The 60,948-nt window shown below is 38.3% G+C and overlaps 3 protein-coding genes across 4 annotated transcripts in view; all 3 read left to right on the top strand.

Annotated features, from left to right (window-relative positions):
* The first annotated feature begins 6,143 nt into the window (after positions 1-6,143).
* LOC112540598 (platelet glycoprotein IX-like) lies at positions 6,144-13,408 on the top strand. Its single transcript, XM_025166417.2, has 2 exons — positions 6,144-6,206; positions 12,305-13,408. The coding sequence occupies exon 2, from the start codon at positions 12,334-12,336 to the stop codon at positions 12,931-12,933; it is 600 nt and encodes a 199-aa protein (XP_025022185.1). The 5' UTR covers positions 6,144-6,206; positions 12,305-12,333; the 3' UTR covers positions 12,934-13,408.
* A 3,600-nt stretch (positions 13,409-17,008) lies between these two features.
* LOC112540597 (platelet glycoprotein IX-like) lies at positions 17,009-20,683 on the top strand. Of its 2 annotated transcripts, none has more exons than XM_088134784.1 (2): positions 17,009-17,559; positions 19,869-20,683. In XM_088134784.1, the coding sequence occupies exon 2, from the start codon at positions 19,961-19,963 to the stop codon at positions 20,597-20,599; it is 639 nt and encodes a 212-aa protein (XP_087990910.1). In that variant the 5' UTR covers positions 17,009-17,559; positions 19,869-19,960; the 3' UTR covers positions 20,600-20,683. The 2 variants fall into 2 exon arrangements, with proteins under 2 accessions (XP_087990910.1, XP_025022184.1); XM_025166416.2 differs by having other exon boundaries at positions 17,012-17,559; positions 19,960-20,683.
* Positions 20,684-46,017: 25,334 nt separating this feature from the next.
* RAB43 (RAB43, member RAS oncogene family) overlaps positions 46,018-60,948 on the top strand; it is an 18,079-nt gene continuing 3,148 nt past the window's right edge. The window contains exons 1-3 of the mRNA XM_007427816.4: positions 46,018-46,432; positions 51,946-52,129; positions 53,168-60,948. The exon at positions 53,168-60,948 is cut by the window's right edge and continues 3,148 nt beyond it. Of these exons, the coding sequence (XP_007427878.1) occupies positions 46,223-46,432; positions 51,946-52,129; positions 53,168-53,418 (645 nt within the window). The 5' untranslated portion in view covers positions 46,018-46,222 and the 3' untranslated portion in view covers positions 53,419-60,948. The remainder of the gene's footprint in view (positions 46,433-51,945; positions 52,130-53,167) is intronic.

The raw sequence follows: 60,948 nt of genomic DNA, 5'->3' as shown, positions 1-60,948 counted from the left end.
AGATAATGTTGGATGCATTACTTGAATGTCTATCCAAATATCCTATTGTGGTAAAAGTAAAGTCTTGAAAAACTTGATGCAGATTTGCAGCTTAAATCAGTCAATAAAACCTTTATGAATTCAGAACTAGCTTCTATATTTTATTGCTTAGTGATTTGGAAACTACAATGGTTCTGAAATTCCATTCCATTTCCATTCATTAAAGCAAACACTTGCAAGAGTTTCCTAATAGGGGTCTTCTATATCTCATCTAGTCTAAGCCCAAGTCTCAGTAACCCTAGGTCCCATTATGGGACATGTGGCCTTGTTCAATAACAATTTAATGTATAGATTTTCTTTCAATGGATGATGATAGTTCTGGCTGTCAGCCCTTTCATAAAAGCATTAGCAGCAATGTCACAATTTGAACCAGAAAAGAATCAAGTAAAACTACCATACTACAATGGTTCTGAAATTCCATTCCATTTCCATTCATTAAAGCAAACACTTGCAAGAGTTTCCTAATAGGGGTCTTCCATATCTCATCTAGAGAATAAATGTGTTGCTGGATTATAGAAAAGTGCTTTAGTATCAGAATAGGAAGATAGATGCATTAAACTTGTGCTCTGGAAGAGTAGTTTATATAGGCTTGTTCTTGGTGAACAGGTCATGTATCTCATCTGGACATTTAGTTTTAATCCAAGTAGCCTAAGCTCCAGCTCCCAAAGAGCAGCAGGAGTTCAATCACTCCATCATTTGTACGCATGAATCACTTTGCAAGTAAGTACAAGCTGAGCTCACACAACTGATGGAATAATCAATTCCCAGAAGGAAACAGTCCCTTGGAAGAAACCTTTGAGAATGCAAGAAAGTGGAAAATGTGTTAGTCTGCTACGTTTTAGCTCTTCCATAAAGACTTGGAAAATTCTGCAAAGGGTCACATTCTCTCAACTTTATATCAAACATACTATGTGAATATTAGAATATACTCCCTTAATGTACCCTGAGCCCCATCTGGTCAGCTGGGGATAACACTCCACCCCGGGCATTTTAAAGGAGGGAAGTGGAAGCCATTAATCCAGGCCCCACACATAGAAGAGATCCTTTCTGAAAGTTAGTTTTGTATTTGAAATGACCAAATGGATTTTCCTTTTTTCATTCAAGGCAAAACTAATCAGTTACAATATAATAGCAAGAGTTACTGCAGGATTTCCGATCTCTTCATGCATTCCCAATTACTGGGCTATTGGCTTCAACAGCAAAATACATGGAGAAAATATACAGATATAGATATAGATGATACACATGTAGATGTAGAGTGCAGCAAGAAGCATGTGTTGAGGGGGTCAGGGGTGGGAGTATTCAAATGAACACTCTGCTCCAAGCTTCTCAAAGTCTTAAAAAGTTCTGACTAGACTGTATCAGCTCATTGAAAAATGAAGGAAGACATCACTGAGTCATGTGTCAGCATAGAGGGATGTAATGTAAAGTCATATATAAATGAATAGGATAAACAGGAAAAGAAATGAAAAAATAAAGTTGTTTATTACAGATGATGTTTTTACAACAAATTATTCTGCTCTCAAAATCAAAACATCACAGATTGGAACTATCCATACATCTCTCCTCCTCCTTACTTGATCCTTCCTTGCTTCCCAGTGTTTCTTTCTGCTCTCTGGTGTAGCCGAAAGCCATCCTGTTATTTACCCAAGCTTTGAGAGCCCATCCCTTCTCTCTTGAATTGGCAACATGGCCAAGCTAGTACTCAGGTATGACTGTTGTCCACACAATCAAGTAGTTATTACTCAGTCATTACTCTGCCTCTACTGCAAAAAGACAGGCTGAGGCTGAGAGAGACACTGAAGACCACACAATGATTGCAGATGAGATCAGATTGCAAACTTTTGGGTAAAACTGCTCAATCTCTTCAGCTGCACTATATTTGCTCTGTAATGGTGCTTCCTTTAGGAGGACTCCATTATTGAAGCCAGGGGGCTAGAGCTGATATAGAGTGCACTACACACCCAATATAGAGTGCATTCCCCGCTTTCCACACCAGTGATTGGGGGCAGGATTTCGGGGCTGGAGGTTCAGAGTTTCTGCCATAGCAGCTTTTCCCTTCTTCCCCCATTCAGTTAAGGTGCATTTTGTTTAGTTCCCCATCAAGGGCCTGGATCTTGAACATCTTTTCCATGGCTCTTCTTCATGCCTCCCAAAACTTGTCCCTGAGCTGCTGCAGCTACTTCCCTTCATCTCCCATCACCTGTAGTTTCTTCCCTTTTTTCCTTTCTTCCCATTCTCCCCCTCCCCTAGCTCCAGCCTCCTCAGGCATGTGGCTTTCTTCTTACAGCTGTCTGATGACCTACCAATTGTTTGATAGGCTGGTAGGTCATCATATCTCAAAAAAGGGAAATGTATTACTATTTTTAGCTGGGGTTCTGAGATGCTCATGTCAGATATCTCCTATAGCCAATACAAAATGGCAATCGTGTTGCAGGGCCCAGTGACCAGATGCCACAGGAGGGGACATCTCTACAGCAGATTTACCCAACCAGTAGAACCTGGGCAGTTCCCAGCCCCTAGCCACATCATCCCCAGGCCTATCACTATGGTGCCCTGGATTGTCCACATGGGAGGCCTTGGGTTGGGATGAGAGAGAAAGCACCATTTTTATACCGGAACTCCTAAAGCTGACTTCAGGCTGCCTAAGAAATGGATTGGCAATGAGATGGACATGGCATCATGAGGATGTGTCCTCTAAAAATGTCAGTGGGGCATCTTCTTTCTGTGCCAAGCAGGATGTGAAGACAAGCCCTAAGTATAAAATAGCAATAGTAAAAGAATTTGTATTTTATATACTGGACAGGTAAAAAAATGGTGATTGCTTAATAATCTAATTTTCAGCCTAAAACACTTTCCTAGTGTATTTTACGTATATTTGTATTTGCTTTTTAACTTCATGCTATGGATGCTGAGGGAGATGCATCAGAACCTCCAGCAGTATTTCTCAATTGCTGTGGAACTGATCATGCCGTGCTTTATCTTTTCCCTAGCCAAGGCAGAATGCCTGAAACATTCTCTCCTTATTTGACCCCCAGGTTGGAACCCCAACTTGTTCAGAATTCTAGAAATGAAGTCCCAACACATTTATTGGTCATTAGGTTGGCGAGTTGGGCTTTAATAAAATTGATATCCATTTTTCCAGTTTATATACCCCTTCTACAATTACTATCTCTGATAAAATTATTGTCTTTTATCATATTCACAGTTCTCTATAGATCAAAACAGGCAGGAAGATCATCAGAAACAATAACAACAAAAACAGAAGTAATATATTTACCGCTGCAATGCTAATTAATCATACTAATTGCAATATTTTTCTATCAAGGACTTATAATTGACCTTTGCTAAATAATTAATTTCAGAGGTTAATTTTATTCCAAGATACCTCTATAGTTTTTTATGCATAAAATCAACTGAATCAATACATGTGAGTGATTAATTCTCTCTCCTCCCCCCTTTAGGTATGAAGAAGCAAGAACCATGGCCAGTTCAAGAAGTGAATGTTCTGGGATGCCGTGGAAATTCATTCAGAGCTGTCCTGCATTTAATGAAGTAGCTAATTCCCCACATATTCCAGCTGCCCATGTTATGATGGTGCTATATAAGGTCCATAGACATTACAGTCTCAGCAGGTGACAGCATCTGGATAGCCTTGTCCAGGCTGGAAAGCTAAGGAGGGCTGGGTTGGGTAGGTACTTGGGTGGGAGAGATTTTTAGGACTGTAGGCTAGATTGGGAGTTTTAAAAACATTCTGGAAGAAGGCAGTGGCAAAACCACTTCCTTATTGTTGCCACAAATACTACTTGACCGAAAAGAAGCATTACCTTTAGCATTGCAAGAAAGTTATAGTAATAGTAAAGATCTCCTTTGAATCAAGGCTGACTCCTGGGGACTACATGGAGAGGTCTACAATCTTGACATTTCCTGGTGGTCTCCTATCCAAGTACTGGTTGGTACTTGGATAGGAGACCACCAGGAAATGTCAAGTCTGTAGACCTATCCCACCTTGCTTTGTTTTTTGAGATCAGCTATATTGGCTATGTTTTGTTTTGGCTATGTTTTGACGAGGATCTGAAATGCTACATCTCCCAAGCTGCCATTTTATTTGCTGTAGTGATAGGATTCCTCTTTCTTCATTCCTGAGAGACCAGGGACTGTAGAAGAGAATAACTGAACTTCAGCTCAGTGCTGGGTTGCTCTGGGGCTGATAGTAACATCTCTCACGCTCCCAAAAGACTGAACAAAGTGAAATATCTTGATGCTACTCCAGAATTATTTAACTTGAAATACAGCTTTTTCATCCTCTTTTTTGTGAAATACAGCCTTTTCTTCTAGGAGTAAACCTGGATAGGTGCCAAAAGAATTGCCAGAGTGGTACTGAGAAAGATAAAGCAGTTTTTGGTTTTCAAATGGAACACGTTTGGGGAGAAACAAGTATCTCTAAAAGATACTGAGTGCCAGATTAGAAAAGGAAATTGGTAATAGGGGAGAAGATTGGTTTGGAAAGCCTGTTTTTCAATATAGTGAAATCACTGAAATAACCAACCAGAAGATAAAACAGGAAAATGGATAACAATCAACTCATTCCCTATTTATTAAATGCTCAGCCAATTTTAATCTGGTGGCTATGACTACTCATAGTGGAAGCAAACACATATTTCTCAAATCAGGGGCATACGAGGGGGGGGTCAATAAAGTCAAATGGTGGCCACATTCACATGATGGAAACCATGCCCCACCTACAATCAAAGCAACACATATAAAAACTTAGGTGGGGCTTCAGTTGTGCAGCTGCCATTTTGACTTTTTTGAACCTTGCCCCATGGACATCCTATGTCAGAGGATTGTTCTTACATTGTAGAGCCTCCAGAGAAAAGACTACTTTGAAGCCAGGAGTGGTTTGATTGCAATAATATAGAGTAAAATAAAGTGAAGAGGATGAATAACACTTGGACTTTTCTTCATTTAGAAATCCGCTCCATGAGGGTTCTCTAAATAAGAACATCTTTTCTCTCCTTGCACAATCTGATGATGGGACAGGAACTTCAGCGGACGGGTGTGCTGAACTCACTGACTGAATCATTGCTGCCCGATTCCAGCACTGCATTCATTAAGAGTCTTGTCAGCAATAGATTGTGGCAGTGGAGCTGACAAGCCGACAGGGTGTTAATTTTAATGAGAACCATTTCTATTTCCCCATGATCATTTTGAAAAGGGTTGAAAGGGTTTGTTCTCCTGCTTGTAGCTATTTTTCAAGCAGCTCTTAAATGTTAAGAAACAAATGTGTTCTATAAATCATCTTATAAGGAAAGATTACCAATTAATCTTTAGAGTTCTAGGGAATAGACCTAGATACCCTTAAAACCACTTTTTAAAAATAAATAATAATTAAACAAAATCTCAAAACGGGTGGTAGAATATGGCATAATTTTAATGCCAAGAGTTTCTTTTGACTCATTTTTCTTATAAGACAATAATTTATCATCATTTAAGAGGCAGGAAGTCAAGATGGCAGCTGCAACTGTGTGACTTTTTTATGGGTCATTCATGCAACACATGTAAAAAACAGGCAGGGCTTCAATTGCACGGTTGCAGATGCCATCTTGACTTTCTTGACCCTGCAGGGTCAGGCAAATATCACCATTAAAACCAATCTGCTTCGTGGAAAACTAGCTGGGCCACTGTTCACTCTTGCACTTCACTTACCTTGTTTTTCCAGCCAAAATCACAGGGCCCCAGTGTCACCCCTGTCATTCCTAATTCTCTTTGAAGCAGCATTACTGAGTGAGATAACTGGTCCATCTAACCAAGTTTGTTTCCATCCCTGCAGCCTCAATGTCTGTTATTGGACTGACCAACATACTTAAACCATGGGTATGGCTAGGACACTTTGCTGGTGCGGTAGTCATAGAGCAAGGATGGGAGAGAAAGATCTGCATCCTTTAAAGGAAGACACCCTCATACAGGAAGCAGCCATCCTCATCTGAATGGCCCTTGTGTTCCAGCAGATAATGATGGAGGCTTGTCTTCTGTGGGGAGCCCTTCCTAAACTCATTTCCTTCCTGAGTTCAGAAACCACTTGTTTTATTTGCTCCATTGGTGCCAGTTAAGAAGCTTCAGTGAGAAGAATCCAGCCTGTATTTAAACTAAAAATAAAATAAAAGGTAAGAAGTATGATTTAATTCTCTTTTAGCTTGCACCTTTCTGTTCTTTTACGTTGCTTATTTTTCATGTTAAATCGCTTAAGATAACCTGCAGCAGGACAGTAACTGGTTATCCATCTCTAAACAGCTAAGACCTGACTTCATGTCATGGCATCCTCTTGAACAGATGCCCCCACAAACCCGGATCACTTTTTTCCTACTGTAAATACTATTGCTCTTGATGGACCCCCAGGCGTGGTTGGAACTCTTGAAAAGCAAGATGGCCCTGGAGAGCCAGTGGAATATCCTGACCAAAGCAGCCTCTGGGTAGAATTCCCAGCCAGCATGCTATCTCCACCCATCCAGAAGGTGTCAAGTTGGGGAAGGCTAGTTTGAGTGTAGACAAGGATGGGGAGATCTGAGTTGAAATCCCATTCAGCCATGAAGCCATCCAATAACTCTACTCCATTCTACTCACAAAGCTAATGCAAATACATTACTTTGCCTGGCTTCTTTTGCCGCCCTTCCTGCATCACTGTTTCCCCCTCTTCCAGCATCCTTTTGTCCCTGTGGTTTCCTTATGACAATGTCCCACTGGGGAGACCTAGGGAAGGCGAGCAATGTATGTATTAAAAAAAATGAAACTCCCTCCAAATTCCCACAAAGAATGGAAACTCATAGCCCCACTTGAATGCTATTGGTTGTCCTGCCCTCTTGTAGCCCTTGCCTACATCCCCAAAAGTTGCTTGTGGCTTTTGGCCATCAGTAGGTTGCTCAGCCCTGGCATAGATAGGCAAATGGAAGCATCTGGCCCCTGAAAATCACTGAGGCCCTCCTGCTTATCCCCATTCATTCAGCATCTCTTTCGGTGTCAGTTGAATGTCTAACAGACAACTGACAGGAATAGTATCCCAATCCTAAATACAGTCAGGTCCAGAAATATTGGGACATCGACACAATTCTAACATCTTTGGCTCTATACACCACCACAATGGATTTGGAATGAAACAAACACAATGTGCGTTAACTGCAGACTGTCAGCTTTAATTTGAGGGTATGTACATCCAACTCAGGTGAACGGTGTAGGAATTACAACAGTTTGCATATGTCCCCCCCACTTGTTAAGGGACCAAAAGTAATGGGACAGAATAATAATCATAAATCAAACTTTCCCTTTTTAATACTTGGTTGCAAATCCGTTGCAGTCAATCACAGCCTGAAGCCTGGAACGCATAGACATCACCAGACGCTGGGTTTCATCCCTGGTGATGCTCTGCCAGGCCTCTTCTGCAACTGTCTTCAGTTCCTGCTTGTTCTTGGGGCATTTTCCCTTCAGTTTTGTCTTCAGCAAGTGAAATGCATGCTCAATGGGATTCAGGTCAGGTGATTGACTTGGCCATTCCATAACATCCCACTTCCGTCCCTTCAAAAACTCTTTGGTTGCTTTTGCAGTATGCTTTGGGTCATTGTCCATCTGTACTGTGAAGCGCCGTCCAATGAGTTCTGCAGCATTTGGCTGAATGTGAGCAGATAATATTGCCCGAAACACTGCAGAATTCATCCTCCTGCTTTTGTCAGCAGTCACATCATCAATAAATACAAGAGAACCAGTTCCATTGGCAGCCATACATGCCCACGCCATGACACTACCACCACCATGCTTCACTGATGAGGTGGTATGCTTAGGATCATGAGCAGTTCCTTTCCTTCTCCATACTCTTCTCTTCCCATTACTCTGGTACAAGTTGATCTTGGTCTCATCTATCCATAGGATGTTGTTCCAGAACTGTGAAGGGTTTTTTAGATGTCATTTGGCAAACTCTAATCTGGCCTTCCTGTTTTTGAGGCTCACCAATGGTTTACATCTTGTGGTGAACCCTCTGTATTCACTCTGGTGAAGTCTTCTTTTGATTGTTGACTTTGACACACATACACCTACCTCCTGGAGAGTGTTCTTGATCTGGCCAACTGTTGTGAAGGGTGTTTTCTTCACCAGGGAAAGGATTCTTCGGTCATCCACCACAGTTGTTTTCTGTTGTCTCCCAGGTCTTTTGGTGTTGCTGAGCTCACCGGTGCATTCCTTCTTTTTGAGAATGTTCCAAACAGTTGTTTTGGCCACGCCTAATGTTCTTGCTATCTCTCTGATGGGTTTGTTTTGTTTCTTCAGCCTAATGATGGCTTGCTTCACTGATAGTGACAGCTCTTTGGATCTCATCTTGAGAGTTGACAGCAACAGATTCCAAATGCAAATAGCACACTTGAAATGAACTCTGGGCCTTTTATCTGCACGTTGTACTTGGGGTACTGAGGGAATATCACACACCTGGCCATGGAACAGCTGAGAAGCCAATTGTCCCATTACTTTTGGTCCCTTAACAAGTGGGAGGCACATATGCAAACTGTTGTAATTCCTACACCGTTCACCTGAGTTGGATGTACATACCCTCAAATTAAAGCTGACAGTCTGCAGTTAACGCACATTGTGTTTGTTTCATTCCAAATCCATTGTGGTGGTGTATAGAGCCAAAGATGTTAGAATTGTGTCGATGTCCCAATATTTCTGGACCTGACTGTATATTACAAAATGAAATTTGGTTTACCCTCACATTATTTAAAAATTAGCAGGTTGGATGGGTTATAATCCAAAAGATAGGAAAATGACTAAGGCTTTAGTCCAATCCCTGTTGAGAGCAAACCTGATTGACCTCAAGGGACTTAACTTCCAAATAGATGTGCAGAGGGCTGCACTCGAAGTGCTGAGTAATCAGGCAATGCAGAGACATGTGTGACCCAACTTTATATTCAGCGCTAATCATTTTAATAAATAACACTTCATGCTAAGACAAGGATTAAGAACTGTGGCCCTTTGGGGAATCTTTCTTGTTTTATCCTGACTGATAAATGCACTTTCAGCACTATCTCTATGTGCTTTAAAAAGTTCTGTACGTGCTACTGCAAGATTCTTAGGGACAATTTAGATGATAAAACTGAACGCTGTAATAGGGCGCTATTGTACTTTGTGTGAAACCTATAAGCCCTTGGGGGATCACTCTAGGCTTCATTAGAAGAAACAGTGTATCAAAGTCCTTCTTCTCCTCTACTTTGCACTTATGAGACCAGTGGCACACCTAGTATATTTGACACCTGGAATGGATCATTTTTAAACACCCCCCTTCCTTCATTGCTGACAGCCAGTTTGTTTGTTTGTTTGTTTGTTTGTTTGTTTATTTTTATTTATTTATTTATTCAATTTATATAGCCGCCCATCTCAGACCAGTGACTTTACCAGTTTGGTAAACGGTTAAGGAGTTAGACTAGAAACCAGGAGACTGTGAATTCTAGTTCTGCCTTAGCCACAAACCCACCTGGGTGATCTTGGGCCAGTCCCTTCTCTTAGTCCTAAGAAGAAGGAACTGACAAGCCACTTCCAAAAAATGCTACCAAGAAAATTGCAGGGGGGCAGTCAAAACTGTCAGATATAATTTTTGCAGACATAATTCTTTTCCTCCATTGCTGCTGCACTGCCATTGACTGTCAAGCAACTGAATGGTGCATGAGCAACGATTCAACTCCACACCTGCCACTAGCCTCCCCATGTCTTTGGCAGCACCCCCAATTGCCTGCACCCTGGGTGGGCTGCTCTCCCCTCCTTGAGACACCACTGGGTGAGACCACACCTGGAATATTGTCTACAATCCTGGCACCAGATTTCCAAAAGAACAAGTCCAGAGGAGGGTGACAAAAATGATACAGGGACTTGAGGACATGCCTTATGAGGACAGGCTGAATGAACTTGGAATGTTAGCCTGGAGAAAAGAAATCCAGGGGGGAGATGATAGTTATTTTCAGCTATGTAGGGAAGAGGGTCAGGAATTACCTCCCATTGCCACAGAAGCCAGGACCAGAAATATTAGGTACAAGTTGTAGCTACCTAGATTTTGCTTAAATACAAGGAAAATGTGATGGCAACAATTGTACAGCAGTGGGACATTCTACCTGTTGTGGGTTCTCCATTTCTGGAAGATTTTAAGAAGAGGCTGGTCAGCACCTCTCGAGGATGGTTCAGCTGGTTTTCTGGCACACAACAGAGGGTTGGACTAGATGAATCTTGTGGTTTCTTCCAACTCCACAGTTCTATGCTTTTATCAATGATAAGCTAATGCACATCCAACATATAGGAGAATAACTATCTGATTGGCATTTATTTGTGCTGCTTTCAATGAGTTGGTCATCCACATTGCACTATAACTACTCAAACACCCATTTAAAACATAAGATCACCTGGCATGTCTATGTTATGCAGAGTGTCATTTCTTAAGAAAAAGAACGCGTACATAAAAGGCACAGAACTCAAAGTCTCAAATGCCTGTGTGTGTGGCTTATTTAGCATTTCATCTCAACTGAATGAATGCATTGATTCCATTGAAAAGAAAAGCATTTATGGTGACATCAGATGATGAAAGATGTATGGATGTTTGATGTACAATGCATCTCTGACGACGCAAGTGGTAGTCATCAGAAAATGAGTGGGTGAGTCAGCTATCAAAGACAGAACAGAAAAAGAAAGAGGAAAGGGGATAATATGAAGAAGAAACATGTTGCAGAGAGAAAGGAAGGGAGAGATCTGTGATTTTTAAAAAAAAATACCTTTGTTTTTTAATAGCAGGATGCTGTGTGTGGATATAGGAAACTATATGTTGTATGGTAGAAAAGCCCTCCTTATCACTTAGCAGTGGGATGCTGACTCCTTGGAGAGCCACCCTAATGCAGTTGGTGACCTGTATGGATTCTGAAAGCTACCAAATGTGGTAAGCTACCAAATGAACACTATGACAAATGATTATCTAAAGCAGTGGTTCTCAACCACAGCAACTTTAAGATGTGTGAACTTGAACTCACAGAATTGGACTCCAACTCCAATTCTGGGAGTTCAGATCCAGACATCTTAAAGTTCCTGAGGTTGAGCACACTGACCTAAAGTAAAGGGGTAAAGCAATGCAAGCGATGAGGTTCCTTATGACTCTCCAGAACCTCTTTAGGGCCCCTCAAGTCATAGCCTCTGCAGAACTCCCCAGAATGGGTATTTGCTTTTTAGACATTTCTGGAGTTGTGGGGGGTAGGGGGTCTTAAGTTTGAATAGACCAGCCTTTCTCAATCTTTTTACCCTGGGGGAACCCTTGAAATAATGTTCAGGTCTCAGGGAACCCCTGTCTAAAAATAGCAAAAAAATACAAAAGCTCCACAATATTGTTCATTTTTAACCTACACAATCTACAATTTACAATGTTTACAAAAACAGCAAAGGTGAGTTGTAGTGCATAAACATTCTCACCACTGTGAACACTAGCATTGGGTGGCATGCAAAATTTTAAAAAAAAAAGTTTTCTTTTTCAATCAAGATCTCTCATAGAACCCTAGTTGAGAAAGGCTAGAATTTACTCTGAATATGGAGTTCATTTATTCAAAGACCAAATATTGTTGTTGAAATAAAAAAGCATCAGCATCCAGAAAAATATGAATACTTATGGCTGCTGAGCAGCCTAATCAAAGTGAAAGGAGAAATATGAGGAGGAGGAGGGGAAGAAGGATCATCTTGGAGACATGGCCAATGGGGAATCAATAGTTTGTTCTCCAGACACTGATCATGACATTTCAGTGATCAGTCAAACTTCTTGCCATGTAGAAGATTATAGCCTGGACTAAGACTACTAAATGGCTTTAACAAGGATTATCTTCTGTGTCCATATTTAACCATACATCTTGGGCAACCTCACTGCCTACCCCTCCTGATGTTCTTGGATATAACTACCATTATTTTGTGCCATGCTGACTGAGGTTGATGGGACCTGGAATTCATCAACATCTGAAGGACTATATGTTTTGCTAAATGAAGAGAATGATATAAATGGGACATTTCTGAATATTACACAACAGCGCTAACCTCTTGCATACCTTGCATTTTCCATTTCTCTGTAATATTCAGAGATACTCAATGCCATATTGTACAGGGGCAATTTGTGAAACATAGTTTTAAGTAATTCCAGGCCTTCTACTAGTTGAACAGGGCAGACATAAGCTCGCATTCTACTCATGCATTATGTTGTATTTTTGTTCCATAGCTACAAGCAGGAACAAGCTAATAATCTCCATGATCAAAGGGCCAATCATGTTGTTGTTCTTAAACACAGCCCAAGCTTGGATTTGCATACTCTGTTCCTGCAAGCCTCTTGATTCCTGGGGTTGGGCAGCAAACTGCAATTTGATGGCACTTAAGGAGATGCCTCTCCTGAACTCAAGCATCAGAATTCTTCATCTGCAAAACAACAATTTGACCACTGTTCCTTTTGGTGCTCTGGACAGTTTGACCAACCTGGAGGAAATTAATTTTTCCAACAACCCTTGGCACTGTGACTGCTCTATTTTATATCTCAAGGAGTGGCTGGAAGACTTCAACAAAAGTTCTCTTGAAAAGGCTACCTGTGCAACTCCAGCTTCTCTAAATAAGAAGGCCTTAAGCCAGCTGAAAGGGAATGAACTGGAAGGATGTAGGAAACCCCTCCCAATCAATTGCCGTGATTTTTTTTGGAGGGACTTTGGTCTGACTTTTTTGGTAATCATTGTCTTAATTTTAGCAGCATGCATTTTGCAATGTTCAAAACAGTTAGTTTTCCAAGCCATCAGAAAGCAGCATTCTTCTGAAATCCCACTGCTATGGTTCCATGACCTGGAAAATCAAAAGACCAAGTGAAATGCTGAAGTGGGCAATACGTCACTGTAAGAATAAAACCACCCATTTAAAGGTCGTATTTTTGCAAACTGAAAGTATCTATAATCACAACTAAATGCCTCTTTTGATGAAGACAACACACTCTTTCTCACACACATACACATGTGTATGTCAATAGTCACTATCATTGGAATTAAACCAAAAATTCTGACAGCTGTGTAAATTGTTTTGCTGTGTAATTGTACTATACTTATTAATACTCCAATATGCATAATTGAAATGTGTTTCCATGCATTGCAGCTTCTGTTGGTATGGCACTCAGCCATATAATCGTTCACAAAGAGAATAAATAATCCTCATCTTACACAAACTTTGTTCAGTGTGGTAGCAACACATATTCTTACATATAAAAAAGTGAAACTACTCACATATTCACTGAATACCAGGACAGAGAATTTAGAACTTTCAGCTTTTACAATCTCACCTGAAAAATGATCTGGATTAGAAAGTTATATTGTATAAATTATGGTTTTGCTAGTAAAATGTTTCATGGCCAAAATATTTAGGATTGGAAAATGGTCTACTTTTTGTAGCATTACAATCCCTATCTATTTAAACATTGGAAGAACCAATCCATTTACTGAAAAGATTATTAGTTTTTTTAGAAGTATGGACACTTAGCTACTCAGCAAATTGATGAGTAAGTTTGGTGGCTGTGTCACAAACACATTCATATTCCCTTCACAGGGTTCTGCTTGGGCCTTTTGTCAAACTCTGTTTCAGGTGCTGCTTTTACTGTGAAATTGCACTGCCATATTCTAGGAAGTATATGGGGATTATACAGTGGTTTTCCATTTGTGATCTTTCTGTATTTTCCCATCACTTATTCTGTCTTCTTGTTTGCTATAAAAACATTAAGGGGAAAAAATGGACAAATTGCACATTTTTTTATTGCTAGCGAATACTGAAAGTGTCCAGAATATGGAAGTACCCAAGGACTTCATTTTGCTTGAAACAACTTTGGCCTTGAATTTATAAGCTATGAGTAGTGCTAGTACATATCTGGTGTGATAACCATTTCAGAATAATGCACCATTGTGCCTCTCATTATTTAATAAGCTGTATATCACTGAAAATTGTGTTGGATTTGTTGATTTAAATGAAGCAAGTTGGTAGTTCACACTCCAATTCTATCAAAGAGTTCCACAACTCTTTCAAAGTTTTCTCTTTATTTTATTCCACAAATATCCTTCAAATTATTGACGAGTTGTTATGCTCAGAAGACACCACTGTCCTAGTGATTTATATTCTATGTGGATGGCATGATGTCTGAATTTAAGGGTTTTCCATCAAATATCAACTCTTCATGCTAGAGAGAGCATGCCAGAAAGAAATGAATTTGCCTGAAATGACAATTAACCAACAAGCATTGGATCAAAATTTAGTCATTGCAACACATTACAATCATGTAATTTAATGTAGTCCTGATGCAAATTGACCATAGATTTAAATGAAACTGCTCTAAGCATGGCAAACTCTGGATTTATCTCAGATTATCATCATCTCCTTAAAATCCAAGCCCCTTTACAAATGATAAAATGTTTTACTTAATTTATTTCATCAACCTGGAATTAATATTCCCAGTTTTCTTGTGGGTTAATTGCCAGAATTCCCAACCAAACTCATCACTGTTGGAAATGTTAGCTGGGAACTCAGGGAAGTAGAGTTCCAGTTGGGAAAGTTTATTATTCTACTGTATTACAGAAAGGGACTAGCCTTGCAAATATTGGAGATCTACCCTCTCAGCAGCCTCTGCAAGCAGAACTAATGGTGAGGAATGGTAAGAGTTGTAATTCTGAAATATCTGGAGGATTGCTCATCCCTTTTTAGAGAGAAAATTGGAGTAAGAACAAGTAAACCAGGCCCAACTGATCCAGTTGGTAGTGCCTGCCTAAGGGACTATTTGTTTGTGATGAATCACTCTAGTTGTTGAGATCTGCAGAAGACCTTTTCTGAAGAGGCTTGGGCTGTCCCAGGTCCTACGTCCTGGCATGCAGGAGAATCTCCCAGGCTATGGAATATGCTGCCTCAGAAGGTACACTTGGCCTCTACTCTCTCAGCTTTCAGAAAACTTGTAAAGACATATCTCTTGCTAGGTTTTTAGCTATTAAATGTTTTTAATACAGGTTGTATTGTTAATTCTAAATTTTAACCATTTATCTTCTGTTTTTGTTTTGAATTCATGCCACAGTAGAGAGGTTGGGTATAAATCTATAAATAAAATAAAATAAAATATACCAACACCTTAAGGTGTGCCCAACAAGCAACTGGCAGCCAAAACAGAACTTTCAATACAGAACCCTGTATCTTACACCAGTTAGCAGTCCTTAGCTGTCACGTTTTACACAAATTGTAACTTATAGACCCTTTTCAATGGTAGTCCTGTGTATAGCCTCATTGCTGGAGTCAAGATGAGATGCATCCAAAGGATGAATAAGCATTGTGCAATCCCACCAGCTCAGAGTGGAAAGACTACAGTTGGTGAAATAATAATAACTACTACTACTACTACTACTACTATTATTATTATTATTATTATTATTACTATTATTATTTTAAACTTGACTCCCAAGTACTCTCGGCGGCTCACAACAGTCAAAGAAATTACAATCAAATCAATAAAACATAAAACATAAAGACAAAACTTGGCAAGCACGATGAAGTGAGGGGTCTCACTCTTCCATGCCAAAGGCCTGGGTGAAAAGCCAGGTCTTTATGGCTCTTCTAAACAACAGCAGAGTGGGACCCATCCAGATATCAGGGAGAACCTTGTTTCAGAGGGCAGGCACTGCTACAAAGAAGGCGCACTTCTGGGGTCCCAATAGATGACTGTATTTAATTGAAGGAACACAGAGCATGCAAAGCCTGCAAGATTGAATTGGCTGGGGAAGATTCTATGGGAGGCAGGTGGTCCCTCAAGTAACCAGGCCCTATGCCATGTAGGGCTTTATAAGTAACAACCAGCATCTTGAATCGCACCAGGAAGCAAACCAGCAACCAGTTCGTAAAGCAGAGGTGTTACATGGTCATACCGAAGCATGCCCATCACTGCTTGAAGCTTCTGGGTGCTCTTCAAGGGCAGTCCCATGCAAAGAGTGTTGCGGTAGTCAAGCCGCAATGGGACTAGGGCATGAGTGACTGTCTGAAAGGCTCCCTGATCTAGGAAAGGGTACAACTGGTGTCCCAGATTAGAACTAAGCAGATTAGTTAAGGAACTATCAACCTCGAGTTCCACAACTAAGGGGCAACCATTGGCCTTACCTCTTGTGCTCAGCAGCTGTCTTTCAAGCCAGTATTATGCCATTTATATTCATCAATAGATACCATGAGAAGGGCAAATAGACAGTCAAAATGTTTAGTTCTTGAATCATTCTTTTTTTAGAAAAGGGTCAAAACTGTCCAAATTAGAAACCATCGAAAGGAATGAAAGAGATAGATAAACTAGTGACTGGCCTGGATGGGGGCTCTTTCTTATTGGGAACCCCGGGGTTGGACCTCTAGGCTTTCAAGACTACAAGCAGTCACTTTTGGTTTATAGAATACTGTTCTTTGCTGAAAAAAATATAATTTTCTATTTTATGATAATAACTGCCTGAAAAACCCCAAAGTAATGGAAACAAATGCTTCACTAATGATGTGCAAAGAAATGTAACTATACTGTTTGCTTTGCATCATTCATAAATTAATGAGTTGCAGCCGCATTATGTGTTGTGTTTAGATTCCATCATCACTGCTGTTTAACTAGATATGATAATTGGCTTTTGTGTGAAAGTAAACCTAGATCATTTTATTTCACATAAAATTAACATGAAATATTTTCTACCATAAAAAGTTCATTAGGAATATGAGTGTTACGTGTTACAGGCAAAATGGAAAAAAAAACCTTGACATATGCCCTACCACTCTATGCTTTAAGTTGGAGAAAGATCTATACATATGCAACATTTGAAATAAAGTCCTTGATTTTTGTTCATTGAATTCACATCAACTTAGACTTGAACCAATTTTCACTTTCCAGATTTAAAAAAATGCTTCTCTATTTTAAAGATATTTTTGGAATTCAGGACTGAAGATGTTACAGCAAAGAATGTAAAAATGTTGCTTTGGGAAACACAAACTTTAGAAGCTTTTCCAATAAGCAGAGCTCTCCTTATCAGAGGGAACCAGGGTGTCTTTATCAGGGGAATTCTTCCAGAGAGAGAGAGAGTTAAGAAGCTGAAATGGTGGATGAGGGAGTATCACAGGCTTATCTTCCCCGTCCACTTCTTTCGTAAGCTTTGGGCCACTTCCTACATAGCCGATCAAATGGATTTCCATAGGGTGTGCTGCTGATTACAGTTCTCATTGTAACAACCCACAGAAGGATGGAATAACTATGCCACCCATCGAAAATGGATCATGTGGAAAAGCTTTCTCAAAGAACTTCTGAAGGGTAATGCAGTCTGTGAATCAGCTCTATCTTCTCCTGTATTGAAAAATGCACAGGGTTGAAATCTGAAACACTGAAAATCAACATTAATATTTACAAGCAAAAATAAGAGAATGCAAAGGTGTGAAGAAGACATTCTCGTGTATCTTTGGCTTGAGGTAAGTTCTCTTTCTGATAGTAAAGGTGTTTATTATGACTTTTTATATTTCTAAAAAGCAAAAAAAACTGCAAAAAAAAGTAACCCATGATAGTAAAAGTAAATAATAATAGTAATGTAAAAACATTCATAGGAAAGTTTTCCATTTTATACTGTAGGGTTTCTAAATCTTTTAAATTGTTTCCATTTTATTGTTAACTTATAAGTGGTCTTCCATTATAAGATAATGGAATCTATCATAGTCCTTCCATTTCCATTGTTCAAGTTGTTGCTTGTTGTCCATATATGCAAGCAAGACTGGGAGCACCTAAAGATTTCCAGAAATAGAATCCCTGGCCCATAAAATAAAACCATAAAGGGAAGGAACCCTAAAAGAGAACTAAGCATGGTCAGAACTGCAGAACATTAGGTGATAGCTGTATCACGCAGAAAGGCATGGTTGGCATGTGGAACATCTGGACTTGGCAGGTCCCCACTTAGATTCAGAGGACCTGCTTTTTAAAATGAAAATAGAATTTTTAAAATAAATAAACCATTAGTATGGTCAGAACATATATAAACCATAACAGAAGAATAATTTTACATGAATGGCTTTAATTGCCTTAAATGCTTGCTTTTACCGTGTGATTCATAATTAAGTTTTCTGAAAGGGTTGTTTGATAAATTGCATGCCTCACATTTTGCTGCTTACTTGTCACCGACAGGCATTTGGCTTGGTTTGAGCAGACAGCAGCAGCTGCATGGGGGGAGGGGTCAAAAACCTCAAAATGGCAACAACAGCAGCCTGATCGATGCCCCACACCACTCTCTCCCCTGGCTTCACTTGGGATCACAGTGGTATATTCAGCTATTTCCTTAAAGTAAAATCCCTCAAATTCTATGCATTTCTCTCCAGAAGTAGGCCCCAGAGTTTTTATTTGTTTTATTAAATTTAGAGACTGCCTCTCCAGATGACTCTGGGCAGCTTACATTATAAAAGAAAATAAAAACAGAAAGAAACATCATGAAATATTCTAAATGTCTAGAAGGGTAAATACAACCCCCCCAAACCCCCAAAGAAAAACTGACAGGGTCTCAGCAACCACCCTACCCTCAAGCCTGGGAGCCCTTCTATGTTAGTGTGGGAAATCTTTTCCCAATTTAATGTTTTTTATATGGGTTGGGACTACAGTTTTTGGTCTTTCAAACCAGCTTGGAAATGACCAATGTCTGAGATAACAGCTTCAGATTGTTTATTTTCTGCTGCTGCATTCAGCCCCGTCTATCTGCTATATAAGCAGATTATTCCACTGACCGACATTTTCAGCAATTCAAAAACAGTGCTACCAGCATAAATAGGGGCAGGAAATGCATGACTGGCTGCTTTTGTATCACTCAGACTGATATCCCATCCTTCCTCCACTGAGAATAACTGCCAGCTTACTTTATTCATATAATAATTCTATAACATGGAAAAGATTCAGACAATGGCTTTCTCATGATTACCCAATAGATACCTACTGATCATGAATGTGAATTAAATTTAATATACTATCCACTCCTCCTCCTTTAAAAGCTCACTATTCTATGACTGTCCAAGGGAAATCTAATAAGTTAGTATTATACTATGTACTGAAACTCTTTGGATTTTGCATATATATAATAGACCAACAGAATTTCCTCCATTTTTGGACCTTCCTTGGGGAGATACCATGAGAAAGATGTGCTCCTCTACTTCAAAACCTAATAGAACTCACTTTCCCATACTTTGAAAAAAATAACTCACAGCACTGGTTATGTTTAATCCATTCTGTAAAACATGTGGCATTTTGACCATCCCAATTGCATTTATCAGTAAATGGGATATGCCTGGTCCTACAATTCCATTTAGGAACTGAAAAGATTTGGACCTGAACTTCAGAACAGAGAAAACTGTTTTTATGCATATGCCTTCATAAAGATCATTCTAGTGCTTATCTTTGAAGGAAAACATTCATCTTGCACTTCACAGATGATCTAATGAAATGAGAAATAAATGGTTCATGCGAAAATAAACTTTCCCTTCCTGCTGGCTGCTTATAAAGTTATTGATTTCTTATTTGAAAGGGGCAGTAGGGAGAAGATTCAACTTAGATGTAGACTATCATATACTGCAAAAGGATCTAAAAAGCTAGATTCATTCTGTATCCAATATGAAAATATTATTTAACTATAACATTAAAGACAACAGTACCTCCAGTGGGGCCTTGTTAAGGGGAACAAAAATATTAAATAACCTATTAAAATATACTGTGAGCATGAGATATTAATTTACATCAACATATTTTACAGGTTTATCATGGAGAATGCTGAACAAAAATAAATGTTCATGAACTTGCATTGATTTATTTCTTTATATGGTTATCCTCATTTAAATTTTCAGAATGGTCACATGTCAAGGATTACTGATTCTTCTGTTTCTTGAAGCTGCCTTTGCAAGTCCCTGTCCACACTACTGTACATGCTCTCCACCAGGAAACAGTCCACTAAAATTGAACTGTAGTTTCATGGGAATGATGGTACTTCCACTTTTACCAAGTCAAACACAAGAGTTATACCTCCAGGGCAACAGACTAGAAACAATACCCGCAGGAGCATTTGACCATCTTCAGGTGCTGAAGATCATCAATCTATCTAGAAATCCATGGCATTGTGACTGTGGAATTTTGTATCTGAAAAACTGGTTGGAAGATCAAATGGGAAGCTTACTTTCTAAAGATGTGAGGTGCTTTTCTCCTCCTTCACTTCGCAAAAAAATTATATCTGAGCTCAAGAGGAATGAACTGCCATCTTGTTACACTTCCCGAACACTTTGTTCTGATTTCTTGTTCAGTGATGCATTCCTCTTCTTTCTTATGTTCATTCCTTTTATTATCATTTGTTTCTTGATAACAAAAAGGACTAAATTTAAAGTGGATGTTTATGACAAGAATTCAACAGACCTCAGGATATTGCCTGCGATTTCTGATCAGCTGAAAAGAAGAAAGGAAGAAGACCACCAAGCCATTCACCATTGCTTGTGACTACTGTGCATTGGGTTGCAAAACAAAAAGAAAGGTCAAACAAATCATTTGTTTATCATTAAAAGTCAAACGGTCAACTGAAAAGCATGACTATTTTTGATTGTTCATTTTAAAGAACAGAAACTCATTAAGAATATCTACACTGAACAAAAAAAACCCCATAATATGCAGCTTTTAAGGTAAAATTCAAACCAAAGAATTAGTATTCTCAGTTTAAACATGATACTTTTGATTTTCTATAACATGTTTCAATGCATCTGATGAAAGCACCTCCTGCAATCTGGAGTATAATTCAAGTCAAAGATCAGGTGGGCAATTATAGCGCTCAATTAATAAATCAGTATCCTGAATTATTTAGCACCTGTTGACCTGGATTCTGTCCTGGTTGTGGTCATTACTATTTGATCCATAAACAGTTGTTGGCAGCCAGAGTCCAGATACTCCAGATGCTGATTAGGATATGCCACAATTATAAATGCCTTAAAGACCTTCTATTTACACTACTCTATAGTGAGTCGTATATATGGGGCTCCCTTTGTGTGTGTGTGTGTGTCTATTATCTATGTCTTCTGCTAACTATGTTTTTAATAATCTATCAACAACACAAAAAAGTAGTTAGCAATGGATGTGGTTTCTTATTGAGATTACATGGGAGAACTTGTTATCAAGTTCAAAGAGCTGTGTTAGCTAATTGTCTCTTTCTGAGCCCAGTTCAAGATAATTGTGCTGACCTTTCAGCCTCTATATAGTTTGAGAAAACCCTATCCTATTAACACTTCATACCAACCTATTTATGTATCTTCCAGATCCCCCCACACCCATTCTTGGGGGTATATGCAGACAAATAACATTTTTAGCTTTTGCACCCCATCTGTGGAACTTCTTTCCCAAGGATACTTACTTAGTGTCTATCTTGCTATACATGGAAGTATTTCATGAATATTTTTGTATTATTCTGGACTTTTAATGTACAGTATTTAAAAAAAATGTGCAAATCCATGTCTTCTGATGTTTACTATTCTTTAATATTTCCGTTGCAAGTTATTGTTTTAAATTGCCTTTAATCATCTCAAATTTGTTTGGGACACACAAAACATAAAACACAGACAAGACCCCAGGGATTATGGTAACCATTTTCTGAGAGCAGCTTATTCTTCCCATTTATCCTATCCCCAAATTATCTTCCCGATTTACACGGGAAAGAGATACACTATTTAATATGCATAAAACAATGGCTTTCTTTCTTTTTCTTATCAGACTAGAAACTGGAGGACCATGAGTCCTTCCTTAGATATGAAAGCCAGCTAGGTGACTCTGGGTCAGTCACTCTCTCTCCACCCTAGGAAGGGGGCAAGGGCAAACCACTTCCAAAAACATTGCCAAGAAAACTGCAGGGACTTGTCCAGGCAGTTGCCAGGAGTCAATGCTGCCTTGAAGGCACACATACACACACACACAGAATTTAAACTAACTTTTACCAACCTGCTGCTTCCACATTAGCTGGACTAATGCTCCCATCACCACGGCCAAAATAACAGTGGATAATGGGAATTGTAATTCCAAATGAGCACATATATTTTGCAGTTTAGGAGAAATCATATATCCAAGCAGACTGCAAAACATACAAGTAGAAATTGCAGTAGCAACAACGATTTTCGCTAACAAAACTGATGAAAGTAATCTGATAACTATTTCATTGGATAAAATGAATTTTACCATAATAACTATTAAAACATCATGCCCTTCATACCAGGGAGTGTTGATCTGAATGTGCCACACAATTTTCTTCCTCTCATCAAATATCAGTACTGGTGAAACTAGAAGACAGTCAATAAGCACCACTCGGTAGGTGATACTTTAGAAGGTTTCTGTAAGAATGGGACTCACATCCAGCAAAATAACAAAATCCAAACCCAGGGTTTCAGATTAAAGGGGCTTGAATCTTAATGAGGACCAGTCAAACACTGCCACATACATCATGATAAAAAATACAAAGCCTCATATCTACATGAATTGAGCATATAATTCATGGGATTTACAAGGTAGGCTGGTGACAGCATTTGCACTGTATTGTTTCTGTCATTCTATAAGCACAGATTTTTCCCCTCTGAGGTTTTTTCATCTGCTTTTAGCAAACAAATATTTCAGTATAAATAGACCAATATATGAAGACCTACCTTTCTGTACGCTTTAACTGTATACTTTTAATGTAACCGGTCAAATGTAGCCTTCACACATCACACAAATTTCAGAAATATACATTTAAGCTTTTGTCTAATTCTCCCACTGGAACCAGTGGAACTCAGTTGTGTAACTTTGTCTGGGAGGGGCTCCTCCTCTTTAAAATAAAACTACGTATTCTGATCTCAGAAGGCCTTGTGTTGCATAAACTTATATGGTATTTCACTGTAAAGAGATCTAGAGGCAGGCTGCACTACTGTACAAGCTGGAGGGAATGTCCCTGTTCTGGGTAGAAAAGAAGGAAGAAAGCTAGAGTGGAACTTGGCAAAAAGTTTTCAGAACAAAGGGAATGCCAAAGGCTTGGCTGCCGCCAGTGCCTTTTTCTGCCCACATTATTTATGTACCTGCAGCAGCTGCAAACCACGAGGCACCTTAGTCCACTTCATGCTTTCTCCTTGAGCTCTAGAAAGAATTAGACAAGCCCTTTGCAATTTTCACAGTCACAGTTCTCAAGTTCGTGAGATAGAGCTCCCTGAGGGAATATAGGCAGATGTTAAAGGAGATACCACCAGAGGCCATGGCACGAGACACAGAGAGAAAAGAGATTCTTTAGAAGATACTTGGTGGGAAAAGGAGTCAGAGCCATTGCAGGAAAAAATGAAATATATATTCTCTTAATGCAAACAAACATTTTAAAATTACACTTTTTAGCTGGGTACCAATAGTTCTGTTACAATCAACCCCAAAGAACCAATTGCCTTGTGTATGTAAAAGAAGTTACATCCATGCAATGGTTTGGGAATAGCAACATAGAGAGCCATTATCCAACATACTAGCTCATGGTATCAACAAGTCTGAAGCACCTACTAAAATCAATACTGTATAATCCATCAGTATTGACATATACTTCAGCTACAGCTCCACCATCAACCTGTGATCAGCACCATTCTGAAGGGAACCTGTGCAAATCCAGAAGTAAAGATGATTTAGGTTTCCCTGTTCAGAAGGGGAGCCCTTTGCATATGCACTCGAACTTGCATATGGCCCTGTTTTAGACTGATGTCAATCACAGGTTAGCCAAGGAGTGCAATGAATGCTTGTGTTACTATCTAGAGAAGGGCTAGCCCAGATGTTTGTCACAAAGCGCGGAACCCGTTTCCCCCGGGTTTTGCCCAATAAGACCCTGAAGACAAGAATTAGCTGTTCCTCTTTTTATTGAAGCGCTCCAAGAAAAAGGACTCCGTCTCGCTAAAGGGAGAGGAGCCCCCAGCAAACTTTTACATCTATTTTTATACTAGTTGGAAAAAAGAGGGAATAAACATAATTGGTTACATTGAGATAAGAAAATAGGTATAATTGGTTACAATGTTGCACAGACGCACCTGATTCCATGTTACATATGAACATCCCATAATAAGCTTAACATGTTCTATGTTTTCTAAAATTCCCACCTTTGGGGGGGGGTGTTTTGCTATGCTATTTAACCAAAGGTTACCTCTTGGTCAAGCCTCTAGCTTTGCCAGTTAAGCAAAGGTTGTCTCTCGGTCAAGCCTCCAATTTTCTGCATCCCTAACACTCCCCTTATCTCTAACATTCCTCTTTTATGCCAAGCCACCTGCAGTTTTTACATGATTCACACTTACAAATCTCATCTTCTGACCACACGTTCTTATTGCTGCTCTCACAGATGTCCTTAATAGACCATAATGTATTGGAAATCCACCATAACGGCCCAGTAGGCCCAATATGATTCATATATGGATGGCAATAATTATGATTAATATATATACCATGTAACAACATACGTACAGTTTCACTGGCAGCCTGTTCTTATAGAAATCTACATGGAGTTGATCTAACCAAAGAGTAGTATGATTGGCTACAACTATTGTGGATTTCAGGAGCAGGGGTAGATACTCTGGCAAGTTAAATCTATTATCCTCCTAATCTTTGCCAAATCATCATTTATGATGTAGCTGGTGTGCTTTGTCCACCAATCTGTGGTTTGTTCATTTTTATCAGCCAAACAGTGAGGTGCAGTGTATCAGGTGTTGGTTTAGTGTCTCAGACACCCAGACATAATTCCTGATTTGGTACAAAGCTTATGGATAGTAATAAATAGTCTGACCTCTGCCATAAAAGTCTATCTTCTCTCCTGTAGGAAGGATGGATGACAATGATGATGATGATACATTTACTAAAGCACAGTACAAATAACAAAAACACTGCATGTATGTATGTACATATTTATTTGGTTTATATCCGCTCTTTTGGTCAAAAGCTCAAAGCAGTATACAAAGTGCTCCTCCTCCTATTTTTCCCCACAACAACCCTATGAAGTAGGTTGGGCTGAGAGAAAAGAGTGTTTTTCGTCCTGCTGACATGTATTGGATATGGGATTATGCTTAAGGTTACAGCTCACAAATCTCTAACTGCCTGCATCTGCACAAAGCTTTGCAACATTCCATTCCCCTGCATCTAATATTTTTTTGACTCTCCATAATTCATGATGGTACGCTAGGTCAAAGGCTTTTCTATCTGGATAAAAGCCATAGACGTCTCTCTATATACTGTATGTCAGCCCCACTAGGGAGACCAGACCAGGAAATCAACTCCATAGGAAGGCTAAATTGCTTTTATTAAGATCGGCTACAATAACAGAATCTTGCAAGTCTGATTGTGTTGTACCTCCTCCTCCTCCTTATAGTTCAGTGAATAGGGAGGCTTCTGTCTGAACTGCTTCTGAATGCGATCTGGCTGTTGTGTACTTAAAAATGTTTCAGCTCCTTTTACCTAGGTAACCGTTGCTGCATATCTCCATCAAGGCCATCTTCCTTACTCTTTACAATATAGGGCTTTAGAACTTCTAATTCTGCCCCAACTACAGTCCATACATTTAAACAATACATGCATAAATCCTTGCAAGTACATCCCATTACGGTTCTTAAATCCAAATTCTAAGCTGCAATAGAAAGTTTGTGACAGGGAGACATTCATTGTACCATTATATGCAAGCCCTGGAGCTAAAAGGCTCATTTGGGTAATCAAACACCCATTCCAACACAATTTCTTCCTAGTGTATCTTGGATCAATGCAATCTTTTTTCTTTTTTGGGGCGGGGTGGGGGTCTGTCCAAGTCAATGATCCAGTAAATGGAAATGTTTGGGAGGGGAAATGAATTGAGATCCAGATACTCATAATATTTTGATTTGATTTGATTTGATTTGATTTCACTTGTATGCCACAGAATCTTTCCAGCCCCATGGTGGCTTAGAACAAAAAAACTATACAATGGTCATGGTACAATAAAAAAACAAGGGGCAATCATTCCACAACAGAAAAAAGCAGAAAATATAAACAATAATTATTGATGGCAAAAACAATCAATCCCCAAATGTTCTCCAGAAGAGCTCCAACTTAACCAATTTATAGAAGGTAATCACCAAAGAGGTCAGTCTAGTTCTAGGAGATTGTTCCAAAGTGCAAATGCCATGACTGAGAAGCAACAATTCCTAGCCTCAGTCTCCTTCACTTCATGAAAATGTGGTACCACCAGCAGTTTCTCCTAGGAGAATTGCCTCATGCAGGTCAATTCTGGTTAGAGAAAACAGTCCTGCAGGTACCTAGGTGCCAAAGCATAGATGTCTTTATAATTTAAAACCAGCATTCTGGATTGCACTGGGAATCTATTGGCAGTCAGCGCAGAGCCGCAATATAGGTATGTTTGTGGCAACAAGCACCAACCAGGAAGCAGGCTGCTGTATTTTGAACTGTCTGCCTGTTTACTAATTAGCCAAACTATCACATTCAGTGACAACCAGTATGTCCACAGACATTTCTAGAAATTTCAAGACATGTCTTCTAATGGAATTATTACAAAGTAAAACAATACTTTGATAACTTCTAATTCTGTTTTTAAAATCTTAGACTGTAAATAAATTTTGACTGAAAATTTAGGTGTGCTTCAAAAATTAACTGCCGCTGCTTTACCTTTCTTCCTTAAAAGAGGCCTTGCTTTTACAGAACAGACTTCATGGGCAGCATCTGGTAGTGGGCGTAAGCTGTCCAAAAATAAAATGCTAATAGGAGACTCAGTTGGCTGCATGTTTGGAAAGCATGGGGAGAGAACATCTTTACTGCATGACCAGATATTTCTTGGAACTAAACTGAACAGTGATAAAATATGAAGCAGCCTCTCCTGAAGAAAGGCCTGGATAACAGATTCCAGGTGGGGCAAGAGCTTTTTTTCTCCCCTTTATAACTCTAAAGTTGACTATAACATTTTAATTAGCTCTTTCAGTCTCTTTTTCTGTGAATGGGACACCTGCATTATGACAAGAACAAGTATAAGTGGCATTTGCTTCAAAATACTAGAGTGTGACATGGTCTCATTTATGAATCTATATCAGGCAGTCAAACCTTCCATTAGAAGAGAATATATGTAACTTAGGGTTGAAACTGTGGAGTCCTTGGTGCTTTCTGAGCTTGGTTGTTTGCTTACTGATGTTTCATTACTAACTAGGTAACATCTTCAGTGCTAGTGAGTGTGAGGTTTGCTCCCTGTTTATATACAGTAGCTTGCCCTGCCAGTGTTGGTGGAGGGTGGTTTTCTCCTTTGTAGTTCCTTGATTAGGGTATTGTTTTCTGCTTGTTTGCCTGGTGTTAATTCCTGCTTATCTGGGTGTTGGCTGCTGGAGAGGATGTGTTCTGGTCTTTTTATTTCCTTCTTAGTTTTTTTTTTTTTACTGTCTCTTTTGAATGGTGTGTAATTGTGTGTAAAGGATTAATACTCACTTGCACTGATGTTACCTAGTTGGGTAATGAAATGCCTGCAAGCAAACAACCAAGCTCAGAAAGCACCAAGGACTCTACAGTGATACCTTCCTCCAGGAAATTTCATTCCGTCCCCCCTCCCCGATTTTCTGTGATAACCTTTATACTTTAATTTGAAAATAGCACATTTAATTAGCAACATACACTTGCTATCATATGCTAGGGCAGGCAGTATCTAGGCCTCTGGAAGCTAATGAACCTAAATAATAATCACCCTAACTTTATAGCCAATTGTGAAGCATGATTGGAACTGTTTTGTAAAATCACCTGAACAGCCACTCACTGCACACGTTTCCTATGTCAATGCAAAACCAAGGATGTTTATTTCAAAATAATATTGAATTTAGGATTACAATCCCCGCCCCATCTTTATAGTAAAGTTATATTTAGAATATTTATTCCCTAACCTGGTATCCTCTTCATGCAATGCAATTTCTTCTCCTAGAATTCTCAACTAGCATCAAAGGTATTTGGGAATACCAAGTTAAGAATTCTCTACCCTATATATCAGTTTGGGAAGCATTAGTGGCATTAAATTGTGTCCTAACTCTTAGGACATATTAAGAAACTTGCTCTGTCTTTCAAACATAGCTGCTGGTCTTAATCACAATATTTAGGCCTGCTGCTTAGGAATTGGCTGTTCTCAGAGCACTGCAGTGTCTTTCCTCCTTTTCCTGAATGAGTGGAAATGAAAGCACGTCTTTTCTGAACAAGAAAGGTCAGAACTAGTTTTATTTTAAAGACAGCAAAAACTAGAAAACAGAGGAATTGTAATATCTCTGTAAGTTGCTGAAACCATGGGTAGAAGAGAGCAGATGATGAGATAGAATACCAAACATTACATATGTGAAAGATTATGCTCAGTGGGATCTCATTACTGAAAGAGTGCAACAAGGTTTGGAGATGTGAAAAAGCAGTGAGACTGTAATGTGTCCCCATACACAGCAAGATGTGTCAGCCCCGAGTAACCAGTGGTTGCAAGATCTTGTCCCATGGCAATTCTGCATTGCCATACAGTATTGAAAGTACCAAATGTAGGTCTATCTTCTAGTGGTTAATGTGTCTGAAAACATCACATACGATATACATTGGGGGGAAAATAGATATTTTAAGTTTGATCTGACAAAGAGAAATAGTCTGAACAGTCACTTGGCTAACTCAGTGACTAGGCTTACATATCAGATTAAACCAAAATGTAGTTTGCTTTTGGCTTGACTCGAGGCACCAAGGTCTGTAAATTATAGATTATGCTTATGCTATGCAAACCCAGCCAGTTATATAAACTAAATGCAGGTGTAAACCAAATTGCTAAGTTAACCATGGCATAGTGTAAAGTCAAGAACAGAGTAAGGGCATACTAAAGGCAGGCTTTGGCAGTATAGAGATCATACCAAAAAGCAGATTTAAATAAGTAAAGCCCTGGAGGAGCAGTAAAAGAACAAGACAGTTTTATGGAAACAGGCATCTGGCAAAACAATTTTATGATTTATGTGAATTATAATTTCTTTAGATAGTACTTTGTAATATAAAACAGATAACACTGGCAGGGAAGGACAATGTGGGGAAAAAAGGAAGAAATCTGTATATAGACAAAGATTGGAATGATAGAAAATGATTGAAAACAATTGCTTTCTGTAGTCATTAGCTCTTGCCAAGACTAATGAATTACAGCTGTTGAAAGATAGTAGCCCACTGCAGTACCAGTAGCAAAATAGCACCAGAGTTTATTATCATGGTCTCTGCAAGGGCTAAGTTAGGGCTACCATATCTGGAATGCAAAACTCTGGATAATCAAGGTGTATCAAAAAGGAGGTAGGGAAAAAAAAATCTAACTCTGGATGTTTTTCAAACCACTTGTGGAAAGAAACAGTAAGTGCTTCCAGCATCAACTTATTTGTGAAAAGAGCTTTCAGAAGAGGATACTCTGAAAACTCTTGCTTTTGACTGAAAAAGTGCTTCCATCCTGGGGAAACTTTAGGGACCGCTGATTTACACATAATGAAATAAACCCTCACCCACTCACCCCCAAAAAAACCATGAGGACAAGGGAGAACATGCTATTTACAAGATATCTATTCAGAAATAATTGATGTAATTGAAATAAAAATACAACGTGTCTGGAGAACTGGGGAAGGACAGACCAGCTGTGCCTGCTAAGTCTGGTGTCTAGTGTGAATAATCACCTTCCACACTCTGCTTGCCCTTTTTATGGTATCCTTTGTGGTTATTTATTATTAAATAAGCATACTTTAAGTTACTACTGAAAGTAATTTAACAGTCTCTGCTGAAGAACTGTTAGCTAGATCATTTATTTTAGTTTTAAAAATAGAAAGACAAGATGGATAGAACTGAAAGGTGTGAAGTAGACCCACCAAATATGGCCTGCACAAATCTGGGTGACCACTAGATGACAGCCATGAGTTGATGCCACCTATTGATTATCTAGAGTTCTGCAGCCCTATGTGAAACATCCTTAATTAACACTAGTGTTCAGCAATGGTTTTAGTACTTAGATTTGTTTCAACAGACTTTTCTCTGCTGCAATTAAAAGAATATCAAAAGCATCTTTTGAAATAAACCCTCATGCCAAACACTGGCTATATAAACAAGTTACTCTATATGGGACAATTATTGTTAGAAACAAACAAACAAACAAACAGGATTCATTTTTATTATAATTAAATTAGTATTTAACAGATTGACCTCAATCCAATCCAGCCTTGGATTGCAACAATCTGCAACAATTTCAGTTGAAGCTCTCTTAAAATGTATGTACGCCTCTCCCTTCTGCTTAAGATTCGGACCAAGTAATAGTGTAATTATATATTATGAACAAAAATATGAATTTGGACAAACAGTTTCAACTTGATGATGTCACTAGATGGCACAGAAATGCAGAGCCAGCATCAAAGAACTGAAAAGACAGCAGCACAAGTATTGTTTGGGCAACCACCTGCAGGTTCCTGATACTAGAGCAATGGAACAGGCAGCTTTTCACCGCTGGATCTCCATCAGTGAATGGTCACGTGGTTCAAAAGCCACATGGAATAATTATAGCCTAAATGCCAAGGGGAAGGCAATCTGTTCTGTGCAATATACCATTATCCCCAATAGCTGCCACAATAACATTAGCCAAATCGTACATGCACAAGTCATCAAAAAGCTCCCTACCAAACCAGGATGTGATGACCTTAAAATGGGTAACAGTAATCGCTGCAAAATCTCTTCCAGATATTTCTGTAGAGCAAGCTAGGCAGCATCCTCCACCCGATTACTATTTTCCTCAGTGCTCACTGAATCAATGTGTCCTGAAATCTGTCTTAATTAGCTCTGTATTGTGCCAATTTGACAAATAACACAGAATGCTGAGTTGCCAGGACTACTCATGGCTCACAGGCAAATTGCACACACGGCTAGCATCAAAATTCATTTGTTAGACATCCTGATGTTTAAGACTCCCCATGATCAGCTGCAGTAGAAATGAAATAAACATAAAAACAATAATACTGAAGAATAAAAGATCCAAGACTAAGCCCAAACATCAGTCTATTCAAATTTAACTCACAGACACCCAGAGACATAGATGCACATGCACATAACACACACACACACACACACCAGTGCTGTGCTGCACATTAGATTTAAGGCAAAAAGGTGCTTATGAGCATGCACTGCCTGCCGATTCTTAAACCAAGTGTGTCTTTGTCAGGAATGCCTGTCAGCTAAGCAGAGCTGAAGTGGCATGGGTGGGGGGGAGTTAAAAAAGATCACAATGGCAATGTAACCATTTGATCAAAGTCCTGCCCATTTGTACACATGCATAATATTGATACAGATAGTCCTCATTTAACAATGCTAATTGGGACTAGAAACATTCATAATGCAACATGGTCATAAGTCGAAAAACCATGTGACCGCGACGCTCAGCAACAGCAGTTCTGGCAGTCCTGGTTGCCATAGTTACTTGAGGACCATGTGGGTCATTAAGCGAGGACCTCACATGACTGCGACTTCCAACTTCCTACAGGCTTCCTTAATGACCTAGCTTGTAGGAAGTCAGGAGGGAAGGTCGCAAATTGTGATCAAGTGACTCTGGGACACTGTGACAGTTGTAAGTACGAGGTCCAGTCATAACTACCACTTGTTCAGTGCCATCGTAAGTTTGAACAGTTGCTGAACAAGTGGTCAAACGAGGACCACCTGCACCTGTACAAAAGGATTGGGGCTTCACAAAGAATGGAGATGTTTATGCCTCCATATATTCCGAAGCACCTTTTTACCTTTGAAGCCAAACCATTCCTCCATCTGTCTGTCTTTCTGTCTGTCTATCTATCGCATTTTAACCTTACAAGAACAACAAAAACCACAGAAGGTATAAAAGCAGCAAATAAAAGACATATTGAAACCTCAATAAAAGTATCAACAATTGATTTTTTCCCCTCCTTTGTAAATTTCAGTGTTACATTATTTTATTAATTTGGGTTATTTATACCAAGCTGGAGATTGTGTTTTTTCAATACCTTTTGTGGTCCCAAAAGATAAACATGTGCATGTGCAAAATGGCAGACAGGCTTTTGTGGCCATAAAAGTCCATTTTGTAAAACTTTGGTTACCTGATTACCAATACTTTGGTTGGAAGCTTCAGAGAAACGCATTCTTCTTCCCCTTCAAATCTTTCCACTTGTTAGATCATGACTTCAGTGTTCTGGTGAGAGGAGAAAGCGAGTGGTTACTTGTATATTTTCTTAGCTCCAATGGTTTTTCCAATGACTGCACTAGGCTGAGGATCACACTTTGGGAAACACTGACTTAGGGACTTTTTCATTCTAATTAGTTTAACACACTAAAAGTTTAAAAATGACTTCAAAATGACCTTAGACATTAAAAGGCTATTAAAGACATGAGAAGACAGGATGTAATTCATAGGGGTCTAAAACTGAAGGACTATTCATATTTACTGGGAAATAAATCTTACTGAATACAATGTGACTTAAGTCAGAGTAACCATATGTAGGGAAACACGTCCTTCACTTCAGCTTTCAAATACTTTACTTCAGAAGATGAGAATATCCAATGAAGGGTCTGTAAAGCCAATTGGCTAGGTTGAGGACATAGGCCTCAGATATCCAAGCCTTCAGCTGTTTAGGGCTTTAAAATTTAAAACCAGAATTTTGAGTGGGGGATTCAAAAAATTCCACCACCAATTCCTCTGGCAGCAAATTTGGGAGTTCTACTTCTGGAGGAATCTATGGCAGGTGAAATACTAATGCATATGAAATCCAGCTACCATTCATCATTCCCTTTAAAAAAATACAAGCAGAGGAGCACTTTTAAAAGAACGTATGAGGTGGCTCTTGACTTATTCTTGGAAATATGCCACCTTGGAAAGTGTGGCATATTTACTGTAGTGCTGGCTCTTTGCAGAGACATTTCTCCCCTTCTCTAATTGTTTCTGGCATTATCATTTGTTTTATTTAATGATTGGTTATATTTATGTACTGTCTTTTCTCTAAGGAGCTTTTATCTCCACAATAATCCTATGAAATTAGTACAGCTAAGAGAGTGACTGGCCCAAATTCATCCAAAGAGGTCTCTGGGGATTTGAATCTGGGTGTTCCTGGTCCTAGTCTGACACTTTAACCATTTGGCACAGCTTGGTAACTTTTAAAAAAGAAATACATAGAAAAAAGTTACCTGAAAATTGCCCTGACAATGTGGACAGTACAATGAAGCAGATTTCTGAGAATTTGCATATCAGTACTGGAATTGGCTTGAGATCAGAAACCAACTGATAATTGGCAAAGTTATTTTAATGCTGGCAAGATGTAATTTCCTGCAATCAATCCAGTACATAATCAGGCTGCTGCAATCTGTGCTATTTGCATTTGAAGCATTTTTCATAGGTAGCTCAGTATATGGCATATTACTATAATCCAGCCTGGATGTTACTGGTCTTTGAAACATTGTGATCACCCCTCCTTTTCCAGGAAAGAACATCAGCTGGCACATCAGCTGCAATTATGAAAAGGAACTACATACTATGAATGACACCTGCCCATTCAGCATCAAAGAGTTTAGCTACTCCAAGCTATCATATTGATACTTAAGGCAAAATGTAACCCTGAACAAAGTAGACTGAATATTGTTGTCTTTGGCTAAACTTCAGGTTATCTTTCTTGTCCAGTCCATTACTGACTCCTGTGCACGATATCCATAACTACATCTATATCTGGCTCACATGTTATAACAATAAACAGGTTGCAAGGCTTTGTTTTGTAGCACTGAACATGCCACTAGTCCTGTTCCCTAGACAATCCCATTTCCCATTTCCTCAGGGGGGATTGTACATTTTTTAAAAAAGTTAGGTAAAATTAAGGTGTTTGTAAAATTCTGTTAAAACTAGCTGACCTTGGTTGATCTCAAAAAAGCTAAGTAAGGTTGGATCTGATTAGTATTTGATGGGAAACCACCAGGTCTCTAGGCTAAACAAGGAAGCTGAAAAAACATCCCCAAAGAAGGTAGTGTCAAACAACTGACCCATGAAGTCAGCAGGAGTCAAGCTCAACTTGAAGAAGTCTTTACCTTTACTTTAACATCATTGTAGGCATACACCTCAATTTTAGTGCATTCCCTCAAAATGGTAAGAAAGCAACATTCAGTTGCAGGAGATTTTGGGAGGTGCTTAAAATGAGCTTGGAGACCACGTATATCCTTAGAGCTATGGGTCTGATTGATTAGGGAAAATAATTTTAGCTCAGTGGTAAACAACTCCCAAGTTTAATTTTTGGCAACTTCAGGAAAGGCTAGAAGATTCCTCTGTAAAATCCTGGAGAATTGCTGCCAATCTGTATAAACAATTGTGGGTAATTTCTTGCCTTTGGCCTAATTTCAGATGCTTTCTGGAAGCAATCAGTTCAGACTCGTGGCAAGTATGATCATCCTATTTCCAGTGATCTGCTGCATAGAGAAAAATGAGAGTGTCAACAAGAAAAAGAAAAGGGATTTTGGAAAAAGAGAGGAGATATGATTCAACCAAGATTTACTTAAGTTCCATCTATTATTGGCATATGGCTCCTGAAAGATTATTCCTATAGAGTGCAGCCCTCAGCAGAAAAAGCATTGTCCACCCCAATCATGACTTCTGTGTTCCTAATCATTAGATGAATGAGAACTCATCAGACTTCATATTTGTGAAAAATTACACCATTAAGAATATTTTAAATGTTTATTGAGAATCTGAAAATATGCTTCTTTTTTTCATTATGGAAAGAAAGTTCCAATAGCTAAACAGATTTTAACCTAAGGCTCTTTGAGAATCAAGCTTATTATAATAATATTAGATGGCTAACAGGCCATACCTCATCTTATATAAACCATTTGGAAGCCTGGAGCTTCTTCCAGCTGCTAAAATGACTAGGAAATTTACTGGCAAAAATATTCCTTTCTACCTGGCATCCAAACAGCTGAAAATTTCATCTCCCATATTTAATTTACATCCCAATTTGGGGGAAAAAAGATGTCATCATTACCTATCTTTTTTCTCTGGACCTGAGGTCTGCACCATTAACGAATAAAACTATGTTACTATCCAGAGCAAGTTTTTACACAAACTAAATTGCCCTAACAAAAGTATACAGCAGAATTTATGCAGTGTAATTTATTTCTGATATACTTAAATCAAACTGAAAGTAATTGGTTTAGTGCTATGTACAGATTTATGTATCTTTCTTTCTTGCATTTATAAGCTGCCTATTAAGATGTGCTGTGGGTAGATTCATTCTAATGCTTGTGAGAATAAAGTTGTATAATGTTTCCTCATAAAAGTTCTTACTTTCTTGTTACTCATAGCTTTTTCAAACTCTCCATATGTAACCTTAAATGTTTTGCATCTGTAGGTAATTATTTCAAGTGGGAGGATGAAATTAATCTAATAAAAACTCCCCTGCCCCAAATTTGGGCCTTGATACATAAAAAAATATATAGTAATACTGGTCCACTGGGGGGAAATGACCAATGATTCTTTTCTTACTGTAAGGAAGTCTAAAAGTATTTTAAATAAATAACTTAAAACTATTGAAAATACTCTATAAGGTAGACAATAGAGCATGTGTTACCTGTGAGATGTAGTTTGGAAGATGTTGCTCCCCCTATTGTTAGTCACTCCATCCATGGACCATTTAAATACTGTTGATAGGATTCCAAGTGGCCAACAAATATAATTGAATATTTTCATTTCCACTCTGAAATAGGAAATATACTCTTCAGGGAATCAGTGGAGAATTAGTACTCATGGATAAAATCTGAGCCAAAATTCCTATGATGGATTCAGAAAGAGGTAGAAAATGCTAAGATATTCTATATCAACAATACTTCATTTCTTTTAATGCATCCCTTCAAGTATCAGAATCACAGTCTGAATAACTTACAGTAAATTCTTACTGTATTTAATGGCATTTACTCCTAAGTATGTATACTTAGGTATGGACAGAGCTTTAATAAACCACTGATTGGATTTCACCAGTATGGCAAGAGTTGATATTTCATTAGAGGATGATACATATTTGTTCAGCTTTGAGAAGAGTAGATCAAGGAAGGATATAATAATAGCCTTCAAAAACCTGAGATGTTACACAGAAGATGGTCAGGTCCCCTTCTGTTTTATTGCAGAGTGCAGGATATGGAATAAAGGATTTCAGTTACAGGAAGGCAAATTCTGACTGACTGTTAGAAAAACACCTTCCTAACAGTAAGATTAGTTCAACAATGAAAAAGACAATCCATTGTGGTGGTAATAAGCTCTCTTTCACTGGATGGGTTCAAGAGGAAGCTAGTTGTGAGGGTGCTTTAATTTACATTCCTGCAGTGAGCAGAGCATGGGATTCAATGGCCAAGTTACCCCTTCTCAGTTTATGATTCTATGAAACATGATACAATAAAAAAAATACCGAGTCTAACTTCCATTGTTTGGCTACTATTCAATGCTAGAATATTTTTCTCCAGGTTGTTCTTGAAAGGAGGTGGCAAGCAGGATCACATCAAGAATTCCCTCCAAAGGAGGGAATTAACAATAGCTGTTCAAGCCGAAGTGCCCATTAAAGAGAGAAAAAGGAAGACATTTTCAACCTTAACCCCTTGCCTTGCACTCTAATCTCCATCTCCATTTCCTATTGCTGTCCCTGCCCCCCAAAAATTAGATATTTTGTCTGTGGTAGGAAAGCTCTATAAAAAGAGCCTTTTGACTCCTTTCCAATTGCAACACTACCTTCCCTTATCCTCACAAAAAAGGATTGTTTGTAAAGAATTCTCTGCAATTGTAAATGTACAAAATGCTGATTAACAATAAAGAAATAGCACTTTTTAAAAAACAAATGGGAAAGGACAGCTGGAATTCCTCAACGAAGACAAAATATTGATAATTAAATATGGAGACCTTAAACACATTTGCTCAACTTTTGTACAAATTCTGTCACGGAATAATGGTTCTTAAACTAGATCAACATTGTCACCTAGTGGCCACTTCAAGTACTCTAATAAGGAAAAAAAAATTGCAGAGATGCTGCTTTCTCCCCTAAAAATATAAACATCAGATCACAGGGATCATTTTTCCTTTTAACTGTTGACACCTCATTTCAAAATTTTGATTATTCATTTAGCCAGCATTGATGTAGCATAGCTGTACCATGGATAAAAGATAAAGCTAGCCAGTTAAGCCAAACTGTAGTTAACGTTTAGATGTGGGCACACAGATTGGGAGGCACTGGAAAGTTGATTAAAAAGCCATTTTTTATCTGGATGAGATTCTGATCAGTGGATGTCTTTTCACTTTCATCCCAACACTTGAAGGACAAAACGAGCCAAACATCTCTCCTCTGGACATTTGGAAGATCAAAATAAATGTTTCCCCCCTTTGGAAAGAACCAAGAGCTTTTACTATATAAAGAGGGGTGGAACAAAGAGGATTTTGAAGATCTACCTTTGTCAGCTGAATGCCTCAGATCTGCCCATATAACTTCCTCTATTTTGTCTGGCCAGCTTAATTGTAGCTGTGAGTGTGTGTAGAGCTCAAGCAATTTCATTTTAATAGAGAAAAACTGATTTGACTTAAATTCCTGTCTGAAGTTTCTGACTCTGTGGTAGGTAATTTCAGTCTTGGCAAGTACATAAGATCCAAATTGTGACAGTGTGACACCCAGAGCCGCAACAAGCATGGCCAACTGTGAAGAAGGATGGGAGTTGTAGTGCAGCAACTTCTAGTACTGTAGTCCATAAATTGGTAGAATATGCAGGTGTTGAAGTTAGCTGGGGGAAATGAGTCTTTCAGATTAATACATATTAGTCTTGTATATCCCCATCCAGAAAAAAGTACAAATGGTACACCAAATGACACCCATTCACAATGTCTGAGGTGGAATCTCAGTTATTTCTCTTCTGTAGCTTTAAATTATCTGATATATCTCATTTTAATGCATCTCCTTTTGAAATCCACCAGTATAAATATTCTTCTGTCTTCTGAATGCATGTGGGGATGCCCCAGGATGTAGCATCAACTGCTCCAGTCATAGGCAAAGTCTTAAGAATTATTTATATTTCAGGACCAGAAGCATGTATGATTTTTTTCTTCTCACACATATATTCAGAACAAATGTCACAAGCATCATGTTAGGAATGGATTTTGCAAACTGCATTAACCCATGGTTTAACTATTGTTTATTGACTATTTGGCTTAGTTCAAACAATGCATTAATCACAAATGGTGGATTACATATCACAATGTCTAGATTCACAATATTCCATGCAATGTGTGAACTGAATCCTATTTTAGAATCTGTTAATCTACCATTTGCTGGTATCCTGCATCTGTCAGTGCACTGCATATACCTCTTAGGTAGTGCATTGTGGGCAACAATATTTTGACTTACAAGGTAGTCTCTAGATTAGAGATCATAGTTTGCACACACTAACATGAGCATGCTAGTGGTAAAACCAGGCTTCAACTGCACTTGGGGCATACTGGTCCAAACTGAACAGTATTGTCCTTACTGATCTGAATAAAAGGGTGGAAATGAAACATAAAAAGTGATTGGGCCATCTGGAGATCCAAGAATGATCTTGGTACATGGTGATCATCTGCTGAGAAAAAGGTCTGTTTATTTCAAATACATGGTTAAGCACAAATTTATTCATACTGTATATACACATGGAAAAAGTAAACATAATTCTAAAGCATGATTAGTTTGATTTTTTTTATAATGAAAGACTGAGAAAATTACTGAAGGATATAAGGGGAATGAGAGATTCTAAAACTTGGAGAGACTATTTATTAGTAGCATCAAGAGCAGATCTTGGAAAAAATGGACATGGAAGAAATGTAAAGAATAAAAGAACTGATAGTGAAACTGTAGAACAATCATGGGAAGGGAAAGTATGCTGAGATAGAATAAATGAGAAAGAGTTGGACTGCCTTATATTAAATCAAACAATTGGTCTTTTTAGTTCAGAATTGTGTATTATCTGGCAGCATCTCCAGGTTTTCCAAACAGGGTAATTTTCCAACCCCAGCCAGAGATAACAGAGGCTGAATCTGGGGCTGACTTACATGTGCTCTACCACTGAGCTGTGACCCTTGCAAGGTGACTTCATTCCCCTGACCAGATCAATCAAGCTTAATCACAGTGTCCCTTACAAAGGAATCAGCAGTGGTTTCTCAAAATTAGTAACTGTTGTGAAGTCTTGGAACTGCTATTCAGAGCTCTTTGCAATGGTCAAATTATTATGCTTTGTCCTTTGATGAACTGTACCAATATAAACATTTCAGAATAATCAGATTAAAGGAACTGTGTATCGGATTATAGTCTGTTGTTAAATGATTCTAATTCCAGCAATATACATCTTCCAAACCATGGATTAGCAATTTAGTTCATATAACTGCCTGTACAATCCTGACTTTGAATATACTTTGAATAAAAAAAAATTAGGAATTACATTTCTGGGCAGAAACTTAACACTGTCCTGCCAGCATAATCCTATCTCTTTAGAAGTGAGCCCTACTGATTTTAATCAGATATTATACTTTGACAGGTTTGTTGCCAAAGACTAAGATAAAAGGATTACTTTACAGTATTGTAATGCACACAAGACCTTCACTGTTCAGTCACTTTCCTTAAGCACAGAATTTTAGTGGAAGAAGAATCAGATTCTAATATCATTTTGTTTTCTCAACTTTTTTCTTTCACCTTTTTTTTCTTATGACAAAATTTCTATTTGGGCCTGAAAGACAAAATAGCTGCGTAGTAATTTTTAACTGATTATACTAGGAGCTATCAATGTATTTCATAGAATTGTGTAATTGTGGAGTTGGAAGGACCTCAAGGATTATCTGGTCCAACCCTCTGCAATGTTCAGGAAAACCAATTAAATCATCCTTGAGAGGTGGCTGTCAAGGCTCTTCTTAAAAATCTCCAGAGATAGTGAACTCGCAATCTTCACAGATAGACTGTTCCACTGTTTTACAGTTCTTACTATCACAAAGTTTTTCTTTATGTTTAAGTAAAATCTAGATAGCTACAATTTGTATCCATTACTCCTGGTCCTAATCCCTATGGCACTAGAAAATAGTTCCTGACATTTTTTTAATGTATCTCAGAATGTACCTGAACACTGATATCAGGTCTCCCCTTTATTTATTTATTTGTTAGATTATTTCATGGTTCCTCCATGACCTGGAGGAGGGATACATAGCACTCTCTCCTCCAATTTTTCCAACAACCTCAATGTTGTATGGTACATTGGGGTGAGAAATTATGATTGACCCACATCCCCAATCCCAATCCTAGGCTTACACTTTAACTACTACTTCATACTGGTTACCCACAGAAAGAAAAGTTGGGCTGTACCATTGATCTTGTCTTCACATATCACCCACACATGCATTGTATATGGAAGCATGAAGAAGAATGTCTAAGCGTGAACAATGGCTCCCAAACAAGGATGTCTTTCTATACCTGTATTGATTTATATATGTCAAGATGTAGTAACAGTAGTGGTATACCACTTCTGCTTCTATGTGTGAATTTCTTCTCTGCAAGTAGCAAATGAAGAGGGCTTACATCTCCTTAACAATCATGTTATATACTATGAAATACAGTTAAAACTCCTAGTTGTTCATTTGAGGGATTTGTCCTTGTATTTTTTGCAAAAAGGGTACTGCATTTGAAATGTTTGATGATATTTCATGTTAAGGCCTATATGAACCTGACTAGAATCTGCTGAGAAATGTCTTTCTTTGCAGGAAATACTAAAAATCCGGCCTAACTGTACTGTTCAAAATTTAAGTGTTTAAAATAAACTTTTTTAAAAAGCCACAATGGATACTGTTGACATATACAGTAATATAGAGCAACTAATGGCTTAAAGCTAGTTTAGAGAGGGCAGCATTCTTTTTGCTTCAGCTCTATTTTATTATACATGCAAATTGTAGTATTGTGCTCAAATTGCATAGCTTCTTATATAGTTACTCATGTAGCTTTCTGCACCTGCAAAGGAGTGATATATCAACCCAGAGAACTATATATATGCAAAAACAGATAAACAAATCCACAGCAGTGCTTACTTGTCAAAAGTTTTGTTTCTGTCTCCCAGCTGGCAACATCACTTTACATAAAAATATGAAAACTTTTTAATGTTCATACATTTTAAAACAGCTGCTCACAGAATGTATATTGTAGAAATACACTGTACGCTTTTAGAACTAAAAGGATCTCATTACATCATTTTGTGCAACAGAACAATTGGGAGACAGCATAAAAAATAACTGAGAACATCATCTTCAGGAAATCTGTTATTAATATTTGACACGTATTTTATTGAAAAACTGTTACAACAATGTAAGAACTTTGATGAATAGTATATTCCAAAATAGCAGATACATGTTATTATTTATGGCATACTTTCACAACAAATCAGCTGCAGATCACCTCTCTATGCTAAAACTCAACTTTTACATTAGATGCTCCTATACAGCCAGATGTGTGGTCACTCAGTCCTGCAATAGTAAGTCAAGGTTATTTTTGCATTGGAGACAAACAATCCCACTGGTTCTTCTCCCCACTCCTGGCAGTAAAGTACAATGATATTAAATTAAATGCCTAACAGTTCAGTGTTCTACCTGAAACAGCTTCCTCGGTTTACCTAATGTTAGACCCAGGCCAGCTGCAGAGTTTAATTTGTGCCAAGAATAAATTTTGCAACCTACTCTCACTACTAGGACCTAACCCTGGAATACGTGAAATAAAACAAAGCTCATAAGAAAGCTGGATTAATATATGCAAAACAGAACTGCATAATTGAGTAACCAGAACAGCTCCAGGCCTTCTTTAACTATAATTATAATTATTAGCTAAATTTATTGGCTGCTCAACTCCTTCTTGACTCTGGGCAGTGTACAATATATAAAACTCACAATATAATGCAATTTAAAACAATGCCATATGGCAATGCATCTGGAAAAGTAATACAAGTTCTGACATCCAATCACATTTAGTAAATATAATATAGAAAGCAGTGTTTTAAATCATTGGGACTGAAAAATCTTTAAAGATTTAAATAACTCCTGTTGCCCTTCTCTTCTCACTTAACTATGTAGTCATGCTGTCAGACCTCAGCTGCGTTCCTGACAGATGCTATGCACTATAAGGTAAAGGAAGTATGTATTATTTCCTCTCACTGGATCAAAATAACTGCTGAGGCTGAAAAAGATGAAAAATGCCTCTTTCCCCTGACAGATGTCTTTACTGAAGGATATAGTACTAAAGATTGCAGAAAATTAAAGAGAGCAGGTGTGCCAATAAGTTATGACCTGAAGACTGTACTATCAGAATATAGGATCTGCATAGGGAACCAATTTACTATGTTTAACTTATGTAAGAGGTAAAAGACTTCATAAAAACAAGCAGGGGGAAAAATCCAAATTTTTAAATAGGAAAAGATCCAAGTGATTTTCAAAAGGTGTTGGGAAAGATGGAGGGTGAAAGCCTTAGGACACTTTCAGTGTCAAACAAGAAAGAATAAGAAAAGATATCTCAATCAATAATGTCAATAAAATGGGGAATATGACAAGGAAAGGAAAATAAGGTATGCTTTCAGAAGATCACAGAAATCACAGGAAAGGTCCTGCTACATAGGAACAATGAATCATGGAAGAGATCTGATATAAGTAAATGAAATTAAGGAAAGACAGAAATATTATACTGAACCCTTTTACAAACAAGTTTATAGAATGGCAGAAACATTTAAACAAAGATAATATATTCAGAAGGAAATTAAGTCCACTAGAAAATCAGGCATGATAGGAAATAGACTAGTTGCCAAACAGGAAAGCATCAGGCACAGATCAAATACCCAATGAATTGTTTAAAGCTGCCAGAGAAGAGACAGTTAAAATGCTAACAACTTTGTGATGAAACAAAAATGGGTGGCCTATAGAGATTTGGTATATAATTCAATCAGAAGTACCTACAGGTAGATATAATGATACCAAAATAACACAGCATGTGCTGTGATGTCATGGTATAAGGTTCACCCTTTCATATTTACATCATGACATCACTTATAAGGACGTAAGGGGCAGTGATCAGCAAGTAGAAACTCACATCTTTTGGGTATGTGATACAGGCAAATGATGGATGAGGAAAAATCATACTTGGCAAGGTTTAGGGAAATGTTATGATGAGGTCACAGAAAGGTATATACCTGAAGAGATAAAACTAATGATATACTGATTTTCAATAGTGCTTTTCACCCCAAATAAAAATCCATTTAAATGTGATTTTTTCTCTCTGATAATTTAAACCCTTTTTAAAATATAGGATCAAAGCACTTAATATTTGAAAATGAAATACTTCAGGAAATATGCACATTTTTTCTGCATATTCCCCAGAGAGTGGCAAACTCTGTGTTTATGAAATATAAAGTCTAAAAGGCAAAGTTAATCAGCACTTTGTAAACTGTAGCAGCAATACAAAAATCATAATATTCTGTCAGACACTCTTCAGTGTAGGATATTGGCTATTACCTCAAAATCCCAGTACAAATATATGTACCCATTCCCATTTCCATTCAATACTTAGAATTTTAGAATGCTAAATAGCCCTCAATCCATATTATAAATGCACAGAGGGGGTGAACTATATTTAACCCCCCCTCGTCATTTTTTACTTTCCTTTGAGGATGGCCATGTATTATTAAGATCCCAATTCTATGGAGGGCTGTCATCCCATTTAGCTGTATGATGACATCCTTATTCCAAATCATGCTAATCAAATTCTCAAAGGTTGAGAGAGCAGGACAAAGCCCATTGTTTTTCTTATGTCCATTTTACAGAGCTTGAAGAGAGTTTATATATATGTACATTAATCATCAGTCATCTTACATAACAAACAATTCAAGAATTTATTGACAATATGCATAAATTGAATGCTGTTCATGGGCCCGGCATAATTATATGAGCATATCAATTGTATGTGACCTGAATGGAATGTATGAATGTATTTATTAATGTCTACTGCTATACTTTATGTTTACTTTTAGAGTTAACCACAGAATATTTATCATAAACAATAATGGCAAATACTCACACCAGGGAAAACTACAGAGTTTTGTTTTGACCTGATTAACAGTGATTAATGCAAAAAGTAATTCCATAATGGCTGACAAGAAATAATACATCTAACTTTCCACTCAACTACATGAAGATTCACAGCCATAGATGTATTTCGTCCTGAGTAATCTATTGTGGCTTAAGTTTGGATATCATCATTTTACAAGGAAAATGTAAGGTAATTTACAGCACAATTTACTGCATAACAGTATCAGTATTTTTCCCTTTCATTGATAAACTTGCTTTGTTGGCTAGGAATTGTTTCTGAAATGGGTGTTTTAATCAAGTCTGAAGATCACGTGACCAGCCATGGGCATGGTATTGGGCCACACATTATGGCTACCATATTTGAGCTGCAAAATCCAAACTACTACTAGAGCTATCCAAGAGATATAGAAAACTCCTTGCTGCTTTCAAGTGGTGGTCCAGATTTTTGCAGCCCAAACATGGCCATACTACACATATATGTAAACATACAGATACACACACACACACACACACACACACACACACGATGGTTCTCCATACTGAGATGAAGAAAGGCGCATCCCAGTTCACTAAAACGGAGAGACTGAATTCATCACACCCCAGTAAACAACAGCAGCATACAAATACGTGTAGAGATCTCGCGAGACTGCCAAGGGCTCCCTCTGTGACAGAAAGAACATCTAAGCATCCTGCGTGAGCCAAGGCAACGGACACCTCCTGTGATAAACTGTAAAGTTATAGTGAAGAAAAAACAACCACCAGACTTTTACAAACTGCAAAATTATATTAAAGAAGGAACAACCATCAGGCTTTTACAAAGATAGAGTCTAATCTCAGAAACTTTTACAGCACATCATTATGTCAACAAGCACACAGAGGACTAGTCCCAAAGTCCCTTGTTAAAGCTTTGGAAACAAACATACTTGTAAAGAAAGGTAAGACTGTTTAAAAGTATCATCCTTAGTGATGGACAGGCATGTAGAGAGACACAGATAATTACCATGTCATGTTTTACCATTGTGTGTAATTTATGGCTCTGGTACAAATTTTGCCTCAGGAATGAACTCAATAAACCGACTCTGAAAAATTTTCGACATTTAGACCTGGCCACCTCGTCCTCCTATCTGTCTTATGGGGTTTCAGAGCTCTTGAGAGAATTTCTGAAAACTAATAAGCAAATGCATTAAGTATTACTGTATTTCCTGCATGCAGAGGGATAGTTTATATAAAGCACGTGATAGTTATTTATTACAAATGGCTTAGTTTGTTAAAATTAGTTGCAGGGTTACATTTTTCCTCACTTCCGCCAACGTTTTCTCCTGCAGGGAGCTGATCCAGACTATTATAACTTATTTTATCATCAGTTCTTACACATGTTGGACTGGCCGCGCTCACCGTGACTGTTTATACAGATAGTCTTGCCACACCCTAAAGACTAATGCGCTCGCCTCTAAGGAACACGTTTTTTGTTTGCTTGTTTCGGCTATTCTTCTGGCAACTGTTACTGTTGAGCAATATGTAAATCACTGCATGTAAAACCACTACTCTAATTTTGGGGAATTCAGTGCTCAAGGGTCAACACCACACACGTGACGGAATTCCTCTAGACGCACACACTCCCTTCCCGTACCAAGGGACTACAGAGCTACCACGACACGGAAATCTGGGTAACGTGCGATCTTAACGTCTTTCCTCTGGGCCCGCGGAGCAAATTGCGCCCGCGCCCTCCCGCTAAGAGCGACGGGAGTCCTGCCCGGCACTTTTGCCCCGCCCTCTACGCCTGGCGCGTGGGGGAGGCAGGACGCCGGCTCCCGCCGCGCATGCCCACTCCCCCGGCCTAGCAGGGGAAGGCGGGCGGGGAAGGATGCTGAGGCGGGCGCTGCGGCGGCCACACGGGAGCGAGGGGGCCTGTGGCGGGCTGAGCGCTAGGCCGGGCGCTGGGCAGCCGTGGGAGCAGCGCCGCGGTCATGCCCGGCTCCCCGTCGGCGCCGCCCGGGCCGGACCCGGAGGAGCACTACGATTTCCTCTTCAAGCTGGTGCTGATCGGCGACGCCAGCGTGGGCAAGACGTGCCTGGTGCAGCGCTTCAAGACCGGGGCCTTCTCTGAGCGCCAGGGCAACACCATCGGCGTGGACTTCACCATGAAGAGCCTGGAGATCCAGGGCAAGCGGGTCAAGGTGGGCGGGGCGGGAGAGGAGGAGGGAGGGAGGGAGGGAGGGAGGCAGCCCCCTCCTTTCTCCCTTCGCGGCACGAGCCGGGCAGGTAACAGGTGTGCGGACAGAACAACAGCTGTAGTCGGGGGAGAAGAAGCTGGCATGGCAACGTCCCTTTCCCCGGAGACTGAAGGGCGCCCAAGATCTGTCAGTCGATCTGCTGACATCCGTGGCGGGGCCGTGAATTCATCGCCAACCCAGGAGTTGCCGAAGAGTTCGTGCTTACACGGTTACAGCTCGGTTACCTCGATAAAACTTTTCTAAAAATTAAAAGAAAAGGTAGAATTTGTCTCCCACCCCCCCTTGCCAAGTTCAGATACTGCACAGCCCCTGTGGAAATGCCTAAAGGAATATTCTTTGCCTTTCTGGAGGTGCTTATCAGTGTTTGAAAAAGCCTCTGAGCATCTCCGAGAACCTCAGTTGTGATATTTCAGGCCTGTTAAAATAAAAATCCCCACAGAAGGTTGTATGTAATGTTTGAAAATAATATGACATTAAGAATTCTCTTGTACTGGGGTATATTGGTATGTAGCTCATGAACTTGGTTTGGAGTCTGTATGATAAGAGTCCACCTCACTTATCTGATGAGTAGTACATATTAAGTATAAAAGCTTACAAGAAACTTTGAGGCAAAGTCCTTTACTTACTTATTTAGGAGATGGGTCCACTGAACTGTTTAAGATTCAGTTGGTGTTGTGTAGAAATTAGGCTGTAACCCTTGTGTGAGTAGTTTTGTCATGTCATGGTCCATAACTCATGTGAATGTCATGTTTGTGTGCCAAAGAAAAGATGGGCAATCTGGTTTAAATATGATTTCAGCTCTGTAGAGCACTGTAAAATTAACTGGGGGTGGACATGGTTTTTTGTAATGCTTTAAACCAGGTTAATTTGAAATTATTATTTTTTAAAATATATGTTTATTCTCAATACATACATAGGTGTGTGTGTATGTGTGCGCCGCGCGCGTGTATGTGTTATAGACATCTAGAGCTTCCCCCTTCGCTGTTAAGGGTAGATTTCATAAAAATGCCCACGCTTCAGGAAAGTATTAGCATTTGCACTCAGTACTATAAACGTGTTTTATTATATATAACATGAATGGGAAGGAACTTAGAGGTCACAATAGGATTTTGTAGATCTGGAAAAGTGATTTAGATTGTGCTGAATAGATTTAGGATTTTAGTTGACTTTAACAGACACGTTGTGCAACTGCTTTATTATCTGACACAGCGTACCAAAGAGGGTTATAAACCTGTTCAAAGTACTGGGAAAGTAAATAAAATGCTTTTCCAGACCTTGTTTTTGAAAGTAACAAAGAAATTTTCCAAAGACAGTATGTGTAATACGTCACAATTAGTTATTGCTAAACTGCAGGTTAAAATTTATTTATATCCATATGGCAGTTGCTTAATTCTCTTTGATTCCAGTCCCAATGTTGTTTAACAGATGTTAAACATATATTTAAAAGAAAGTAGCCATTAAATATACTCATTTAATACCAATATAATTAAAGAATCAGAGTTGAAAAGGGCCACTTAAGCCATTGAATCCAATCTCTACTCTGCACAGGAATCCAAATTGAAATATCTGTGATATGTGCTGGTCCAGTTTCTGCTTGAATACATATTTTAAAGGAAAGTTCACCATCTTTTGGAAATCTGCTTTTTGAACTGCTATTTCCAGTAGGATTTTTTTTCTAGTATTCAACCAGAATCTGCTTTTATGTAAAATCATTATTCTTTGTACTACCCTTTGGAATGATAGAAAGCAGATCTTGGTCTACATCTGTGTGACATTCTTTCAGGTACTTGAAAAGTGTTATTTCCCCCTCAGTCTTCTCTTGATAAGCTTAGTCTCTAGTCCTTGCTCACATCTCTTATCCAGTTCCAGTTTTTATGAATTCTACATAAACTAGAATTCAGAATATGGCTCAGAGTTTATGCCCAGAGGGTATGCCCAGAACATCCCAGCAGGTTCAGATGTTGATGATTATGAATTGGCTAGAAGCAAAGCAAGAGGGGATTACAGGTAGTCCTCACTTAGTGGCCACAATTGGGACCAGCAATTCCATTGCTAAACAAAACATTACATGTCCACAACGGACTTACATCACTTCCCATTCAGTTGTTGAGTGAGTCACCATGGGTCATTAAGTGAGACATGTGACCGCGACTTCCAATTTTACTGCTGGCTTCTCCATTGACTCTGCCTTCACAATTGTGAAGCATGCAAATGGCGATCGTGTGACATGGGATGCTGTGATGGTCATATACCTGCCAGTTGCGAAGTGCCCAAATGTCAGTCAAGTGCCCAGATGTCCCTGTCAACTGCAGGGACGCTGTGATGGTCATAAATGTGAAGACTGGTCATAAAGTTACTTTTTCAACACCTTCCTAACTTCAAATGGTTGCTAGACAGGGCAGTCGTTAAGCAAGGTCTACCTATATACAGACTTGGAAATACCTTGGCCCTGTTCATTGTTACTTGATATAAACATCTTTATTTGGATCTTGCCAGTTATCTTGGTTTTTTGTCAGGAAGCTAAGGAAATGTAGGAAGGGCCCCTCCAGAAAAATCTCTAAACTGCTCTTGAAATTTTTGGTTTAGGAGCTTAATGCAGTAGTGAGAGTAGTTTGTGACTTCTATTGAAGCAGCTTCTAAGAAGAAAGTAAATCAGACTGCCCCCCTGTATGGAAAGTACATCAGTGCCTCTTGAACTGCAGCAATTTTAATGCTGTTTTTGAGAATTGGTTTCAAAGCAAAATGATTTGCATTCAGCCACAAAACTCATATATCAACATTTGCACACAAATTTGACAGAATCTCTTTTACTAATGCTATATATCAAGAGAGAAAATTCCATTCTACAAACTTGCATTGTTTGTTCTACATTGTGTATTTGCCTTTAGCTAAGTTAAATAGGCATTATGATACTAGGATAGTTAGCAAGAAGATTGAACTAATTAATCTTTTCATATTTACTGTTGCAGCATAAGAATAGACTTTGTCCAGATTTAAAGATTATCTTGCACAGCATATTAAGAAAAAGAAATCATAGAACGAGACTGTAATGTTTCAAAGGTACATAATTTCCAATATGATATGTGCACCTGATTTCACATGTAAGTACAGGCAGTCCCCAGCTTAAGAACGAGTTCAGTTCCCAAGGTCTGTCCTTAAGTTGAATTTGTATGTAAGCCAGAACAGTATTATTGTATAATACTGTATGTGTAATTACAGATGGTCCTCAACTTGCAACCATTTGTTAATTCAAAGTTACGATGGCACTGAAAAAAGTGACTTATGACTGGTTCTTGCACTTATGACCATCGCGGTGTCCCTGCAGTCACGTGATCAAAGTTCAGGCACTTGGCAACCGGCGTGTATTTACAATGGTTGCAATGTCCTGGGGTCATGTGACCCGGGACGCTGCAACCATCATGAATACATGCCAGTTGCCGAGTGCCCAAATTTTGATCACGTGACTGCTTAACAAATTCACTTAACTTCACTTCGCATGATTCGCTTAATGTCCAGGGTGAAAAAGACTGTAAAATCAGGTGTAACTCCATATCACTTCGCGATGGAAATTCTGGTCCCAGTTGTGGTTGTAAGTTGAGGACTATCTGTAACTCAAATCATTGTGTATTTAACTTGAATTTTGCTACATTAGGCTCTGTTCTTAACTATGGGTCATCCTTAAACCAGGTGTTTTTAACCCAGGGGCTACCTGTAATACAAGTTTGCAATGTGATTTTTTTTTAATGAAAACTACTAAATAAAACAGTTATATTTTATTTCACTATTTTGAAATTTATGAGTACAGAAAGAGCTGTCCGCATGTTTGCTTCTAAGTTTGGAACAAGCTGGATTCTTAAAGTTTTTCAAAAGTTAGCATAGCTTACTAGCTAGAGGATAGAACTTCATTTTTGTCTCAATAATATATTGTGATTTGAGTGGGAAAATCTTGATTAAAAATTTTTCCTTGAAGATAGCAGGAAGACATATCTATATATAGGTAGTCCTCACTTATCAACTGCCTCATTCAGCGACTGTTTGAAGTTACAGAAATGCTAAAAAGGAGGTTTACAACTGGCCCTCAAACTTGCAGCTGTCACAGCATCCTGCAGTAATTTGATCACTATTTGCAACTTTAACAGACACCTTCCAACAAACAAAGTCAATAGGGAAGCCAGCAGGAAGTTGCAAGTCGCAGTCACGTGATATTGTATTTAATGACCCATGGTGATTTGCTTAATGACCGCAGCAGAACTGATGTAAGTCAGGTGCGGTCATGTGAAGGTTCACTTAATGACCGTATCACTTAGAGACAGAGTTGCTGGTCCCAATTGTGGCCCTAAATGAGGACTACCTGTGCTCATTATTCATAATTATATGGGTCATTGTTAGTAGGAAAGTCAAGCAAGACCTTAAATGTAGCTAGTTACCAGTTTGTACTGTTCAAATTTATTTATTGTTTTATAATGTTTATAAACCATTCATTCCAGAGGATCTAGATAGGTAAGATCATAATACAGTACAAATAATAATAATACAATAAAATGCAAATAAACCAAAAACAAATCCAATATCACTAGCAGTGAAGATCTTATTTCTGCTGTTAATCTTGATTCCTATTCTATTTCAACACTATCTGCATTTTCAAAATATTTCACTCAGTTCATACAAACACAGGCAGGATTTCCTAATGCCAGTCCTAAAGTAGACCATACAAAAATCTAATGCGATACTTTTGTTTAAGTGATACCTTAGTTTATTCATGGCTTGAGATTAGGTATCTATCAGGGCTGTGCAGTGCTTTGGATTTGAAGGCAAAAGAGTGTTTCGGAGCTTGTGGGGTACACACATAATATTGCCAACTCCTAAACCAAATGTGTCTTCCTGGCATCATAATTGTACTGCAGCTCTGTTGTAGAGAGCAGCTCTGTAATCCTAAAAAAAGATACAACTGCTTGAAGGAGTTGCAGGCAGATGCTATGCAAGTATTCTCACATACTCCTATCTGAAGCCCTGCACAGCCCTACTATCTGTAACTCTATTCTTATAAAATAAATAGTAAAAGATGGGCACTTGTGTGTCAGAGGTCAGCTTTCTGTACAGCCAATTATGTCACTGTCCATCAGAGTTATAATTTCCCACACCAACTTCTTCCAGCCACTGTGGTAACCAGTAATGTCAAAGCCATGGCTGCTTATTCACCATTGCCCTCTTGAACTTGCTGCTGCCCTCTCCCTGGCCAGATGCATTGACCATGCTTGGCTGTGGCAACTAGTGATAATGTGTTGCAATTCAATTGGGTGTGGAATGATTTTGTGCTCTGTTAGATACCTAAATTCAAAGCATAGCTATTTTACACTCCTTCAATCAATATGCATAAGAAAAGGTCACCTGATAAGTACAACCAGCAACTTGTGATTGAAGAACTGACAGGCTTGCTTCTTTTTTATTTCCTTTAGTTACAGATCTGGGACACAGCTGGTCAAGAAAGGTTTCGGACCATAACCCAGAGTTACTACCGAAGCGCCAATGGAGCTATTCTAGCCTATGACATTAGCAAGAGAGGCTCTTTCCAGTCCATTCCTCGCTGGATCGAGGATGTGAGGAAGTATGCAGGCTCCAACATAGTACAGTTGCTAATCGGTAAGTGTGGAAAAATTTACTTGGTAAGCCAGAAATAAAAAGAATTATGCCTATGCATAATCAAACAATAGCAACTTATGCAAAGGCATTTCTTTATTTCCAGAAATAAAAATATTTCTCATTTTAGAGTGAATTTAATTACTGCCTAGTCAGTGGTGAAGCAGGGAAGTTTTTGCTTTCAATCTCTGCTACGGTTCACTTTATCTTCTTCAGCCTTTTATGGTTGTCTCAGTATTCCATGCTTTAAAAATCCTTATTTAACGTGTGTTTTTTAGTATTTGAAAAGTGAACAAGTCAGTTCAGATTATGAGACTGTGCCTTCATATCTGCCTGGTCCAAGTTTATACCATGCTGTAACTTTTCCACAGAGTATTAAGATGTTGAATAGCATGCATGATATTTAAACTCAGATTATTTAGAATGAAATGCTCTTGGCTCTTAGCCAGTCTACAGCCCATATCAGGTACATTAAATAAAGTTTGAACTGTTTCATCTGTTAGGTATTTGTGTCCCTTCTGTGCAGATTTTTGGTGTAATGACTGGCAGAAAGTGAACAAATGTAATGCAGAGATTCATTGTCATTAGTTCAGGTGATAATTAAATACAAAATAAGTAATGTAATCCTGTTAATAGAGGAATGTCTAGGCTGGAAGGGGTACAAAACTCATTTCATGAGACTGGATTATTATGTTGAAATGCATGCTCTGTCAACATTAAGGTGGGATAGTATTATAAATCCAGTATCCAGAAGAAGTATGTTATATTTTCCAGTGGCTCAGATTTCTTTATCCTTCCTCCACAGATACTTTGTCAGCTTCCACTGTTATCTTTTTTTTTCTCATCTCCATGGTAACAGTGGTATCTCATCTCTAGGTTGGTTAGTTGCATCACTTTTGGGGTTCTGCAGCTCTTCAAACAGTTTTATCTATCCCTGTTGTTGTCTTTTCCCCTAGATCTCCCCAATTGAACATTTTCCCTAACCTCCAGAATGACATTTTAAAAATTAATCTTATTAACAATTCCACTTTCTCCTACTAGGAAACAAGTCTGACCTAAGTGACCTTCGGGAGGTTCAACTAGAGGAGGCTCAGAATCTGGCCGAACGCTATGATATCATCTGTGCCATAGAAACTTCTGCAAAGGACTCCAGCAACGTGGAGGAAGCTTTTGTGAAGATGGCAACAGAGCTAATGATGAGACATGGAGGCCCTATGTTCAGTGAGCAAAACACAGACAGCATCAAACTTGACAGCAAGGATGTAGTAGAAGGGTGGGGGTGTGGCTGCTGATAATACAATTTCTAATTGTTACTGGAATTTAGAAGATACCTTCCCTTCTTTCTCCTTCACTCTGGGTCTCTTCTACACATAGGACACTTTGCACAAGCCTAGTGTTTTTGTATGTTAAGACATTAACATTTGCAGCATGTTTTTAAAAATATGAAGGAACTTTCTTGTATAGATCTGAAAGTATATGGCAGTCATTCTGTAGCAATTTCTACTAGATTTTTTTTAGAGGAATTAGTGCAATTTGGCAGTAAGTTGCACAGAATGAAGCTACTAAATATCTTCATATGAAATGGTCTGAGTGCAAAACTGCTATTTTACTATTTTACACCTCCATAAGGGACCTTATCAACTTGGGCAACATTTAATGCTTCTGTGGCAGCAAGTTTTCAGACTGCCTCTTTAAGCTCTCCACATTCCAGAAAAAAGAATTAAAAATTACACATAATGACGCAAAACTTTGTAGGGATGTTTCAAGTATGAAATATTAGATTTTCTGCATAGGGTAAAGCAGCTGATGATCATTTAAAATGAAGAACCTCCTAAATTATGAAATGATGTTTTCCTGGATACCGATGTCGCTGGTGCAAGCCATGCAAAACAAATACTTTTCTCTCTTGTTTTTTTCAGATAGAGAAAGCAGTAAGTGCAGGACTGAGCATGTCTGTAATACATAGGGGTTTGGTTTTGTTTTTGCTTTGTTTCATATTCACCTCAAAAGACTTGATCCTGAATACATTTCACTGGATGGTAGGTCCACAGGTTTCAGTGGAACTTTCTTGGAAGTAAATGCCTTTGAAAATGTATAGGGCTTACTTTAAATAGGCTGAAAATTATAAGTTAAGATAGATTTAATAGTTTATTTTGCACAGGCGTTAACAGTCTCCTTGGTTAATACTGTATATTAGGGTTTTTCAACCGTGGCAACTTCAAGATGTGTGGACTTCGACTCCCAGAATCCCCCAGGAGTCAAAGTCCACACATCTTGAAGTTGCCAAAGTTGAGAAACACTGCTGTGGATTGCTGATTCTCATCTTTATTAATTTCATTATGGTCAGCATTCTTCAGAGAAGCAGATCATTTAAATACCTTTCCCTTCAATCTTAGCCTCTTCTTTCATTACTACAGAGCATCTTACAAATTATCCCAGCTAGAGGATTATTTTTTTTTTCATTTTTAGGTACTTTCAACAATTATAGAATTGTCTCTTTTTGAACTTTCTCTGGTCAGTGGTATTAAGAAGCTGTTTGTTGATAGGTATATGGTAAATGTTGAATTGTGTGTAAGAGATCATTGGTTGTTTTCCTAAATTGACCACTCATGATATGGAGCTCTAAAAATCATAACAGTTGCTTTGTTTTGTCAGACAGTGGCTCAGGAATTCTCATTATAAGGCACATTTGCTGATTTATAAAATACTTCTTTTATATAATAGGCCCTATGGTTCCTATTGCTCCCTTCTTATCCATTCCTTCTGCCTTTGATTTCTTCTATTATGCTACAACACAATCTTCAAATTAGCTTCACGCTATTTTTTTTTCAGGACAAATCAACACTATATATAAAAAGTCTGCAATCTATTAGTCAAAAACTGCTGAACTATTTCTACCTAGTTAATTTAAGATAAATACCCTTGTTTACATTGGGCTAAATTTAGGCCAGTGATTTAGAAATGGAGATATTATTAACAGTTGCCTTTTTTGAGCACCTTAAACTGGGAAATGAAGAATGAGTATAATGGCTGCAAGTCTTCCAATTCACCTTTTCAGTGTCCAGCATATGGTATTTCTAAAGGGCCCCATGCCCCTGTCCCAGAATCAAAGGCCACATTTTAAAATGAAATCCTTGCAGTCATTTTAAAACGGGTTTGGCACAGTGGTACTATTATGGCCATAAATACCTCCCTGGATACCCATAGGCTTTCTATCCCATCTGATTTTTTAAAAGATTTCTTATTTTTAAAAGATCAAATGTGAAACTGCCATAATATGCTCTCAAAATTATGAATATGCCCAATGCGTTTGTCTACCCTATGTTAGGAAAACACATAGAATTTTATTACTGGAAGCAAATTTATGAGTTCAGTTAGCAGAGATTAGGGTAAGGCTAATATCAGAGATCGTTTTTGTAGAATATTGATAGGAAAAACATTTGAACCTGTTTTAATTTTTGCAGTATAAAGTGTCTGGCTGTATAATTTAGCTTACTACTACAGTTTTGACTCCAGTGAGTATCCTGATGAAAGTTTTTATTGTAATTTCAGAATAGTAACTTTAAAGTTAAATGTTCTATAAGGTGTAGACAGGAAAGGGGCCTTAATTTTAGGTAGATGTAGTTTTACAATTATGTTTACATAGAAGAGAGATATGCCTGAGAGATGCTGCTTCTGAATACTATTTTATACCAGGTTTCTTCAGGTTTACTGTATCCAGCCTTTGATTCCTAAGCAGTAACTAGTATAGAAAACTCTAGTGATTACTAACAGAGCATCGGCATTAAACAGAAATGTTTGACTTTGTACTGTGAATCCAATACTATAAGCATTACTATTTTGTTTTACTTCAGCTGAGTCTATGAAAATGAAAGAAGAAAGTGAAACTGAATAGAGTCTAAGCATGATTAATTGAACCAAGGTCAAGTCCTAAATTGAAGTCTCTATATGGTGGCTTTTATATCAGCCAACAATATATTTTTCAGGACATAGGCAACCCCTTTCCACAATGCTGAGGTTTGGGCAAAATCCTGCACAGAATTCCAAAATCTTAGAAGATTTTGGCAACTTAAAAAAAAGTTTTGTTTTTTTAATTTGGGTTTCAGAGGTGACCTTTAGGAATTTGGTGGGTGCTGTCTTTTAATCATTTCTGTATGAGTGAGAGCTGTTTGAGAATAGTCACTGCCATCTCTTATGCATATGGAGAAGGGCAAGCTCGATTTTCCAGGAGTTCTTTTAATCTCCATGGAAATTAGATGAGAGAGTATACCCAACACAGTAAATAAAACCAAGTTCAAGGCAAAAGAAATAAATCAGCTCCATTTCCAGTTGGATATGGTTATTAAAACACCAGCAAAAAGTAATTTAATTTAAATAGTCAGTTTCTCTTAAAATAAAATGCAGCATAAAATTAGGCATCATTCATCATTTGCATTCCTAAGAATATTTTTCCCAGAACAGGGAGGCCTGTAGGGTTTCAGCAGAGCAAGATCATAGAAAGGTATAAAAAAGAATCCACAAAACAAACACATATTTCAATTAAAACAGTGATTACCAAAGAGGGAAATTCAAACTGGCCAATCAATATCTGATGACATAACCATATGTTCATTAGGTGAATCCTGCATTTTCTACTTTAGTATCAGTCTGACTCCTAGTGGGAAGGAAGTCAGCCTTGGATGGATAATAATGGATATTTTGGTAGAGAAACTCATTGTGGCAGAAAGGGAGAAAAGCTTTGCTTTCCAGGGGCTGCAAAGATCTCTACCTGTCAGTGATCTAAGGAATTGATGCTACTATATATTCAGGCCAATCTGATATAATGGTGTGCCAATAATGATTTTTTAAAAAAGAGGATCTTGTGAATGGACACATTTTGGGGATTTTTTGTTATATTATTTATAAATATAAATAATATAAGTGTTCAAGTATTATGTGAGCAGGCTCCTTTCATACTGTTTTTCAGGATTATAGTTTGATAATCATTCCAAAAAGTAATTGAGGGCATGCATTTGTTTCAGAATTAACTTGCTGCCTCTTGATGATTCTTTAATATTTTATGTTGTGATATATACTGCTTATTTATTCCCAGATTAGGAAAGAGCTTTGCTCAAATTGATTCTTATGAGCTGTTTTGATTGGTGAGGGAATAGCATTGACATTGCTACCAGTTTAGGTCTTTCTCCATACATACTGTACTTCAGTAAGTATTATACAGAGACTAGCTTTTGCTGCAATTATTTGTTGCAAGGACAAGAAAATTAAAGGCCAGCTTTTAGAGAATGTTACAAACCTCTCTTGTATTACTTATACTGAGTTTCTGGTAAAAGTACAAACTGGTAACAGAATAGTGCAAGATAATCTGGGTCACTGTAGACTTCTCTGTATTTTCAGGATTTTTGTGAAAAAGATGGTAATGATATTGCTATTGCAAATTCCAATTAAAAGGTATGGTTAATCTGCTGTGCCCCTCTTTATATCAGGAGTTGAATATGATGCCCTCCCAAGTGGTGGGGTTATACATATGGATTGATTGCAAGCTTCTCCTGAGAAAGGTCAAAGGAAAAAGACAATCATCCACATGTAAAGACAAATAAGAACTTCTGCCCAAGTAGTGTACAGTGTAGTAGCCTTGGGGATCTCTTCAGTGGAAGTACTGAAGAACAAACCTGTGTGAGCTAAAGGCTTGAGCATAAATTTTAAAGGGGGAAATTGTCAAAACGTTTAGGGGCCCCATTAGCAGGAAGAATTCAACAACATTGGTTTTCTTTAGTCTTTTTAGTAGAACTGAAATATTGCATAGGAAATCTGTTTGGAAAAGAGTCATATTTCAAATGGATTTTTCCGGTAAAATATAAAAATAGCTGCATGTCATAAGGGGTGGGAAACATTTATTTACTTGCAGCAAAACCATGAATTTCTGCCCATGATTCTTTCCTTTAAGACTCAGGGCTCTTTGCAGCACCCTTATGTGCAAGAGTGTTGTGATCACTTATTGACTGTTCCAGTAATGCTGGAACGATCATCTCATTGTTTTGTCATGTGGCTAGATAATACAGCAAAGCAAAGAGAATTGGCCTCCAACCATGATGTAGATGATCTGTAGAATAAGTTATGTTTAAAAAGATTCATCGTTTTGCCTAAATCTGTTTTTTTAAAAACAATACTGTAAATTAATTGCAAACTAGAATAACACAGTTGTCTCTTCTGACATTACTAGATGCCACATATTTACATTCCAAATACACACATACAAGCACACACACACTATGGATTTATATTTATCTGGCTCTGTCTAGTGTGCAGATGACATCCAGGTTTCAGATACATCAAATGAAGCACATGAAACATGCCAGATTCAGTTTGAGATATTAAATGCCTGATTGTTTTACTGAAAACCATTCTCAGACTTTTAAGCATTTCAGATGGTCTACTTTTCTTACAGAGATAGCAAATTTTATGGTCTATTTTCTGCATAAAACACTTTATTGCAGGGGAATATGCCGTAGAAATACATCTATAATTGATAGTACTATGCATGTATCTTGCCATTTAGAACAGACTGCTCTTTGTGACAGTTTAAAAAATAAAGTATATTAAATTGTCACTAAAATTGGTTCTATTTTTTCCAAAATAATACATTTGAAGTCTTATGATAGAAGTGTGCAGATCACAATTTATGGCATAAATATTTGTGAACTGTTTCCTAACAATCTGAATACTAGTGAAATTCTTTAACAGAATTGATCAAAGAATTGAAAAATATTTAGTTTATACCAGGTTGTTCCAAACTTAAAATGTTATTTATAATTAATGCTTACATTTTCTATATACTATGATTGATTGGTGGATCATGTGGCATCCAGTTGGTGTCGACTCTTTGTGATCACATAGATAGACCTTCTCCAGGACAGTCATCTCCAACCTGGCCTTTCAGGACTTCCAACACTGCACTTTTTGCTGAATCAATCCACCTTGCTGTTCGTTTTCTTTTTCCTTTCACCTTTACCAGCATTACAGACTTCTCATGAGAGCTCAGTCTTTGCATAATGTGCCCCAAAAATAATAAATTGAGCCTGGTCATTTCTGCTTCGAGTGAGACCTCTGGGTGGATTTGTTCTATGATCCATTTCTTTCTTTTCTTAACTATCTATGTTTTCTCCAACACCAACATTCAAAAGTATCAATATTATTTCTACCCTGCTTCTTCACAGTCCAGCTTTTACTTCCATAGAGCATCACAGGCACAAACATTTCCTGCCAGATTCTGATCTTTGTGGATATAGATACGTCAAGGCATCTGAATATCTTTTCCAAAGTCTTCATGGCTACCCTATCAAGTGCTAGTGTGTGGGATATTTCTTCATTGCTGCTTCCTTTACTCTTGACAGTCAGTCCTAAAAGGCAAAAGCTATCCACCAATTCACTATCTTCATTGTCAGTTTTAGCACTGATTACTATAGCTGTTGTCATTAGTTTGGACTCCATTTTATCTTATTTCCATTTCTTTCACTGTGCTCCTTGACTTTCATTACTCAAGCTTGCAGATCATTTACATTTTCACCTATCAGAGTAGTGTCATCAGCATAGCGCACGTTTTGGAGGTTTCTTCCTCCAATTTTAAAACTACATTCATATTAAAATCCAACCTACCTCATTATATATTAAACATACTAGGCTGAATGAATAAAGAAAAAGTAGATAGCCTTGTATTATTCCTTCGCTAACACAGAGCCAGTTTGTTTTGCCATATTCTGTCTGGACTATGGCTTCCTATTCTGTGTACATGTTTCTTATGAGGACAGTAAGATATTCTGGGATTCCCATTTTTTTCTAAGCGCATTTCATAGCTTAACATGATTGACACAAGTGAGGGCCTTTTTATAATCAATGAAACACATGCTTACTTCCTTTTGGTATTCCTTGGCTTTTTCAACTTCCAGCTTTGGTATCTTTACAGACTTCTTTGTAATACTATTCCTCATCTCTTTGAATGGTTCTCTGAAATTCTTTGTTAAGTTTGTTCCTGAGATCTTTGTCTTTCTTGGCTTTGGCTTCTCTTCTCTTCTTGGCAATTTCCACTATGCATTCTGACACCCAAGTAGCTTTCCTCTGTTTCTTGGTGTTTTGAAGACTATGTAAACAGTAAAGAAATCATTGGGTTGTCAGAAACTGATAACTCATCCTTCTGCTTCATTTCAATTTCCTACGCCATACAGTCCATTTAAATTTCCTAGGCCATACAGTCCAACTACTTTTTCCTCTTTACTATTTCCAACTTTGGCATTCCAGTTTCCAGCCACAACCAGCATATCTTGCTTGCATGTTCTGTTGATTCCAGATTGAACTTGACCATAACATTCATCAACCTTCTCTTTTGGAGTTGGCGTATAAACTTGAATGTCATTTTAAAGGGTTGTCTACGAATCTAACTGATATTGTTTGGTCATTTAGCTGCATTGTACCTAAGTAACTGATTGAAAAAGTGTCCAATTCCAGCCCATTTCAGTTTGCTGATGCCTAAGATGTTAAAGTGTAATTGATTCATTTCATTCTTCACTGTGTTAAGCTTTCCTATGTTCATGCTTCTTACTTTCCATTGTTCCTATTGTAATTCTGTCTTTGCAGTTTTGAATTTTCTCTTCCTGCATGGAAGCATTAGCAATTAGAAGTCCCAAAGGCTTTGATCAATTCTGTCATAAACACCATTAAACATTAGTACTCCTAAAAGATCCTCAGCTCTTCCTCAGTAGTATGTTAAGTCCCATCCAATCTGAGGGGCCCATCATTCAGCACTGTATCGTCACTTTATATTGCCTATC

The sequence above is a fragment of the Python bivittatus genome, unplaced genomic scaffold (assembly GCF_059951505.1).
Source record: "Python bivittatus isolate LINGU-HERP-01145 unplaced genomic scaffold, Pbiv_v1 ctg000080_np1212, whole genome shotgun sequence".
Classification (NCBI taxonomy): domain Eukaryota; kingdom Metazoa; phylum Chordata; class Lepidosauria; order Squamata; family Pythonidae; genus Python; species Python bivittatus.
This window is presented reverse-complemented; position numbering and strand designations above follow the sequence as displayed.

Excerpts from the sequence above, each read along its gene's own strand:
- LOC112540598 (XM_025166417.2), top strand. The coding sequence starts at position 12,334 with ATGATCAAAGGGCCAATCATGTTGTTGTTCTTAAACACAGCCCAAGCT.
- LOC112540597 (XM_088134784.1), top strand. The coding sequence starts at position 19,961 with ATGGTCACATGTCAAGGATTACTGATTCTTCTGTTTCTTGAAGCTGCC.